The 72,089-nt window shown below is 43.1% G+C and overlaps 1 protein-coding gene across 4 annotated transcripts; it reads left to right on the forward strand.

Annotated features, from left to right (window-relative positions):
• Positions 1 to 7,821: 7,821 nt before the first annotated feature.
• Positions 7,822 to 34,827, forward strand: LOC115103798 (uncharacterized). Of its 4 annotated transcripts, XM_065006280.1 has the most exons (5): positions 28,787 to 29,029; positions 31,274 to 31,467; positions 32,457 to 32,546; positions 32,935 to 33,270; positions 33,681 to 34,827. In XM_065006280.1, the coding sequence occupies exons 3-5, from the start codon at positions 32,480 to 32,482 to the stop codon at positions 34,058 to 34,060; spliced, it is 783 nt and encodes a 260-aa protein (XP_064862352.1). In that variant the 5' UTR covers positions 28,787 to 29,029; positions 31,274 to 31,467; positions 32,457 to 32,479; the 3' UTR covers positions 34,061 to 34,827. The 4 variants fall into 4 exon arrangements, with proteins under 4 accessions (XP_029480616.1, XP_064862352.1, XP_029480613.1 ...); XM_029624756.2 differs by lacking the exons at positions 28,787 to 29,029; positions 31,274 to 31,467 and adding an exon at positions 7,822 to 8,011; XM_029624753.2 differs by lacking the exon at positions 31,274 to 31,467 and having other exon boundaries at positions 28,788 to 29,029.
• The last annotated feature ends 37,262 nt before the right edge of the window (positions 34,828 to 72,089 follow it).

Consider the following 72,089-nt stretch of genomic DNA (forward strand, 5'->3'; position numbering starts at 1 on the left):
CAGAGACAGGGAGGAGAGTCAGAGACAGGGGGAGAGTCAGAGAGACAGAGGGGGTTGTAGCCTGTATATTGCCCATAAAAATGATAGAAACACCAAGCCCTCTTTTCCCTCAACTCCACACTCCATCATTTATTTAGTCACGGTGAGGTGTCACCACCAGTTTGTCACTTTGAATGTGATTGGCTATGACACGCACAGGTTGCCATGCCACCATGCCAGCTGAATACTTATGTCCCCCCTTAATTGCCTGTAACAACACAGATGGGGGGTGTGGGGGGAGGGGGGGGGGGACCAGGGGAAAACTCGAAATAACAGAATGCCATGGAGTTCCCCTCATCTGAGAAAGTTAGCGGGAATGAGTCAGCGGTGTTCCCTGATCCCGAGGTCGCTCATGCTGGGAACGCGTGATCTCATGCCAGTGGTAGGTGAATCGGGAAGACGGACAAGTGAGATGACGACACATGACCCTAGAAGAAGACCAACAACCTTTAAAGCAGAGGGTATCTGTGAGTCTGGCTAAATCAAAGGCTGTATTAAAGACCCGCTCTCTGATATTTCCAGCTGGTTTTGATCATTTAAACGATGTTAAGCTCATTCCATTGAGGGCAAAGTGTCTGTGGGTTTTTGCGCCGCCCTTGCACTTGATTGATCAATTTAAGGTCACTAATTAGTAAGGAACTCCCCTCACCTGGTTGTCTAGGTCTTAATTGAAAGGAAAAACACAAAACCTGCAAACACCCGGCCCACCATGGAATGAGTTTGACACCTCTGATTTAAATTAATGGTATATAGGCCTACCCATTGAGGAGTGGAGTAATACTTTGTAGGAGTATCCCAGGTGCTGCATGGATTATCATGTGTATGTCGACCATTTGGAAGTTTCTTACTTAGCTTCTATGGACTTTGGGAATGAGAGTCAGTGGTCGTTCTCTCTTACAGCGGCCGTGGTATCCGTGTTAAATACAGTTTAGTGGTTTCATTCAGCTTCTGCCGCAGTTCAATGCATCAGCATGTTGAAGACAAAGGGATTTGCCAGAGACAGGAGAGGATGACATTCTGTTTTCAGACAGGCTAGACAGTCTGGATACAACAGAATCAGTCAATACTTGACCTTGACCTGATGTGGTGACAACAGTTACAGACACTAGCTAGTGACAGTCTAGTCTGTATAATATTCCTTGGTCTTTCAAAGGAATTTGCCAAGCTTTAGGCAGATCATGAGAAAAACATACTGTGCCGAGGGGAGAATGGCTCATAATATTGGCCGGAACAGAGGTAATGGAGTGATTCAAACACCTGGAAACCACGTACTTGATGAGTTTCATACCATTCCACTAATTCTGATCCAGTCATTACCATGAGCCTGGTCTTCCCAATGAAGGTGCCACAAACCTCCTGTGGGGTGAACCTGGATTGACTCCAAAGGGATCAGCATCATGATGAAGAGGGTCTTTGCCTTGTCTGCCTGTTTCTGTATCCTGTTTAAACAGACATGAGGGCAATAACACTTAATGGCTGTGGTACATCAGACGGTTTTAAAGGCCCTCTCCCGGAGAAAGGACAGAGCGAGCGACGGAGCGTGGCAGAGAGCTAATTGAAGTCTCCTGACACCATTAGCACACTGCCATTGATTCAGGGAGATAGTGGACCGTGTGGTGCCAGAGAGAATGCAGATGGATGACGTTTTCTTTTTTTAACACACTTTCACGGGCCGGGCCACGCTTCCCTAAGCACAAAGAAAAGGACTCATTTATTAGACGCTCAGGGAGAATATAATGAAATGGGTCTTTAGATTGTGGTTGTGCTCTTTTCACAAATTCTACAGGCCTATAGAGAATACATTATTGTCTCCTTGAAATCTAGCCAGATAACTGCAGTGTCAAAACCATATTTGGCAATCAATTTGATTAGTCAAATAGCAAGAATAAACCTGTTTGGCCCTGTCCGGGGGTGTCCTCGGATGGGGCCACAGTGTCTCCTGACCCCTCCTGTCTCAGCCTCCAGTATTTATGCTGCAGTAGTTTATGTGTCGGGGGGCTAGGTTCAGTTTGTTATATCTAGAGTACTTCTCCTGTCCTATTCGGTGTCCTGTGTGAATCTAAGTGTGCGTTCTCTAATTCTCTCCTTCTCTCTTTCTTTCTCTCTCGGAGGACCTGAGCCCTAGGACCATGCCCCAGGACTACCTGACATGATGACTCCTTGCTGTCCCCAGTCCACCTGGCCGTGCTGCTGCTCCAGTTTCAACTGTTCCGCCTTTTTATTATTCGACCATGCTGGTCATTTATGAACATTTGAACATCTTGGCCATGTTCTGTTATAATCTCCACCCGGCACAGCCAGAAGAGGACTGGCCACCCCACATAGCCTGGTTCCTCTCTAGGTTTCTTCCTAGGTTTTGGCCTTTCTAGGGAGTTTTTCCTAGCCACCGTGCTTCTACACCTGCATTGCTTGCTGTTTGGTGTTTTAGGCTGGGTTTCTGTACAGCACTTTGAGATATCAGCTGATGTACGAAGGGCTATATAAATCAATTTGATTTGATTTGAAACCTATTGGTCAAAAGATAGCGTTGGTCAAAGAGATGAATCAGGCTTGGCTCAAAGGTCTTTGAGTAAAGATGGACTATATATACAGAGAGATGTTAGCTCTTTGTCTCTGACTCCAGGCTAATAGACTCTGACCACTGGGTGGTCAGCCACATAGAAATATAATTACTACATTGGACATTACCAAGTCAGTGTTCTGTGATGGGTACACTGGCTGCCAAATTGAGTGTACCCGTGTGTGTGTGTGTGTGTGTGCGTGCGTTTGTGCACATGATGACTTCCTGAGTATGTATTTTGGCCCTTGGCAGGGCCTGGCAGTGGCAGTAGAGAGGAGGCTAATGAAAGCTGCTTACAGTATAATGGGAGATGTGGTCCGACAATGGAGAAGGTAATTACTGCAGTCTCAACCCGGCACAGCACTGACTGGTTAAGAATGACATTATTGATCGGCTGACGGGCCAGGAGGCAATGGGATGCAAAACAAAGAGAAAAGATTCTACAGTACACAGCTCATCAGCCTGCACTGCTTCTATCAAGGCCAAGGCCCGCACAGAGACACACGCAGACACACACACAGTATCACACACACACACACGTATACACACTTAGATACTCGCACAAACATGCGCACACACAGTCTTTCCAGTCTTTACACACTCAAGCACACACACACACACACACACACACACACACACACACACACACACACACACACACACACACACACACACACACACACACACACACACACACACACACACACACACACGCACACACACACACACCAACTGACTACTAGGGGCTATGAGACAAGTCCATTATGCCCTAATATGCTTGGCTGCAGAGATGGCGCTGTGTACTGACCCAGACAGGAATTCTCAGGACACTACAAACTCTGAACACATATGAGGGTCAGTGTAGATATTAGGTTTCAAGGGGTGGAAAGTTGGGGGCTGATGGGAGTAATTTGCAGGCTCAGCCCCTTGTTGTTCAACAAACGGATGAACTGCCACACTCTTAAAACGTCTCTATTCACAACAAATGATCCAGAGTGCAGAAAGCGCTCATTGATTTATGTGATTTTCGTTTTCACCAACTACCATATGAAAGGAACAGCGAATCTATTGATTTGGGGTTCTGTTTATTTTTACAAGCGGTAGGTATGATAGATCAATACACCTGGTCTCTGTCTGTACAGGCAGGAGGCGAGGTTTTCACTGCAGTGTCTCTACTGATCCATCACCACTGCTCCACAGCCGACTCTCTCTACTCTACCTAGAGACCCCCCCCACCTCGTTGTCTTATCCCCCCTCCATTCACTTTCCACCCTTCCTACATCGATTCCGTCTCACCCGCCAGCTTGTAAGACATTAGGATTCCTACTGTTTTTCCCATTTCTCCTGCCTGTCAGTTGTATTACCTATCTCTCACTACAGAACTAGCCCCTGCAAACACACACACACCTGCCACCAGCATGGGTATGAGCCACGGCCCCTGACTTTCACACATAAATCTCCCATTCAGCTGTGAGACATGGGCCTCATGTTAAATGCCAAAGGGATTCCACCACAGCACAGGTAATTATTTATCTGGATCTATTCTCTCTCTCTCTCTCTCTCTCTCTCTCTCTCTCTCTCTCTCTCTCTCTCTCTCTCTCTCTCTCCTTCTGTCTCTCACTCTCTGCCCCCTTATTTCTGTCTGTCTGTCTCTCTCTCTCATTAAAACCAGAGGCCCTGTAGCAGGCCAGTGTTGTATATCCACGTGGCTAGGTGCCTAAGGGAGCTTGGCGCAGACAAATCAAGTGATATTTGTCACATGCTTGGTAAAAACAGGAGTAGACTAACAGTGACATGCTTACTTACGGGCTATATACACGAGGTACCAGTACAGAGTCAATGTGCAGGGGTACGAGGTAATTGAGGTAGATGTGTGCACATGCAGATAGTCCGGGAAGCTATTTGGTTAACTATCTAACCAACTATTTAGCAGTCTTATGGCTTGGGGGTAGAAGCTGTTCAGGGTCCTGTTGGTTCCAGACTTGCTGCATCGGTACCGCTTGCCATGCGGTAGCAGAGAGAAGAGTCTATGACTAGGGTGGCTGGAGTCTTTCACAATGTCTGAGGCCCGCCGATCAATGCACCAAGATGGGGAAGGAGAGCAGGAGTAAGGAAGGGAGAGAGAGGGAAATAAAGGGAGGGGGGGAGACAGGGACGGAGGAGCATGGCTAAAAGGATTGATAACAAAACGCGGCCACCGAGAAATCCCCTTATTTCAGTCGGGCAGAGTCCTGTGGGTGCCGGAGGGAAAAGCGGAACAACAGCAGAGATGTGGAGAGGAGGAGGAGGAGAGAGGAGGAGAGAGGAATACAGATTAGAGAAGAGGTTTTCAGAGAGAACCGTCTCTGGTACCAGTGTCCCTGAGGTTCTGTCACTTCCACCTCCACACATAGAGCACTGATGAAATGCTGGTTTGTCACTATATGCTCATTCTAGGGTTCCTATCTAACGTGCTATAGATCTACGTGCAAAATTAATAATATCCATTAATCAGCGTTGAATGCTAAGCGTTCATCTGTGACTAATAGCTTTGTAAAGCAGTATAGAAATTCAGCTCTATAGAAATGCTGTATGACTGACTGATTGATTTGAGCCGGGTTGTGGCATCAACAAATTGTCCTCGTTGAAGCATGACATACTACGGCATTCTTTACACAGTGCTCACAAGGTTTCTCATATTTCAAGCAGCTGCACAGCACTCTATAACAACTACGCCACGAAAGCATGGCTGTGCCCCAAATGGCACCCTATTCACTATGTAGTGCACTACTTTTAACCAGAACCCTATGGATCCAGATCCCTACTAAACTCAGCAAAAAAAGAAACGTCCCTTTTTCAGTCTCTCAAAGATCATTCGTAAAAATCCAAATAACTTCACAGATCTTCATTGTAAAGGGTTTAAACACTGTTTCCCATGCTTGTTCAATTAACCATAAACAATTAATGAACATGCACCTGTGGAACGGTCGTTAAGACACTAACAGCTTACAGACGGTAGGCAATTAAGGTCACAGTTATGAAAACTTAGGACACTAAAGAGGCCTTTCTACTGACTCTGAAAAACACCAAAAGAAAGATGCCCAGGGTCCCTGCTCATCTGCATGAATGTGGCTTAGGCATGCTGCAAGGAGGCATGAGGACTGCAGATGTGGCCAGGGCAATAAATTGCAATGTTCGTACTGTGAGACGCCTAAGACAGCGCTACAGGGAGACAGGACGGACAGCTGATCATCCTCGCAGTGGCAGACCACGTGTAACAACACCTGCACAGGATTGGTACATCCGAACATCATACCTGCGGGACAGGTACAGGATGGCAACAACAACTGCCCGAGTTACACCAGGAACGCACAATCCCTCCATCAGTGCTCAGACTGTCCACAATAGGCTGAGAGAGACTGGACTGAGGGCTTGTAGGCCTGTTGTAAGGCAGGTCCTCACCAGACATTGTCGGAAACAACGTTGCCTATGGGCACAAACCCACCATCGCTGGACCAGACAGGACTGACAAAAAGTGCTCTTCTCTGACGAGTCATGGTTTTGTCTCACCAGGGGTGATGGTCGGATTCGCGTTTATCATCGAAGGAATGAGCGTTACACCGAGGCCTGTCCTCGGGATCAATTTGGAGGTGGAGGGTCCGTCATGGTCTGGGGCGGTATGTCACAGCATCATCGGACTGAGCTTGTTGTCGTTGCAGGCAATCTCAACACTGTGCATTACAGGGAAGACATCCTCCTCCCTCATGTGGTACCCTTCCTGCAAGCTCATCCTGACCCTCCAGCATGACAATGCCACCAGCCATACTGCTCGTTTTGTGCGTAATTTCCTGCAAGACAGGAATGTCAGTGAACTTGCAGGTGCCTTGGTGGAAGAGTAGGGTAACATCTCACAGCAAGAACGAATCTGGTGCAGTCCATGAGGAGGAGATGCACTGCAGTACTTAATGCAGCTGGTGGCCACACCAGATACTGACTGTTACTTTTGATTTTGCCACCACTTTGGAAGTCTGCTTGGGGTCATTGTTCATTTGGAAGACCCATTTGCGACCAAGCTTTAACTTCCTGACTGATGTCTTGAGATGTTGTTTCAATATATCCACATAATTTTCCATCCTCATGAAGCCATCTATTTTGTGAAGTGCGCCAGTCCCTCCTGCAGCAAAGCACCCCCACAACTTGATGCTGCCACCCCCGTGCTTCACGGTTGGGATGGTGTTCTTCGGCTTGCAAGCCTCCCCCTTTTTCCTCCAAACATAACGATGGTCATTATGGCCAAGCAGTTACATTTTTGTTTCATCAGACCAGAGGACATTTCTCCAAAAAGTACGATCTTTGTCCCCATGTGCGGTTGCAAACCGTAGTCTGGCTTTTTTATGGCGGTTTTGGAGCAGTGGCTTCTTCCTTTCAGGTTATGTCGATAGAGGACTCATTTTACTGTGGATATAGATACTTTTGTACCTGTTTCCTCCAGCATCTTCACAAGGTCCTTTGCTGTTGTTTTGGGATTGATGGCCTATCAGAAGCTTCTAAAGCCATGACATCATTTTCTGGAATGTTCCAAGCTGTTTAAAGGCACAGTCTTAGTGTATGTGTATGACTGTCACGCCTTGGTCTTAGTATTTTGTGTTTTCGTTATTTATTTGGTCAGGCCAGGGTGTGACATGGGTTTATTTTGTGGTGTGTTTTTGTATTGGGGTTTAGTAGGTATTAGGATTGTGGTTGAGTATGGTTGTCTAGCATAGTCTATGGTTGCCTGAGGCGGTTCTCAATCAGAGTCAGGTGATTCTCGTTGTCTCTGATCGGGAACCATATTTAGGTAGCCTGGGTTTCACTGTGTGTTTTGTGGGTCTCTGTGTTTGTTTTCACAAGATAGGCTGTATAGGTTTTCACGGTTCGTTTGTTGTTTTGTATATTAAGTTATTTCATGTATCGTTTATTTTTCATTAAAGAACATGAGTAACCACCACGCCGTATTTTGGTCCGCTCCTTTTTCAACAGACGAACGTCGTTACAATGACCCACTGAAATTGTGATACAGTGAATTATAAGTGAAATAATCTGTCTGTAAACAATTGCTGGAAAAATGATTTGTGTCATGCACAACGTAGATGTCCTAACCGACTTTGCAAAACTATAGGCTGTTAACAAGAAATTTGTGGAGTGGTTGAAAAACAAGTTTTAATGACTCCAACCTAGGTGTATGTGAATTTCTGACGTCAACTGTATATACAGGATATATAAAGAGGGTGACGTAACAACAGGGAAAGTCCACTTTCCAATAGAGTAGTGACTTCATGTTAAGACATTGTTACAAAGGGTTTACAGGAAATACCGTATTGACATGGCAGTCTTAAATAACGAAAGTGAAACTGAGAAGCAATCAGTTTCATATATATATCCAGGCAAGACAAGGTATGTACGTGGATGGTTATTTTCAATATTAATGGTGATGATTTCTGAACGGTTCTAACTGTCAAGTTTATCAACAGTAAGATGACATTTATAGTTGCTGCACGGTCTTAATAGCTGGATGTCTGATTGCTAGCAAGAACCGATAATCATCTGTGGATTCATGTCTGAGTGCTTGGGTGAGTGCTCTGTTGCGATGAGGAGAATAAGCATTGTTATGATACTGTTTTACTACAGTTATAGTTACTTGTATGTCTACACTGTAGCAAAGCGAGAGCAAGAGTATGGTTGCAAAACTCCACTTTCCCAAAATTCAGAGGTTTTGCAGAAATCCTTTTGGGAAAGCTACAAAAATTTGGCAAACCCTAAACAACCCTAACCACCAGTGGTGACCCATTATTCAGGGCAGGTGTTTTTAGCTCCACATTTTTAGCAACAAAAAAAAAAATATATATATATATTATTTGTTTTTTTCTTGGGGGGCTTGCCTGTTTGCATGTTATTTTGGTATTAATACGTTTCACATTTCAGTTTGTAAACAATGTCAAAAAAAAAAAAAAAAACATTCAGTTAATAAAGCTGCATACACACATGGTCTCTTTTTTGTTTTCTTGAGTAAGGCAGCTCCAAAACGCAGGTATTTCAGCCAAGCTCAGTGCTTTCTGTGGTGGTGGGGCGAGCCAGCAGAAAATAGGAGCGTTGCGCCGTGATTGGCTGAGTGTTCTGTCACTCATTGGCACAGTACGTCATCGCCAAGTTTATGTCCTTAGTAAGGGTAGACATCCAGAATTTCAGCCTTTTGGGTCCTGGTCATCGACCACAGATAAAATGATGTCAAATCACGTTATATCTACAGTAGCTTTGATTGGACTCAACATCTTATTTTCAAAGTCTTAGTTAGCAGTCAACATCATGAATCAAGTCGACAATCTCCTGGCAAATCCTTTTTAATCCTTGTCATATGAAGAGAAATAATGAAGAGATATTCTAGATAAAACATATCGGTGCTCATCGGCCATTGGACATAAAGATTTCACAACAAGTTGGAAATGTTGCACCCTCGACAACCACTGTGATTATTATTTGACCCTGCTGGTCATCTATGAACATTTGAACATCTTGGCCATGTTCTGTTATAATCTCCAGCCAGAAGAGGACTGGCCACCCCTCATAACCTGGTTCCTCTCTAGGTTTCTTCCTAGGTTCCGGCCTTTCTAGGGAGTTTTTCCTAGCCACCGTGCTTCTACACCTGCATTGCTTGCTGTTTGAGGTTTTAGGCTGGGTTTCTGTACAGCACCTTGTGACATCAGCTGATGTAGACAGGCTTTATAAATACATTTGATTGATTGATTTATACGCCCCGTTTACTTATCCTACGGTTCTGACTTGTTGTACAGAGTACACTGTAAGAACGGCCCATGTTCTGAATTCCGTCGCTGTACATTTCAAAAGTGCTGAACAAATATTTATATTGACTAACGTTACGTCCATCGTCGCTCGCTCATTAATGTCTTAATCGAAATTACGGATTGCCTCTTATGCCATAGTTTGTACAGTACATTTCAATTGTCAGTAGAAACCACATTTGTTTAAGCAAGTCAGCCATATCAGCTATGTTTTTTTTAAAGGCAGTAAATGAGGCTGAATGAACTGTTTCGCTGCCAGACAAGGCTCTGCTGAAAGGCAGGTGTAGCAGTGGTAAGGTGTTGGGACTGCTGTTGGGACAGCTTTATGGAGGCCCTAACAGTTTGTGGGCATAGTTTGTTACCGTTATAGTGCAATTAATTTATTGTTTAGTGTTGTGGTTTTGATGGCATGCATCCCACAAAGATTTACATGCTAAAATTGCCACTGCTAACCACCATATGAAAATCCCCACTCCATCTCCTGCAAGGTTCAAGTTGCGTCTTTGCCTTTGCTGTGTTGGCGGTGTATGTTTACATGTTGTGTAGCTTCAGGCCATCATACTGAGCAAAACTGTCAAAGATGGAGGTGTTACTTTGTTGCCTTCATCTTTTGAGGTAAACTTTCCCCATAATAACTTTCCCTGGTTGCCCAACAGTGATTGAGCCCTCGGGCCATGTAAGTAATGCCATTACAAAACGGCTGCCTCAGCACCCCAGAAAACATGTCCACATTGACACGATGTGGGCCTAATGCGGGCTAAAATATTGGCCACACGTAGGCTGCCAACATTGGGTTAATGCACTTTTTCTATTTAATAGGAATTTATTTTAATTATTTTTTTACAATTTAATTAAATGTCTGTATCAGAAACACAATTAAGTTGTTGCTATTATACATGTATTTTTACAAGAGAAACTTAAGTTTTTCATACGTGTCTTTATAAATAATGGGGCCAATATGTGACATTGAGATCAACATTTTAAAATGGTTTCAAACTAAAAATATATATAATTATGCAGTTCCACATACAGTACCAGTCAAAAGTTTGGGCACACCTACTCATTCCAGGGTTTGTCTTTATTTTTTACTATTTTCTACATTGTAGAATAATAATGAAGACATCAAAACTATGAAATAACACGTATGGAATCATGTAGTAACCCCAAAACAGTGTTAAACCAATCAAAATATATTTTTGATTTAGATTCTTCACAGTAGCCAACCTTTACCTTGATGACAGCTTTGCACATTCTTGGCATTCTCTCAACCAGCTTCATGAGGTAGTCACCTGGAATTAACAGCTGTGCCGCTCAACACAAAGCTCTCTCTGTTGATGAGTGTATCTCAGCCTGTCACCTAGAGCTCTGTTCAGCAACAAACCTCGTTCTGAGAGGGAGTCAAGCCCTGCTGGCTGCTGTTGAGCTTGTTGAAACCAGTTTCTGACAGGTTGTGAAAGTCAATAACAGCATGTTAGTTTACTTTTCAGATACACACACTTTGAAGTTGTTCAAAGCAGCGCCGTCCAGAAAGATAAGTTGAGCTGGCGTGTGTGCCGCATGGAACGACAGAGTGACAGAATGTTTCAGGTTTCATTTTAGCAGCATGACTCTCGATGCCTATTGAAAGGGATGTTTAGTGAACTCCACCTACTTTCTAAGAACTACAGCTAAGACAATAGTGGAACAGTTGCCGGATAAAGAGTGTTTGCTTTGGGTAAGAATGGAGTGAAAACTTCCTCTTTGCCGTTTACTTACACCAATGTAATGGACTTTGACTAAGGGTCATTGCCAGGTCAACTGACACGGTGCTTATGGTCCTACTGGTCAGTTTTTGGTAGATGTTTGTGTGTTCAAATCTAAGTTTATTGATCACATACTCAGATTAGCAGATGTTTTAGCAGGTGCAGTGAAATTCTTATGTTGCTAGTTCCAATAATGCAGTAGAGTTTCTTGCAAATACAATATAAATACACAAATAATCAAACCAATCTAAACAAGCAATAGAGAGATAATCCAGAGTACACGGAACAAAAATATAAACAATGTGTGAAATGTTGGTCCCATGTTTCATGAGCTGGAAGAAAAGATCCCAGAAATGTTTCATATGCACAAAAAGCTTCCCTAAAAAGTTGTGCACAAATTTGTTTACATCCCTTTTAGTGAGCATTTCTCCTTTGCCATGATAATCCATCCATCTGACAGGTGTGGCATGTCAAGGAGCTGATTAAACAGCATGATAATTACACAGGTGCATCTTGTGCTGGGGACAATAAAAGGCCACTCTAAAAATGTGCAGTTTATTCATAACACAATGCCACAGATGTCTCAAGTTTTGAGGGAGCGTGCAATTGACATGCTGACTGCAGGAATGTCCACCAGAGCTGTGCCAGAGAATTTAATGCTAATTTCTCTACCATAAGCCGACACCAACGTCATTTTAGAGAATTTGGCAGTACGTCCAACCGGCCTCAGGGATGAGGAGTATTTCTGTCTGTAATAAAGCCTTTTGTGGAGAAGAAAAAACAAATTCTGATTGGCTGGGCATGGCGCCCCAGTGTGTGTGAAGTAAGAAATCACATGGAAAACGTGGTAAACAAATTCGTTTTTTTTTTTTAACAGATTAATTTGTGTAAGACATTTCATAATTCTTGTATCTAAACCAAAGTAGATCATTTTATAGATAAGCTTCAATATGAGGTTCTAACCTAGCATGAAAGTGCATCCTTGTAACTGTGTGGCTAAAGAAGCAAAGTGTTTTCCTTGGGGTAAGTTGAGCCAATGGTCGAGCCAACGGCAAGATGAGTTAAAAGTGTTTTCTTCCCAGGTGTAATGCAAGACATTATCACTGGGATAGGAGGTAACAACAGGGCCTGGCCTGTGTAACGTTTGTGTTATTGTAGCTGTTAAGCCTCTGTTAAAAGATGCTTAAAATACAACAAATATAAATTGTAATTGTGTTGAATTGTGTTTGGGAAATAAAGATAGACATGGTTTTAAAAAGGAAGTATTTAATTTAGTACATACATTTTTTGTAAAAAAAACAATTTGTTTGGGCCAAGCTGTTTTCAAAACTAATGTTTATATGAATTCGGATTATTTCCATGGATACACAACACCTTGAAATATATGTAGAAATCTTTGTTTTCCTTGATGGAATGATGCTGAATGTAAAAATGGTGTATGTAAAAACAAAAATAAACTTACCCCACTCTCCCCTATGTACAGTACTAGGTATACTAGGATGAGCTATGTCAAGAATATAGTACATGTGCATACACAGTGAGTAAACAACAGTACATAAACAGAACGTGAGGTGACCCGCGTTCAATGAATATATACTTGGGACATTAGTCTAAGGGTGCAGGGCTGACTACCGGGCAAGTGATGGCTTTTCAACAGTTTGACTGAACAGTCCAATCCATTAGAGTGAAGGAGTACATACTTTGTTGAGAAGGGTAGCGAATCAGACCGCAGCCAACAAGTTTCACCACTCATCAACCTGTCGCGCTTTTTACTTGCCTCCTTCAGGAACCAATCTAAGCTCAAAAAAAGACGTTTAAACCCCAGTGGAGTGCCGTTGTCATCGATTAGGGCATACTTGATGTTTGTCCTGGCATTTTTTGTTTTGGTTGCCTACGTCAGGGAGATATTCGTAGATAATAAATGACACTGCTGATGCGAGCAGCCAGCCGCTCTCCTGGGAGATGGCTTCAGCCTCAGGCCCACAAATGGTGTGGGAACATTGATGGAGCAGGGCGGCCATTTTCTCATCAGCAGCATCCCTGGGAGGAAACAGCTCATCATAATAGGATGTTCATCAATCCTGAAGGGTAATACTTGTATTAGGTGCTATGAAAGGGGCTAACGATCTGACCGACGCTTTGTTAAAAGGAATCTTGTGTGTCTCGCAGCCGTAACGAGCTACTTTCCAGTGGTGACTGGTGGAGATGATCAGAGCAGCGTGTTGGTGGAGTGAGTAGTGGTGAAAGTCATTTGCGGGTGGCTGGCTTGGGGAGTCTTTGAGAGAGGCGACACGTGGTCAACTATTCAAAGTTGGTATCCAGGTTTCCAGAAAAAGTTGAAACCATTGTTCTTTAGCAAAATTAGACTCAACTGTATATCAAAGAAATAAGAAAGTGTAGACCCACTACAGACACACACATTGACCAAACACCAACACCTAATTGGACTGTGTTACAAAAAAGCGGTGTTTCCTGTGGTAATACAGTACTTTGATACAGAGAAGAGAGGCATGTCTGCTCCTGTCTGTTGTCATCAAAAGAGGAACCGTCTGTCTCACTAGTCCTTGGTCATGTCTACACTTGATACTTACATGTGACTTCTGCTCTCAGAATACGAAGTTCGCATTGAAAAGACTGGTCTAAACGCACAAAAGTCGCTTTGTTGTCTGATTGTAATCTGGGATGCATTGTGTATGGATTTCTCCTCTGTCTGGATGCAATAAGGCTACCAAAAGCGCATACAGTGGGCAAACGTCATCAGCACTCCTCCCACAAATCTCAGAAAACGTGTTTTGGGGCCCGAGAGGCACCCTTTCATCATAACGTTGGAAGAAATACATTCTTAGCCTGTGAGGAACATGTTTGCTGGCCTGAAATGCTAGCCGATAAGCTAATATTAAGAAAAACTAGAGTTATGCTAACCCGTTTGCAATCCCTTTAGCGTTGCTTGCTAGCTTGATACAGTAGTTAGCTAGCTAGTTAGCTACAGTAGTTAGCTGGCTAGTTAGCTACAGCCTATTTAGCCTATTCCAGTTTGAAGAATGCATACTGGCATTTGAATATAGTGTGGGAAAAGGTAATCCGGACACAGTAGACACATTTAGATGTAGATGCATTCGGAATGCAATGATCAGAACTCTAATCAGAATACTAAAGCTGAATGAACGGTTAAGTCCAGACGTCTCTTTCTTATTTGAAAGTAAAAATGAACTTCTTCTGCACTCACTCCTCCCTCTGTAGTGTAGACTCCTCCAGCTCTGAACACGTTCCCGTTCCCTCCCAGTCTCCCTTTCTCCTCCCTAACAACATCTGTAGGGGTGAAATCAGAGTGTAGCGTACAGAATGCCCCGAGGAGTATCATGGAAGAGTGTTCTCTTTACTGCACCATTAGGCCATATTTTATGGGTGAGATTTATGGGTGAAATGGCAGTCATCTTCCCAGGTTAGTAATTTGTAGATTGTGTGCGATGCCAGCAAGTGTCGAAAAAGAGTGCGGGCACTGATTCAAATGACATTTGTAATTGGGAGTAACGTTTATGTCAAAAGCTCTCCTTCCTGCCAAATGTTTACTATAAGAAGATGGCTTATGAACCTGAGAGGATACATAACGTGTAGTATGTATATTGAAGAAATGGACTCGGACAGACTGTAAGATAGGAACAGGACTGTTGCTGCTACCATGGCACATCGGTCAGAATGCAAATGAAGTGGAGAAGGTTTAGGGGTCACACACACACACACACACGGGGGGGACTTGTAAGTAGGCAGGTCGGAGGTGGGTAACAAGGATGTGGTGGTCTGGAAGAAGGACACAAAAGGGAAACATTAGGAACACAACATAAAAAGGTGCAGGCATGACAAAGTAGTGCCAGGTGACGATTACAGGAAACGGGACAAACTAAGGAGGCTTCCAGGACTAAACATAAAAAGGGCATTAGCATTATCAAACTGAGCACATGGCTATATAAAAGAGATAACATAGGGCAAAGTTAAGGCAGCATATGCGCATAGTATCTCCAACAACAATAACTAGGCACTTACTTAAAATGACCCATTAGTCGTGCTCAGGTAGAGGCATGCTGCTAATATGAGGGAACAGAGGAGTGAAAAAGGGAGAGGAGAGGTGATTAAGGGAGTGCGAACAGGTGTGGAGGGAAGGTGGCCTGGGGTAATTGGAAGCAATTGGAGTACATGATCCTTCACAACATACTGTATGTAAAGTAATAAAATTATCAATTAGAAAACATCAGTTTGAAATTGGCTGTTTTGACTATGGACATGTCTCCTAGCTGTGACTAAAGTTTTGTGTATTGCTAACAGCTGATGAGGGGGTGTGAACTAAAGCATTTTAGAGGAAAATACATTTCATGGCCAAGGATTCTCTTGCCGAGTTGTTATAATGATCATAATCTTATAATTGAGGAGAAATATCCACTTTAGAGCTTGGGCAATAAAAAGACCACTTTCTTCTATTAGCTATGATTACATGAAGTGGACATTGAGTGTTGCTCATCGCCCCCGGGTCAGTATTTTAGCCGTGGGAATTTGCGCTGCAATAAATCATAATATCATAAAACCACCTCCAGCGTCATCTGAACAGCATTTATATCCAGGAACGAAGCCAGAACTAGGGCTATGGCTGTGACCAATATGGCACCTGTATAGGTTTCCTGTATAGGTTTGTCCTGTGTGGCTCAGTTGGTAGAGCATGGAGCTTGCAATATCAGGGTTGTCGGTTTGATTCCCACAGGGGACCAGTATGAAAAAATTATGAACATTTATGAACTCACTACTTTAAGTCGCTCTGGAGAAGAGCGTCTGCTAAATTACTAAAATCTAAAATAGTGCACTACTTTTAAGAGCCCTATAGTCAAATAGGGAATTGGGTGCTATTTCCAACACACCTATGTTTGACTCAGACCAGAGGGACCAACATATCAAGCCAGCAGGTAGATTAAACAAAGTGCAGGCAAACACTATGGGCTATAATCCTCTACCTCAGCAAACACTGTCCCTGGGTTTGGGCATGGCTGTGCATCGTAGCAGGTAGCTAATGTTGTTTTTGAGCCAGATTAGCGTCCCTGATTCCAACGGAACGTGTCCCTGATCTCCGGCTAGCTCATTTTGCGAGGGATAACCCTCCTTCAAACACGAGTTTAACACTGGGATCCTACATCAAAGCTTCACTGTGTATGTTTGCTTCACATCAAAGCTTCACTGTGTGTGCGTGTGTGTGTGTATGGATGCATGCGTCTGGGATAATATGTGGGCAAACATAGAAGCCGTTTACAATCTAGAGAGGAGACAAAGGAAAACGAGCGTCTCTGAGATGTAATCCCCTCTAATCTATGGAGGAGAGGCCAACGACGGAGCTAACTCTGATTAGAGAGAAAGCGGGATGACTTCAGTGGGACGAGTACAACCTGGTTAGAATCGATGAGTCCTCCTCATATCACTTCAAGGCTGGAGAGCCGAAGTGAAGTGGTCACGATGACGCTAATAATATCGCACTTGGATTTCTCAAGTCTAGTGGCAAAACTTTGAAGTGATAGTTCACTCCAACGTAAGCCCTCAAAACGTGGCCAAATGTCGAGTTGAGCCCACATCCCGGACCGTCTGTTGTGTTGGTTCCAGCTATGTTTTTCAATTCCAAATGAGTGGTGAAAGATCGGATTCGCCTTAAATCACATGAAGGTTGAGGCATGTAGCTCGTTCTACACACCAGATGCCAGGGGATGTGCACCAATATCAATATTGGACTGCTTCTGAGGTCTGAAAGAATCTCGCAAACTTTGATCTCCATGTGGACAAAATTGTGCGGAATGACACATCAGTGCATCAAAGGCACAAAATGCCAGCCACCTCTAGGTGAGAGCCACCTAGATTTCCATGAACTGTTCATGATTAGAAAATCAATACAGTGGCATTTCAAATATGAGGCCTGATACCCTTAGCAATTAGTCAGTCTGATGAAAGAGAGTAGTCTGATGAAAGAGAGACAGCAATTTGAGCCGGTCACCTGGTCCTAGCAACATTTATTAGGCCATTTCTTTTGGCAACAATCATTTCAAAGCTATATAGGCAATCCGTATAGGCAGATACGTCTCTTGGCTGCTGTGTTGGCTATGGTCCAGCTAATCATCATTGTGTGCGACTTAGGGCTTTGTTATTCCAGTGATGGTCAGTTGTAAATGGTTTGATGAAACCATAACGATGAGGCCACAGATGGCGGGGTTAACTTAATCGAGTGCCATTCAGTCTCTTTATGGTCGTACAGTGTCTGTAGCGTCGCTAACGGCCCTAGGCTAACTACTGTGACAATGCGGCTTTTATATCAATCTATATATCGCCATCCAGTTTATGACAACGGTGTTAATTCCAATCAAAAATGTATTAAGTGGAGCGATATAACCTTCAATGACAGCTAGAGACTGTGAATGGATCAATGGTCCCATGGACAGATAACAATGGGAATTTGACAATGATTATGAATCTCTATGCATTATATATCCACAGAAGAATCAAATGTATACTGAACAAAAATAGAAATGCAATGATTTTACTGAGTTACAGTTCATATAATGAAATCCGTCAATTGAAATAAATTCCCTAGGCCCTGATCTATGGACTGGGCAGGGACACAGCCATTGGTGGGCCTTGGGAGTCAGGCCCAGCCAATCAAAATGAGTTTTCCCCCCCAAAAGGGCTTTATTACAGACAGAAACCAAGGTGGCCAGGTGCACGGTGTTTCCTCCGACACATTGGTGCGGCTGGCTTCCGGGTTGGATGCTCGCTGTGTTAAGAAGCAGTGCGGCTTGGTTGGGTTGTGTATCGGAGGACGTCCACTTCGCTGACCTTCAACACTGGGGCCCCACACGGGTGTGTGCTAAGCCCTCACCTGTACTCCCTGTTCACCCACGACTGTGTGGCCATGCACGCCTCCAACTCAATCATCAAGTTTGCAGACGACACAACAGTAGTGGGCTTGATCACCAACGATGACGAGACAGCCTACAGGGAGGAGGTGAGGGCACCCGGAGTGTGGTGTCAGGAAAACAACGTCTCACTCAACATAAAAAAAACGAAGGAGATGATCATTCAGGAATTCACACTTCAGGAAACAGCAGAGGCAGCAGCCGTCTATCCACATCGAAGGGGCCGCAGTGGAGAAGGTGAGAAAGTTAAGTTCCTGTGCCTACACATCACAGACAAACTGAAATGGTCCACCCACACAGACAGTGTGGTGAAGAAGGTGCAACAGCGCCTCTTCTACCTCAGAAGGCTGAAGAAATTTGGCTTGTCACCTAAAACCCTGACAAACGTTTGCTACCTACATTGAGACCCAATCACTGGACACTAATAAATGGATCACTAGTCACTTTAAAACAATGCCACTCTAAATAATGCCACTTTAATAATGTCTACATATCTTACATTACTCCTATCCTCTATATATATATATATATATATATATATATATATATATATATATATATATATACTGTATTTTATACCATCTACTGCACCTTGCCTATGCCGCTCGGCCATCGCTCATCCATATACTTATATGTACATATTCTCATTCACCCCTTTAGATGTGTATATTAGGTAGTTGTTGGGAAATTGTGAGATTACTTGTTAGATATTACTGCACTGTTAGAACTAGAAGCACACGCATTTCGCTACACTCACATATGGTTAGCAGATGTTAATGCATGTGACTAATAAACATTTTATTTGATATGCCACGCTTGTCAGGTGGAAGGATTATCTTGGCAAAGGAGAAATGTTCACTTACAGGGACGTAAACAAATTTGTGCACAACATTTTTAGAGAAATATGCTTTGTGTGTGTATGGAACATTTCTGTGATCTTTTATTTCAGCTTATGAAACATGAGACCAACATTTCTCATGTTGCTTTGATATTTTTGTTCAGTATAATATTTAATGAAGTCTCAGGTCAACTGTAAATGACAGGGATAGACATGATTATGATACTAATTCATATAACCGAAAGACGGATGTAAGTGTAAGTTCAATAGCAAGTGACATGGATAGAAAGTTTTCAGGCTGCCCCGTTTGCCAGTTGGCCTCTCCTGTCTAACTGTCTTCACTGGGTTTTCACTGTTCAGCTTAACACCAACTCTTAGTGGGACGTGTCCCCTTCTCCTCTGTCAGGAGAGACCGATAATCATAAATATCTCTTTTACACCCATTCAGGGATTCAGCTCCCCCTCCCCCTTGATGGAATGTTGAGTAGATGGCATTTTAGATGAAATAAGAAAACTTCACTAGGTCTTGAAAACAGATCAAAACAAAGAGCCCAATCTTAACCTATGGACATTTGGCAGTGACATCAAAAGAGAAACAACATCGAGAGGGTTTATGGTCCAAACAACCTCACAAAGCCTTTACAACTTCTGACAAAGATTGCATAATGCAGAAGTACATCGACCCATACTACCATTTTACCACTCCACTTTAATAACAAGGGAAAGATAGTCCTGCTGTTATACAGTACAGAATGATTGTGGCATTTCTATCTGACATGACAGAAATAACACAAGTCCTATACGTTTAGTGAGATTATGTCCATTCAAGCATGGCCATCAAGTGACAGTCAAATGAGAGGGAGCTCAGGCAAAAAATCACACTATTCCCTCTTCTACTCAACCCCCCTCTATGTCTGATCTGATTGCAGGTGCCTGTCCGCAGTCTCCGTGTGATCTCTGTCTTTATGCACTGTGGTACAGGCGCTGGGCTGCCATTACGATAAGGAGCGGCAGGATGGCTCGTAAAGCGGATTCATGACCGTCGCAATCAGAGGTTAACGTGTCCTCAAAGTTTAGGGGCTTAGAGACGGAGGGGCCTAAAGTTAGGGCCGATTGTCCCTTGGGGTCTTATGTGGTCGGCAAACGCATTAGTGATCCATACAAGCCCTAGAGGCCTAGTCCATTAGACCTGTGTCGCTAATGTATTTGTGTCCCTAGCTGGAGTTAACAAATGCCAAATCTGTCATTTCTCAGTGAAGGACGTGTGCGTGCATGGACAAAATGTACAGTATGTGCTTCTACGTACAGTGTGTGTCTCTGTGTTTGCATGCATGTACGCACACACACACACACTCTCCACAACCACGGTCCCTACTCTCTAGGGAATAAGATATGGGCCATGGCGTCAGGAGATTTATATTATTAATCAGGTTTACTTCAGAGATTATTCTCCTCTCAATGAAGGTATACAGTGCTTGCAGAAAGTATTCACACACTTTGACTTATTTCACATTTTGTTGTGTTACGGCCTGAATTGAAAATTGATTCAATTGAGATGTTGTGTCACTGCCCCACACACAACACCCCATAATGTCAAAGCGGAGTTATGTTTTTTTTTTTTTTTTTTTTTTTCAACCCCTTTGTTATGGCAAGCATAAATAAGTTCTGTAGTAAACATGTGCTTAACAAGTCACATTATAAACTGCATTGACTCACTCTGTGTGCAATAATGGTGTTTAACATGATTTTTTGAACGACTACCTAATCTTTGTACCCCACACATGCAATTATCTGTAATGTCCCTCAGTCGAGCTGTGAATTTCAAACAGATTCAACCACAAAGACCGGGGAAGTTTTCCAATGCCTTGCAAAGAAGAGCGCCTATTGGTAGATGGTAGCATGGCGAAGTTACTAATTACACTTTGGATGGTGTCTCAATACACCTGGTCACAACAAAGACACAGGCGTCCTTCCTAACTTAGTTACCGGAGAGGAAGGAAACTGCTAGGGAGTATTTTAAGGGAAAAATAAAGGAATCTTAGAGGAATCCCTGGCTCAGTCTGTTTTACAACAGACACTGAGACAAATTCACTTTCAGCAGGACAATAACCTGTTTTGACTTAAATTGAGTTGAATCGACTTGAAAATGGCTATCTAGCAATGATCAACAACCAACCTGACAGAGCTTATATTATTATGTATTTTTTTTACAATAATGTGAAAACGTACAATCCAGGTGTGCAAAGCTCTTAAAGACTCACCCAGAAAGACTCACAGCTGTAGTCACTGTCAAAGTTGATTCTACATTTGTTGACTCAGGGGTGTGAATACTTATGGAAGTGAGATATTTCATTGCCAATAAATTTGCGAACATTTATAAAAACATGTTTTCAATGTGTCATTATGGGGCATTGTGTGTAGATAATTTTTTTTTTTTTTAAATTGAATTCAGGCTGTAAAACAACAAAATGTGGAATAAGTCAAGGGGTATGAATCCTTTTGAAGGCACTGTATATGAATGGACAAAGCCATCGATCACGTGATACCATTCATTCATATGTGAAGATTCAATAGCGCATTGAAGACAAATTAAGTCGCTTAAAGGTGAACTGCACGTACCTATTATGAATGTGTTTCTTCCTCATTAAGAAATGCAGTGGCCATTCCATTACTGAAGCCCAAATGAGAGTTGTCTTTAGGGTGTAGTTTAATGTGGGTGTTTATTGTCTTTATTTATTGTCCATTCAATCACAACAAACAAACAAAGGCAGTAGTGAGAAACGTAGTGACAGCGAGGTAAGCAAAGCTAGCTTTGCTATGGAGAGAGGTTTTGAAGTTGAGGACGTGTTCCACCCTGACTGACTTACCATCTCAAGATGATCTGCTAATTCAGTTATATACCGTATGTAGGCTAAAGCCTTCGCAGACCTTGTGCTTAACCAACCTGACAGCAGCTAGCTAGCATAGCTTGGGGATAGCTGAAGCTGGCTAGCCTATCTAGCTAGCTGATATTTCTGTCAAATCACAGTTATGCCAAGATGGCAAGAAGTACAAGTGTCTGGAATGTGTTTCATGAGACCCTCGTTATACAACACCTTACTACGAAAGTAACTTGCAACTTGAAGTTATATTATGTAATGTAAAGACATGTTACCGTGGAAATTATATCAACAGCTGCGAGTTGAATGCCCAGTCTTCAGTCAGCACAGCTTTCAACATAACTAGCTAGTTTTGTCTCGTCTTGAACTCATATACCTAAAGGTCTAGACTTTATGTGGACATTGCACAAACATGGCTAGCTTGAATGTAACTACATTTATCAACAACAATTGATGGGTGTGTTTGTGTTACAAAGACAGCCTATTTACAGCAGAAAATGTTTCATCATATTGATTTGCTTATAAACACAGTACGCCTACACTTTACCTAACAAAGGAAAATGAGTTGTGTGTAGAGTACAACCACAGATAGAACAAGGAGCATAAAAATATTTGGTAGAGCTTCAGCTGTTCCAGAACTAGCATGGCATTCTATACTATGTCTATGGTCTACTCTAAGGATTTGTCTGTCTAACCACACACTTACATGCACTGCTCTCTGGGTGAGGTTCTGTCTTGAAGTCTCCAGCGGGTGAAGAAGTCCCTTTCATCTATGCGATGTATTACAGGTTACGGACAGGTGCAGCCAGGTGGGAGGAGGGGTGGAGTGCACGAGACTACATTCTTTTTATGACATAGTTTGCCACAACGCATGGGTTCAGCAGGCAGAGTTCAATAACCCCGCTGTATCTACTGACCTAGCTTCCTCCAGGAGGAAGCTTTGAATCGGTCAGTAGATACAGAGTAATATGAGAAGAGTCCAATTGCTGAACTTCTGTCGATATTCTAAACAAAGTGTTCTGATAACTTTCAAGTTCGAGTGTAGAATAACCGCCTAATACTGTAGAAGCAGTGTCCTGCTAATATAACAATGTGCACACTTGACACTTGTCTTTCATCTTCTATTGTCATTCACAGCCGATACAGATACTGTACTTCTCAGCATTTTGTCTGGTGGTACATGTTAGTCATCATCCCTTTGTATAGTGTCCCATATAAGACAGTTCCACCCCATTATATTCAATAATAACAAAATGCGATGAAAAGTAATAGATGTGTCTTGTATAATTGTAATGCTGAGTGCAAGGTCTCTCCCAGTTCAGACATCTGTATCAATCTGTCTTTAAGTCAGGGGACTCCATGACAAACCATCTCTCTTGTCGGTCTTCATCGGTAGCAAAGCAAGGTAAGGTTGATACACACAGCACTACGTTATCAATGGCTGTTAGGCGAATTCCAAGACAGACAAATGATTTTATTGTGACGTATAGCCAGATCAAATGTGATCAACCTGAAGTGGGACTGGTGCCTGGCCACGTACTGCCTCAGCCTTCTGCTCCTGATATGGTAGGGGGGTTCCCACGACACTGCTGAACAACAAATTCACCAGGTTTTGTAAGTAGACTGTGAATTAAATTAAATATCATCAGTCAATAGACATAGAGCGAGAAAAACACATTTTCTCTAGTTTGGAAGTAATAATATTAATAGAGTGACTGTAAGCACAGAATAGATTCAGGCCAGTGACGCTGATGCTGTTACTATGCAACCAGCTGTGGCAGGTACCATCCTTCATTTATCTTTGCGCTAGAAAATACACAATAGAATTTCCTGAGAACAGGCATGTTGTTTTAGCACTAGTAGCAAACGAAGCCCCTGAATGCTGGCTAGCTGGTTCTAACCTAGCCCTTGATCATGACTCCCAGTTGTATTACAGTAAAGGCAGAATGCCGACAGGGTCTGAGTTATCGAGAACAAGTGCTAACCCAAACAACATGCCTGTTCTCATAAAAATAGCTAGCTACCTAACTTGCAAATCCGGGTTAGTTATCAATATCTTTGTCCGAGTTTAAATTAATTGGCTAGTTAGATAGCTAGCAGGGATCTTCTTAGCTAGCCCGTTTGAGTTGAAACATTATCGATAGCAAGCTGGCTAATGTTACATCCTATCAAACCTTATCGTCAGGCACAACGTTAGCTATGCAAATCTTCCTCTCTATGACATTACATCACATTACACATTAGGGAGGGACTATGTATTTAGCTAGATCACAGTATCATAGCTATCTAGCTAGCTCCTCACCACACACAGCCATAGTGTCGTACGTTTGTTGTATGTAATACATTCCTTGCCATCTTGCGAAACATTGTTGAACATGTTAGAAGTTTGCACCAACTTTATGGAAGCCAATTTTCACTATGCTGAGCAAGTGTCCATGCGTTGCAGGCTTGACAACATGTTCACAACACATGGCAGCTGGGGGCGGACCACACCTTGTTGTCTCTTTGCAAATTGGACATCATTAGCAAAAATGAGCATGTATATGTAAATAATCCATACCCAACCCATACTACTCATGACGCGCTCACTTCCAAATCTCGTTTTGGATGAGGCTGACTTTATGACAAAAATGATCTTATTTACATTTTGTAGTCAATTTTGACACTATAATTAATGTTTCTGACTCATATCGATGCTGCACAGGCCATTTATAACCAGTGAAGTTTGTTATAGGAGGCAGTTCCCCTTTATTAAGATGGCGTGTCATGGAGATATAACATGTGCAATTTGAGCTAGTCCAGGAAGTGACGTTTCAGGCTAGCTCAGTGCTGCCCCCTCATTGCGTAACTGAAGTTGAAGGCCGACAGGGGCACTGCAGGCTGCCATTAGTTACTCAATTATTCTTATAACTTCTTTCGTGTGCGATTTTAAAATAATCAGTTCAATGACATACATCTGGTATATTAGAAGCAGTTTTTGGTGCCACGATTGTCTTTGATTTTGTATTTTATTTACACAAAGACTTATCATGAAGATTGGCATTTTTCCATTCACTATAATGGGGGATCCTGTTTTCTGCAAACAATGCCTGCAGTACCACGGTCGCCCTTGAATTTCCGTGGCGTCAATGAGAAGGGGCAGAGGGCAAATCAAGCTCCATACCGCATCGCCGTGAGCCTCTCAACTTTTGTAACAATGCAGAGGGCTCTGTATAGCTCCGCATTGACATGATTGGTTGACGGTAGGTGGAGGCGCCCCCCCAAATGTCCCCTCATTCTTTCATTTGAATACAGTACAACTCATTTCCTTTAAATTAGCTTTCTTCTTTGAAGGGTTGTTTTCACACTTTTGTTTGAGTTCTTAGATGTTTGAAATCAACTCTTTCGTGATAAAAAAAAAGGTCTAAAAACAATCCTGAGTACAGTAACCTGCTGAGGAACTACTTTGGAAAGGGGCATACAGGACAAAATGCATATCAAGGACAAATGGTGAGAGGTACAACCAACTCTTTCTTGACCTACCACTCACTCCGTCACTTCTCCATGAAACAACAACAAAAAGTCCACTTTCCTTTCTTGAAGCTTTCCAGGCTTGTGGGGGTAGGAAATGTGGTGGGAGTTGGTCAACGTTCCATCTCATTTCAAAGATGCCCCAGTGCCCCCGAAGTGGACAAAGCGCCGAGAAAAGCTCCATGGACAGATGGAGGGATGGACAGATGGAATGGAGAGGGAGAACAGTTACTCGCTTGCCCTTTAGTTAATGGACCAGGCCTAAAAGCTCCTTCTCCTTTCAGCCGCTCAGAGGCAGCCAGAGTACAGAGGTCAGGCAGCCATGCAGGTCCCATGTAACAGCTCTCTGGCTGTGTAAGCTAACCATCCTATTGTATTATTGCTTTGTCCAGTCCTAAGAGAGAGAGAGACAGAGACAGAGAGACAGAGAGAGAGAGAGAGAGAGAGAGAGAGAGAGAGAGAGAGAGAGAGAGAGGGAGGGGACAGACATTAGAAGATCACTTAAGAAATTCAGCCAGAAAAAATGACCAAAAGCTCATTCATTGACCTGTCACTGCTCAGAGGAGCTGAGTTGGTCTGGTTTAAGAACAAAACTGTAGTTACACAGAGTTTGGAAAACTGTCCTCCAAACTATTGGTGACAACTTGGTGCCCATCAGAATTGTACATCTCAAACCAAGTTAGCTGAACTTTGCAGAAGATTTGTATAGCTTTGGCTTTAGTCATAATAGTCAGGGCCTAAGGAGTTGAATGACGATTGGTACTTTGGAGTGTACTTTTGACTTTGTCCCTCAGCACTCTGGCTCATGATATATGGGAGAAGTGTGATTCATACAGTAAGCTGACCTAGTACAAGCTTAAAACAGCCAGACAGGGATATGTCCAAAATGCCAAAAGGGGAGAAGGATGAGGCGGAAGGGCATAAAGTACGCGCTTGGTACCGATAGGCCGCTGTCGCCTCTGGTCTAGGATTACCACGGAAATGCGATCGTAAATCCACCTGACTAATCACCATGACGACGACCCAGAGTGCAGGAACTCAATCCACAGCCTCTCTCCCAGTGTGGAATTAGTGTCAACTTTCGAAAAAGTTAACTTAACGACTTTATGAACTACCTCGGCAAAGTCGCATGTGTCACCCACATTAGAGCTGGATCATTTTAGACACCATTATGGGGACAAAAACTCTGCGTTTTGGGGGTAATCTGGCCCAACAGAAATTAAGTATCGGATGAGTGTCGACAAGCTGTGAAAATAAACTGTAACTCAGTGTGTCGTGCCAGGGCGAGAGACAGAGATAGAAAGAGTCACCACATTCTGTCATTTGCAGGGAAACGGTTGTCTGAATGTGTGAAATGCAGTGTGGCGTCGTTGGCAAAGGTTTCCCGTTGTCGGTGGCAACAACACTTATTATTAGACTTCCTGTTTTATTCAAAGTTGCTCTTAGCACATTGCTTGTTTCCTATCACATAAGGTTGCCATGCTGGTGGCAGACCAAACAATTGAGCATTAAAATGAAGATGCACTGAGGAATATACACACTTATCAGAGGAGAGGCATCCAAGCAGCACATTGCTATATCAAAAAGGCCTAGTGTGTGGTACAGCACAAAAGGTCAGAGCACGGCAGAAAATCTCTTCGTCTCACGCTACCACCGTGTTCAATCTCAAATGTAAGCACTGGTAGTGGGCTGGTGATGAAGCAGAGAAGAGGCTCTCTGTTCTGCAGTGGTGTATTGTATTGTTTTGGTGGAGATGTAGCCTCCATGTTATTAAAGCCTGCAGCGTGTTCTATATCTTCGTTGTTGGCAGCTACTGCAGTGCTGATGTGGGAGGAGAACTGATGCCCCTAGAGCGGAGACAGTAAGCCTGAACACACACACACACACACAGACACACACACACAGACACACACACACACACACACACACACACACACACACACAGTAGACACATCCAAACACACGCGCGCGCGAGAGTACACCATACGCAGTACATACACAGACAGAAGAACTGCCACACACACACACAAGTCCAACAGAGAGGTCAGCCCTGTGGGTCAGACATCAGTGAGACCCTGCCAGGCTCCTCTCTCTTTGCCGTTGTCTCCCACCCTGAGGGGGTGTTCCACTAGAGGTCATCCACCACTGAGGGGTCAAGGTATAGTCAGAATTCAACCCGCATATTGAGTTGCCTCACACCCACAACACTCAAGGAACAGTTTGGGGGACCTGACCTGTTTCCTCAGAGTAGAACGGTTACAGCTTAAATACAAGCTCGGAGCAGGAGAAAGGCTTCTCAGGTACAGTGGTTAGTGATTTACTCAGTTTACAGAGTGCAAAACGCCCATGGACAGTGACGGGCACTTTGGAGTGATGAGCGTAGGTGTGTGTCACGCTAACGGAGAGGGTGATCGTTTTTTTTAAACTCAGGAAACAAAGTGGCATGAACACTCGCTAATGAAATCTCATCTGTCTAGCTGTGTGATAAAAGATGATTCAAGCTAAAAGGGTTCAAATGTGTTTTTGCAAACTCTCGAAAAACTTTTAGAACACACAATCTCAAAAGGTCCTATTAGTGCAGGATCATTTGCAGAACATCTGTGTTTTCACCCTTGTTCTACAACATTAATAAATGTATGAGTTACTTGAATATGCAGGCTGTAAAGATTCAGTCAAAACACCGTCATAAACTTTTTGCCAGGATTTGGCCAGGGTTGTTCCGGTTTTGGTCACTAGATGCCCCCATTGTGCTTTTTGACCCTTTTGTTTTCCCTTGTTCCCAGTTATTATTTGCACCTGTGCCACGTTTCCCCTGATTGTATTTAAACCCTTAGTTTTCCTCAGTTCTTTGCTCTGTGTTTGTATGTTAGCACCCAGCCCTAGTATGCTGTGATCTTTTGTTGCGCCAGTTGGACTCTCTTGTGGTACTCTGATTTTGTTCTTGTTTATTTATTTTTGATTATCTTTTGAGGCTTTTTTCTGCTGTACCTACCACCTCGTGGATTTACCTTTTTGACTTGGAGGATTACCTTTGTTCTCTTGGAATTACTTTTGACGGTGTGGATTTATTTTTGCCTGAAGAACTTTCCTTTTTACTTTATTAAAATACCGTCTCAAGTACTGCTGTGTCTGCCTCATCTTCTAGGTTCTGCCGACTATTAGTGGCTCAGTTTGCTAAGTGACTGTTTCTCACACCGGAGACCCGAGTTCGTAACCGGGTCCTGACACTTATTACCAAGTATACAGCGACATTCGATCCATTTGACCACGTCTAAGCGATGATATTAAAAAAAGTTAATACTGAAACCTATCAAGTGAAATCACTTCCTTCTCATGAATGAGCCAATCACGTGAGTGGGAGTGATATCTGCAACAACACTCTCACCCCTTCATGTTGGCACCCAATCAGAGCAACAGCTCCCATTACAACTTCATATGCTAGTTTCTCTTGACTTAGCATTAACTTATCACACTCTCTGTTACACACACGTTCTCTCACTCTTTCAGAAGAGCGGCAAGAGGTAGTTATGAGACACACCCTTCTCAGAGATAAGTACAGCAGCCACACAAAGCCTCCTTATTTAATCATTAACAACCTTGGTATGTAAAGAACCCTACAAGGAAATGGGAGGACTAATTTTAGCAGGGGCTCAGAAGGTATCAGACAGAGTTACTCAAAGAAGCAAGGGACAAGCACGTCTTCATATTGGGGTGAGTCAAGTTTGCTACTGTATCTGTCAGACCTATGTCACCAGCAATATAACTTATCTAGCTGTACAGTTAATGGCCCAGTGCAGTCAAAAACTTGATTGTCCTGTGTTTTATATAGACTGTATGTGTACGAAACACCTGCTCTTTCCATGACAAACTGACCAGGTGAAAGCTATGATCCCTTCCTGATGTCACTTGTTAATTAAATCCACTTCAAATCAGTGTAGATGAAGGGGAGGAGACAGGTTAAATAAGGATTTTTAAGCCTTGAGACAATTGAGACATGGATTGTGTATATGTGCCATTCAGAGAATAAATGGTCAAGACAAAAGATTTAAGTGCCTTTGAACAGGGTAGGTGGCAAGCACACCGGTTTGTGTCAAGAACTGCAACGCTGCTGGGATTTTCCCACTCAACAGTTTCACGGTCTACCACCCAAAGGACATCCAGCCAACTTGTCAAAACTATGGAGTGGGATGGAATTTTGGCCTTTCCATGGTGACAACATGTGGTAAATTAGTTAATAGACCAATAAGAAAGACTGTTCCAAACCTCTCTGCCAATAACAGCTAGTTTTCAGTTTCCCACTCAGAACACTCCCAGACATTCCTAGCAAAATTCTTGCTTGAGAAATTGTTCTTTGCTAAGAAGCTATTTTTGTTTATTGCTTTGAACTGAACAAATTGGAAGGACACATTTTACCTAAAGTATTTTAGGGAAATGATAAATGAGCCCCATTGAGCACAAATTAAGGCCAGTCTACACACCACATGAGGAACAGAGTTTTACTGTGTGTGTGTTGCAAATGTATTTCTTGCACTTGATGCATATGTACTGTGTCTTCCTGTCCTTCTTGGGTCCATACACATTATAGCACTTCTTCTTGTTGCTACATGCTGCAATCTACAATGATAAACACTTAGTTCAGCAATTTTACAAACATCTCACTCACATATAGTTGCAGCAGGCAAAGTCAGACAAACAGAGTCAGACACACACAAATGCAACAACATCACTCACCGTAACTTCCGGTATTGGAGTTGTTGGTTCTGTGGGTCGGGTGGATCGGGCATCTGCATCCTCCTCCTGAATCTTCCTCACGATGGCTGCATAAGCTGGGGTCCTTGGGATATGTTGCCTCCTCTGGATTTGAGGTCTTACCAATGCCTTTCCCTTACTCTTCGAGAAAGAGCCGTCTCTGCAGATTCCCTCTGTTCCAATCTGGGTTTAACGCGATCCAGATGACAAAGGCGTTGTATGCCGAGATGTCCAAGATGTTGAAGAATATTACAAGTGTCCAGCGTAGGGTTCTTCTTTTTCAGCTGTGGCCACAGATTCTCCCATCCCTATGCAGCGTACTCATGAGTACCAGATTTTTGCCTTTCTTTGTCACATAGGACACTAGGGACGTGTCGGCCGTGAACACAAACTTAGAGGAATTGATAGGACTGCTCCGTGTATTAAACAGCTGAGGTGGGAGCTCTGGCTTGTTTTTTTTTCGTATTGTTCCTTCCATCGCACGCTACCTCTTGAAGCTCCTGTCCCAGCTTGTGCAAAGTAAAAAAGTTATCGCATGTGATGTTGTGGCCCACATCCCTTGGCTCTTCTCAGGGGCTCCTCCATCTGGCTTCCCCGTGTACAGTCCCACGCATATGATGAAGCAGCATCACAGGCAGCCCAGATCTTGATTCCATATTTTGGGGGCTTAGGCGGTGTGTACTGCCTGAAGGGCAGTAACGTTGGGCCCAGGGTTGTAAAACAGGGGAAGGCGGTCCACCCACTTGTCCCACACTGACCTGATTGCAGCTAGCTTTTCTCTCTGCCACCGAGCTGGTCTGGTGTCTCAGTTATCAAAGCAGATAATCCTGGAGTTAATGTGGAAGTTTTCCGGAGACATTGTTGCACGGAAAAGTTCTCCGGCAGTTTCTGCATCCCACAGGGATTCTGTGGATTCCCCATTGGATCTGAAAACACCAGCAACGTTAAGAAACCCAAAGTATGCATGTAAATTAGTTTGGTTCATCTTCCATCTCTCAACAAACACGCCTTCCCTTCAAATGAGTGCAGTCCAGAATGATTTCCTGGATGGTGTCTGGGATGAACAGTTCAAAAGAAGACTATGTCCTGTACATGAGTAACCACCATCCGTGTCGGCCCTGGTCGCATCCATTTGCAGCCGTGCGGGGTGGCTCATTCCTTGGGCAAGAAGAGCATCCAATTTCATCCATATTTCTCCTCCTGCAGGCTGCTGATGAGCTGGTTGCTGACGGGCTGGTCCTGGGGGTTGGCTGAGGGTCAATCTCATCCTCTTCTTCCAACTCACTGTCAGATTCCGAAGTGAATTCTTCATCTTCCAAAGTGGAAGACGGTCCTTCCACACTAGCTTCTCTCTCTGCAAAAATGATTTCTAAAGCCCTCTGCCATACTGATTGATTGTGGTAAGGAGCCCCACATGCAAAGCTATTTATTTGTGTCCCTTCCCCAATTTGCACTTGGCTAGGGTAGATTGTGGGAAAATACTGCATTTTTACAATGTAATGAAATATATTGTAATAGCACTGTGCATGTTCCCACAAGACATTGTAGTTGCACACGCTACAAAGGGTGTGAGACAAGTGGGAGACAGCACCAATAAGCACCAATAACCTATCTGTCTCCCTGCCTATGTTGAAACAGCAGGCCCAGGGAGGAGGAAGACCGAGTGAAGGCACACAGTATTTTTTCTTTACATGTTTTCACCTACACACTTTTATTACCCTCAGGTCCAGTGGTCCCAAACACCACATATGTAATATACACTACCAGTCAAAGGTTTGGACACACCTACTCATTCCAGGGCTTCTTTTTTTGTGCTATTTTCTACATTGTAATAATAGTGAAGACATTAAAACGATGAAATAACACACAAAAGTGTTAAACAATTCAAAACAGATTTTATATTTGAGATTCTTCAAAGTAGCCACCCTTTGCCCTGACGACAGCTTAGTAGACATTGAAAATGGGTCCCACAGACCCGAGCGATACTGAGATAAACATGGGCTGCATTGGACCTTTAAGGAAAAACTATCGGTCTGTGAAGCAAAATATTACACAGTGCACTCCGCTTATAAGAACGATTTAAGACTCCAACGATTTAAGACTCCGTAGGACAGAAACATTCTGATTCAATGTACAGGTATTGGATCTTAATTTGAACCAGTTTGCTACAGCAGGAAAATGATCAAATACACTATGTTTTACATTTCTTGCAATGCAGGAAAGTTCTCCTGCAACAGGATCCTACATCTGTACGTCTCTTGTAAGGATCAATCAGTTAAATGAATAAGTGCACTGTGTTTGCAACAGGTGAAGGTGAATATCAGGTAGACTGGGTGAGAGTGACATAATAGTGTAACATGACCAATGTGTAACTTGTGTGCGTCTATAGGAGATCAAGTCAAGAGAAACAAGATGAACCTGCTCACCCAGCAAATGGTGATGCTTTGGCTCTCTGTTGCTCGCACACTCACAACAACAGGTAAGCAAATCAAGTTGAAACTTGACTTTTTTATAGGCACCTTGGTCCTCAAGTACCCCCAACAGTACACATTCTCATTGTAGCCCTGGACCAGCACAACCAGTCAATCAACAAGTTATCTTTACAAGCTGAAGTTTGTGACTTGCAGTACTAATACACAGCTGACCATAACTACACAGTTTCTGAAATTATATACTGTAGATGATTTGTATTTCATGTGGATGGGTCTTTGGTACTTGCCAATACAACAATGTAGCTTGGGCCCCCACACTAGTGGGCTCATAACACAAAATGGAATGGCTCGAGTCAGGAACGAGCATTAGTTGAGCACAGTCATTCCAAGAGAGCTAAGTGGAGAAACTAACTCCAATATCTCCTTAATCCACAGAGCTGGTGAAGCTAAGCACTGTTGACTCTGTCATTGTGCCATGTCACCAGCGTGTAACCCTCCGATGTGACATCACCACCTTCCAGGAGGGGCTGTCGATCAAACATCTGGCCTGGGTCCGCCAGGACGGCAAGCACCTGTGTGATGTTAACGGAACTGGAGTGACCGGGACCCACTCAGGGAGCACACCTAGTACCATGGAGTGTAGTTATACCCCACAGACACAGCTGACCCTGACTCTGCTGCAGGTACAGCCACTGGAGCGGGGAAAGTACTTGTGCAAGCTACGCTCCAATCAAGGAGTAAAGGAGGCCACTACAACGGTGGAGCTGCAAGGCGAGTGTCCTAGCCCATTCTCACTCGTGTAATACTGTCATAACCTAGACATCTGTCATGCATGTAGTCCAATGCCATTGACCAGAGGATGGTGGGAGGAGCTATAGGAAGACTGGCTCATTGTAATGGCTGGAATGGGATAAATGGAACGGTAGTCATGTTTGATTCTGTTCCATTAATTCCATTCCAGCCATTACGTTACAATGAGCCAGTCCTCCTATAGTGGACATAGCTAATGGACATTGCCTAACCACAGTAAAGGGACTTTACTGTGCCTCAACTGATCAAAATGTATGACTAATGGTGTCAGGGGGCTTACGGAACTGTATTGCACCATTTCAAGAACTCTCCAACCTCATCCATATTCTTTGTGTTTACATTTTTTTTTTTTGTTATCTGTTTCCATTCAGAGTGCTACAGGAAGGCCCAGCCCAGTGTCAGTGATGAGGGCCCAACCTGCACCTTCACTGGGGTCTACCCTGATGGAGAGGTGCACTGGTTCCAGGGACCCAACAACGTGACTGGGGACTCTACAATCAACACTAAACAAGTGGAAGATGGAGCGTCATTGACTATAACTAGTTCCCTGAAAAGAAAGACCGTCTCTGGGGAAGGGGCCTACAACTGCTCCCTGTGGATCCCCAGTACCGGAGCCTACCTGACCAGCAGCTTAGTGGTACCAGAGCATAGTAAAGCCAAGGTTGTGCAGCCCAATGCCAGTGGGGCAGGGTCCATTGGTCCTTTGTGGAAACCTTTTCTATTCCTCCTGAGTACGCTCTTCCTGGTGTGATGTCTGGAAAACAAACATTGACAAGCAAGTGGATCATTTAATAAGAATATGGAAGAGCCATTGTGTGAGGTTCCTTTCATGGTCCAAAGGTTTCCTTGGCTGCGTAGAACAAGGAAATGATAACCTGAGGCTGGTAACCTGGTGCAAATCAACCTATTGTGAACGCACCCTTGTTGGTCTGCCAGTGCCAGATGTTAATTAGATTGTTAATTAAAAACAGCAAACGGCAGTAGAAACAATAACAAAGCTTACTTCCTTCCCGTTTCGGTGAAAAGCTGAGGGATGGGGCTGGAGAAATGTAACCACTCTCAAATTCATAGACAGTGCTTTGGATGCATGGCCTGACCATCGATGATATCAAAATAATTAGTTTTAACAATGTTTTGAGGCTATATAGTGTTTTATTAAATTGGAGTTAAACAAGCTTCTGATGGGGTAAGACAGTTGCACTAAGCTCATGAGGCATTTATAAGTTATATTCTTCAAGAATGAATGTGTACATATATAACATTTTTAAAATGATGTAACAACTACTGATTGCCCCTTTAAGGGCGTGACCTTTTGTAGAAAAGCATTCCTGTTTGCGTTAATCAGAGAGATCCCCTTACTGTTCCGCGTGCTTTGGGCGGACAGGAGCGGTGGTTTAATTGGGTTGATTTTCTACGTTTGATTGAATGTGAGTTGTGCGAGAAACTTATTGTTAGTAATGATGTCTGTGAGGTGATATTCCTGCTTAGGATGGATGTAAATAAATGGCTGCGTCCTGATTACTGTCTGAGTCCCATGCTCCACTCCTTGATACAAAGAACCGGTGTATTTTAGATTTAGTCCTGAGGACCTCCTCTCGCCAATAACAAAAAAAAGTGATGTAGGACTGCTACAGGAATTGAACATTTGTGTAAACTCTCCCGCACTACATGTGGCGTAGTCCGGTATCCCAAGTTGGAAGGTGTTACATCTCGGCGGATAGTCTGCAGCGATGGACACCTGTTCAGCGGTTGCGCTGTTACAATGTGCAAGAGGGCCGTTTCTCTTTTGTGTATCCCCTGTGCTCTGTTGGCAAGGAGGCCCCAGGTTCTCAGCCGTTGCTGGAGTGCAAGAGCCCAAGATGGTTCCAACCAGGACCATCGCACGTTAAGTAGACATTTTAGAATGTTTGGGTATTACTGCTTTTAAAACGTTAGTCACGGGAGCTTCAATGATGTCATAGGGGGGACTTTAGCTCTTCTATGAATTGATTTCTCACTGATCTTTGCATGCTCTCACAAATGCCTTGCCTTAATGGATTGCTAATTGCCCTTTATTGATTGGGTGTGTGTGCTGTGACTTGGGAATTTGCTGTACTTAATTGTATCAACTTTTTAACCACCCTTCCTGTGATTGGAGCATCCCTGAACTAGGCTCTTTCATTGCAGTTCACGCCCTCTGCCTCCTTTTATAACCTGTGGTGCACCTGTGTTCAGTGGCAAGCACCTCTGGCAGTGTGGAGAACAGAGGGTACAAGCTGTAGTACAATGTCTGAAGCTAGCTCACAGTGGAGTCCATCCTGAACATAGTTTGCCCTGCATTCATTGTTGTCGGCTATCTTTTTTTTGCTAGTAGGGCCACTCCCTCTCCAGATAGATTCCTTATGAGGATGAAATTATGTAACCTATTGCTCTTAAAGAGACCGTAATGTGATTGTAGTCATAGGTATTATAATTGTCTTGTAGTGCACAAGTCACCATCCGGGTATTTATTGCTATTTATACTGGTAAACAAACTGTAGTTTTTTTAAATGTATCTTCAAACGGTCCATTACATTTGTGACAGGCCACTTATTGAACAATTCCCCCTCATTAACAGGAACTTTAGTCTGGTAGTTGTGCCATTTTAGGTATCCCTAGTCAGCATGTGTTCAATATACACTGGGTGTACTAAACATTAGGAACACCTGCTCTTTCCATGACATGGACTGAACAGGTGAAAGCTGTACACATGCATCGATGCCACTTGTTACATCCACTTCAATCAGTGTAGGTGAAGGGAAGGAGACAGAGGTTAAAGGGTGTTGAAGCCTTGACCCATGGATTGGGAATGTGTGCCATTCAGAGGGTGAATGGGCAAGACAAAATATTTAAGCGTCTTTGAATAGGGTATGGTAGTACGTGCCTGTCGCACCGGTTTGTGTCAAGAAGTGCAACACTACAGGGTTTTTTCATGCTTAGCAGTTTCCCGTTTGTATCAAGAATGGACCACCACCCACCAGGACATCCAGCCAACTTGACACAACTGTGGAATGTTTCTGACACTTTGTCAAGTCCATGCCCTGATGAATTGAGTCTGCTCTGAGGGCAAAAAGGGAGTGCTACTCAATATTAGGAAGCTGTTCCTAATGTTTTGTACACAGTATACTGCACGGCTAATATCTGAGCAAGGCTGGCTGTGCGTGCATATGATAAATTACCTTGTTTGCATCTTAGATCTAAAACACAATAATGTTTAGGAGATACAGAATGTAAAATATTTTATAATCAAAGAAATACAGGGAATACCCCTAGGCAAACCAGACAACTGTGTTGAACGTTGATCTGTCTCTTGTTGCCAAATGCTGCCCTCTGCTGGAGTTTGTCTGCTGCTGCAATTGTGTTCAACCTCACTCTCAGTATGAGTGATCAAAATACGCTGACCAAATAAGAGTTTACTGTAAGAAGGGAAATAGATGGTCTGGGATATACCCCTAAATAAGAACCTCTCTCTATATCTCATCTGGCCCACGTTCACGTGCTAGTTGGAACTAGGAAACAAGAAAATGTCAAATTGCTAACGGGTTGGATTTATACAAGTGCCTCGATCATCCAGTTAGCATGTTGAAAATGTCTGTGAACGTGCCATTAGTATGGGGTCCAAAAGTTATCGACACACAGTGACCCATCTCACCCTCTTGGGCTAAGTGCATTGCTTCTCCTAACCTTTGGAGCCAAACATTTTAAACAAGGTTTTTTGGGAGGCTTTTCCAGTTTGCCCACTTTGCTCAAATGGTCCAGTTAAAGTCAGCGCTTGATGGGGTCTGTGCTTTTAGTGAGACAGGTTAAAAATGCCCTCTGTCAAGACTGGAATATTACACACACACACACACCACACCTTATAGTCACTGAGGAACCTAATAGCTCCTCATGACAGGTGTACTTGGTTATAATTGGGGCTCCTGAGTGGCCGTGATTGGGAGTCCCGTAGGGCGACGCACACATGGCCCAGTCTGACTCAGTCTGAAGTACAGGTCAGCTGTCAGTGTAATTCTCATATAGACATTAACACTCTGCATGCTTAAGTGGTTCCTGTATGTGGTTAATATTTGAAAGTCCACCTGATTTTTAAAATGTACAGTCATTTTTCTTTTTAAATGTATTGAACCTTTTAACTAGGCAAGTCAGTTATTAAGAACAAATGATTATTTACAATGACGGCCTACACCGGCCAAACCCGGGCGACACTGGGTCAATTGTGGATTCAAACCAGGGTTTCTGTCGTGACGCCTCTAGCACTGAGAGGAAGTGCCTTAGCCTACGCCACACGGGAGCCCCATAAATAACAACAAGCATCATCCAATTCCATTAGTAAGCGATGTTATATCATTGTACATTTAATGTCTGTGTGTTTTCATTCTCAACTGTCGGAAAGACTTGGTGCTATCGAATTCAATGTTCCACATGCAAAAAAAAACTACCTAAGCTATTCAAATCAAGACACTATCATCATCACAATCATCATCATGATAAATGATGATTTACACTGCTGACTAAACTCCGGCGTGGAGCTGAGACCAGGCTTTGTGGAATCCAGCTCCGTCAATACTTCAAAACCTTTCGATTAGGAAACGCCCACCTCCGTACCTATGTTTTGTCGTCTTTGGTTGCTGAAATCTATACTTTTTCGATAAACGTTAATCAAATACCACCAACTGTTTCCTTGTTGAGATTCAATTGGCACATGCATTTGCCCTGAGTTGCCATCTCAGAGCAAAAGCAATGTGCAAACAGTCAGTGGCTGTATTTGATGTGCGTTGCGTCATTTAAGTATTGACATTGTGCGAATCGATAGTCGGAGCTAGAGTCCACAAAGCCTGGTTTCGGCTCCACACCGTTGGTGATGTTCATAAACTTCCTTCACCATGGAGTGGAGTTCAGTCCACTACTACTGAAATGTTTCTTTGTGGTTCATTTCTGTTCAGAGTAAGAGCAGCATTTCAACCACTTCCCTTTCCACCACAAGAGGGGGAGAGTGACACACCAACTATGAGAGATCGTGAGTATCGGTTTGCCCGAGAAAATTCAACCACAGGACTGCAATCCTCTTACATATAGAGTGCGTACCAAATGGCACCTATTCCCTATGTAGTGCACTAGTGAATATTCTAGTGAATATTCACCATATCATCTCTTAGCCGTGATTAGAAAATGCCTCAGGAGTGCAAGGAGAGATGGAAACGAACATTCCACAGAGGAATCCTTTCAGGCAGCGTGTCACACACCCACATAATGGGCCCCCCACCAGTGGTGGCTGGTGGGAGGAGCTATAGGAGGACAGGCTCATTGCAATGGCTGGAATGGAATTATTGGAACGGTGTCAAACACATCAAACGTATGGAAACCACATTTGACTCCGTTCCATTCCAGCCATTACAATAAGCCTGTCCTCCTATAGGTCCTCCCACCAGCCTCCACTGATCCCCTACAGTACCATGGGGGGCCTATTCAATCAAAACTAATAACTGGTTTCCAGGTTTAAAGAGAACGTTTTTCCTGAGTGCGTGAAAACACCCTTGCAGCATGCTGTAAGAAGAATGACATGTTTGACTGAAAAGAGCTCCTGTGGATGCCTGTCATCCTACAGTACGTTACCATGACAAACCACTCACTGTGTGATTTGACACTGGATAACACCCGTCCTCACTATCTGAAATGTCTTGCTCGTCTTGTTACATCACCACACTAGCGTTTGTTTGAAGATGTTCCGGCTCCCTCTCTTGAAAACGCTACAAACCCAAGCCAGCAGAAAAAAAGGTGGAGTGAGAGAGTTCAGAAGTGAAGTGGTTAGCCATAGGAACTCTGTCTCAAAACACACACGTGCTTTATCTCCATCCCACACACACACAGCCCAGGGAACACAGTGGGGAATGCAGCCCCGTTGCCATGGGGACCAGAAGCCCTCTGATGGCTCTCTGCCACAAGCACACACACACACAGAGCCGTGTGTTCCTCTCCCTGGCCAATTAGTCTAGCCACTGTTATCTCCCCTCAGAGTGGTTTACATTACAGCCTTGACAGCCTGCCGGCCGATGGTCAGGTGAGCTGTCCTATCCACAGCTGGCCATATCAACATGGTGAGGACGGCCATTCTGTCAACACAGGCCTGGGATTTATGTAAAGAACAGGTAAGTGGGTTACCTAACGCTAAAATGGCAGTTGGCTTTGGGACTAATTGCTTTGGGAATAAATAAAAGAGAGAAGTGACATTGATTTGTTATTGTAAATGGGCCTACAATTATCATGACACAGTTTCTCTCCCGATTATTATGGCCTTCAAAGAGCAAAGAAAAATAAGTCAAAGTTCAATGAAAGGGCATAATGGAAATGGGGAAGGTTTTATGCTGTGAACCTCATAGGGATAGCTAGACTTTATTATGTGTACTCTATGCAGACAGAAGGAGAATTCATATATTCTGTGCTTGTATAACGCTATAGCTCTGGAAATCAATAATGTGAATAACATCGCAGAACGGAGTCGTGCTGGAGCTACTTTGATGTGAACAGCAAGGCGTTGAGACTCTAGCTCTGCTTGACACCGGAGGTTGCAGTGTAAGAATAAGGGAAGAAAATCTTCCATCGAACCAAAAAGCGTCATTGTACTGAACCCTCCGTGCTCTGTTGACACCATCCTCCTTCGTACCGTTTGACATAATTCAGGACGAGCAAGATCGCAAAGGCAAAAGTCATTTGAAGATACAGAAACAAGAGCAACACAATTGCGTAAGACTTGTATAACAGACACAGATGGCTACATCTCCCAGCTTCCAGAGTGAGGACAGATGAGAGGCGTGCTCTGTCCTCGAATCCCCATGAGCAGCACACGAATGCAATTCTCCTTCAAATCCTCATTTCCGATGGGACAGTGGTTCATTTTACAGAAGACCCATCAGGCACGACAATGTCAGAGCACCATGGAGCTGTACCATAGGGCCAGAAACAGGAGGCCTGCCTAATGAATACCACCCAGAGTGACTGTCGACAACATTTGGCACAAGCTGTTCAAAATCCTGAATGTCACCTCAACTCAACTCCCAGAATAAGTGGATATACCTCAAACCCCCATTCACACCAAGCTGTCTGAGATTGTCCATCTTCTCGTTCCCTCATTGGAACAGAGATGTTTGTCCTAGTCTGGTTGCCACGCCCATTTTAACCCATCTACATCATTTGAATCAGAGTGTTAGGCGATAGAATTAGAACTGGAGTTCCGTGGTGTGAGTGAGCTGTCAGGTAGTACAGTACATGCACAGCATGTACATGTGTGCTTTGTTGCCACGGGAGACAACACACGGTTGGCCAAACTGTAATGCGGGGTTGATGATACTGCTCTGTCTGCATTTTTCATCTGATATGTAACATGCATATCCTTCTATAAGCATTATTTGTCATGTGATGGGTTTAAAGCCCCCATGCAGTCTTTGTAATTGTATTTTTAAATCATTGTATGTCTAATAAACCACTGTGTGTTCATTTAATGAAAATTACGCAAAAACATATTTTGAATAATTTATTTCCCTGAGCTTCCTTTGGCCATTGAAATGCTTTGTCTGATCGTGTGGGTGTTAGGAAACAAATGTGAAGATATTTACATATGTAGCCCTGATTGGCTGATAGGATGATCTAGAGCCCACTCCCTTACCCAGATGAACAATCCTTCATCTATTATAATCAGATCACTTTGTGGTGTGAGGACAGCTCTTACGCAAAAAGGGCATTATCCTCATTATCACAATTTCAGAGTGTAATTTCGACCTCATAGTGTGGAAATATCTTCTTTTTTTTCAACCAGAAAAATCACATTTTAACTGAACTGCCCCTTTAAGAATGATGCAATTGAGATAACGCCAATGAATTGTCTGACTATTGACTATGTAGTGCATTAGCTCCAGTATAGTTCTAGGATTGTGTTATTATATTGGAGTTTCTTATCTACGGCGACTAACGTGTCACCGCCACAGCCGGCCTTGCAGCGTGTTATGATTCATTTCTGCAGCAGCTGGGCACACATGGCATGATTCAGGTTAAGTGCCAGGCTGAAGGATGCCCATCATGCCAGGAGGTCAACACCAGTAGTATCCACACTGGCCACACACTAAAACACGGACAAAGTAGACTAAACACTGTGTCCACAATAACACAAGCGCACCAACACAGTAACACTCTCATGAGAACAAGTAGGGCAACACCAGTATACACAGTGTCCACATGGACACTACCACTAACATCACTAACGGTTACACTAACACTAACCTACTTACACAGTAACACACTGGAACACAGAAGCACAGAATCCACTGCAGTTTACTGGGTTGATATTGGATGGGTTGACAGCTGTCCAGTGTGGATGCCTCTCTGCTATTCTGGGTCATAAACATATGACAATGGGAGCAAGTCATCATTCAAATCTGTTTTTAGTTCAAATAAATAAATAAATAGTTATCTTGTGTAAGGAAATATGTATTTCTAAAAGAAAGGATTTACATCTGTTGTCCTTGGATACAGACCAAATTGTCATATGCTCAAACCTTCCACGAATCATATACAAATCTCTTGTTTACAAGTCCAGCTGTAGCATTCCACGTGTACCTCCACCTGCTAATGCACTGAACGATCAGGTCTTTTCTGTTGTTTCTCAAACTGTTTTGATCCATGCGATACAGATCACTGGAGGTTGGTGGCACCTAAACTGGGGAGGACGGGCTCGTGGTAGTGACTGGAGAAGAAGCAGTGGAAGGCTATCAAATCCATCATTATGAGACGCTCTCCCCTCAGCAGCCTCCACTGGTGCAGATATACGATTTAATATGAATAACGAAGAAGCTCATTACGTAATTGTGCAGAACGAGCATGGCAATGACTGAGTCCAGTAAACAGCAAGCCTCATGGTTACAATCTCTACGCATGCATTAACCGAGGCTGAACCAAGCGCCATTCAAATCCAATACTTGGGCTGCATTGATCCCGTATGAATCGATACACCTGCTCTGCACACTAACTGTTGCTGCACACTAACTGTTGCTGCACACTAACTGTTGCTGCACACTAACACACAGACCCTTGAGAACACGGGCGCACACACTCTTCACAATCAAGATAGACAATTAATGAGCTCATATCAAACAGCATCTTTCTACCGCTCCATTGAAGAGCAAACTTCTAGATTCATCTTGCCTCAACAATTCCCCGTTCCAAGAATAATTGACCAAACTATGACGAATCTACAGTCATGTATGTCTGTGGCTTTCTGCTCCTTCTAATCAAAGTCCTCTTCATGTGGGCAGATGAGTCAATAGTCCTGCCGGTGCTGGCTTGAATGGGGACATGTGGTCAATGTATACACAGAGTACACAGAGAATAGGGCTGCAGATGGATCTCGTTAGGGGAGACCCCCACACCTTCGGCCATTTCCTCCTCATCGAAGGGGGAGGCGGTTAAGTAACCTATGTTGCTGTGTTTATGTAACACCTGGCAACCCAGCCCTCCTCCCCCTCCTCACATTCTAGGTTGCCTTGCGAGCATTGAGAGCATATGCCTCTGGTATTGTTGTATTTATACTCCAGACTCTCCTCCATTAGGCCTGAGTGCTCTGCAGGACAACATAGGACTTTGAAGGGAGATAGGGTATGCGAGAGAAAGAGAGAGATGAAGAGTTTACTGTTCATTTTTGATTGTTTACTTCACTTTGGTAAATTATCTATTTCACTTGCTTTGGAAATGTAAAACATATGTATCCCATGACAATAAAGCCCTGAATTGAATTGAAATGGAGAGAGAGAGAGAGAGGACTGTGCCAGTCACTATTATAAAGAATTAGTGGGACAGGCCTAGATAGATAGACTTCAGCCAGTTTAGTAAGAAGCAGTAACAGAGAGGCAGTAACAGAGAGGCAGTAACAGTCACTTAGAGTTTCTCAACCTCTGAGTGCTCCAATGGTTGCATAATTTTGATCCAGTCCAGCACCAATGCACATGATTCAATTAATCAAAGGCTTGAAGATTAGTTGAGTAGTATAGCCTACACTAGCAGTCAATGTGTGGTGTTCAATGTAGGCCTAAATTCCATGAGATTTTGAAAATAATATGCAGGACTTGACATTAACCTGTTTATCCACTTGTCCTTCAGACAAGGAGGTGACTGAAAATGTTTTTGTGTTGTTTGATGCAAAAAAAAACACTTTACAAAATAAAATGCATTATTATTCGCATACCATTATTACAGAGAATCTGACAAATGATGCAAACCTCTGCCTATTGGCTGCTTAGCTTATTCAAGCCTGTCTCAAAATACAACACTGCCCCTTTAAGACAAAAAAAGCTCTTTACCTGACTTACTTTTCAAATTTGTCTAGGAAGCAATCACTCCCCTATTGCTGACAAAAAAATGATCTATAACTGGGATAATAACTCACTAACTAGCAAAGGATATGAACAAAATGTGCACGCATCTATTCAAGACCACAGCTGTAAACACAGTCCAGTTCAAAGTAAATGGCACAGATCCATATCTGGCAATGGTCTATTTGCATATAAGCCTGCTACAGCTCTGATTGGTTTTGCAGCACAGGTCTGTGTAGAGTAGGGGCTGAGTTATGCACAATAGAATCGTAGTCCGATGCGTTCTGCCCACAACAAAATCTCTTGCATATAGTATGTTTTGTTTTGGTACGTTGCATTGAAATGTGCTAATATTGCGTCGATTCGATCACATTTGCCACAGTAAAGGGAAACGTTGATAGTGTTAACTAACAGGGAAAACTCTGTCTGATAGTTCTTCTGTGCTCTGTGCAGAGTTGCTTGGCAGTCTCAGGCTACTGCGCGCCCATTGGAAGCAACTGCCTGCTATGTACCCAGAACAGGGACACACCGTCTGTTCCTTTTGACACTGGATTTGTGGAAACACAGGCACATTAAGCCTTCCGACTGTCTGCAAACACAGACTAGAAACGCACAATGCGTTTGGAAAGAGAGACAACACGAGCCAGCAAGGCGCCAGGAACCCAAATCTGGTTAAATCAATATTCCCACCGGACCATTGAGAACCAATCTAAATATTGATTCATCATTTCAGTTGTTGTCTCCTGTTCCAAATATGTACAGGACCGGGCACAGTGTCAATGCAAATCGACTTCCTCATGATCAAATATCAAACGTTGACATGAGGTAATATTGGTCCGGGTATGAGATAATACATGGCTTTAGAGAGAAGGTGAAAAAACATCAGTCATGAGTCCTCGTTTGATCCATGGAAAGAGTGAACAGCTGAGAGAACAGCTGACGGTCTGTATCTCAAGCCTTTGTCTCAACTGTTGTTCAGTTCCAGTGTTATTTTGTTCTCTCATGTGCTGACTGAGAATAAGTATGCATAAGCATTGTACAGCAAAAGTCACATTTATAAATCAATAAATATGTTAGTCCAAAAGGTGTGAAAATATATAATTGATGGCTGAGCATAAATTGGATTAAAACAGATATCATAGATAGTGGATGTTGATAATATTAGTACCAAGGGTTGAGTAGCTATAGCTTAGCTTGTTAATTAATCATCTGAACTACAGTAACGGGCATTGTACTGGAAGTTAAAACGCAAGCACACAGTCAGGAAAATGAAAGACTGCTTAATCCTGCATTAGACACATTGGGTGTTTTTCAAGTGGCACCCTATTCCCTGTATAGTGCACTACTTTTGACCAGGGCCCATAGGGAATAGGAGGCCATTTAGGACCATCAATGTCCTAAAAGGACTCAAAGCAACAAGCCCCAATTGATTTGAACAAATAAGGACATACGGTGCCATTGGGAACATTCAGCCTGCAGGTTGAGCGACAGCTAAGGACAGCTAAAGGAGAACTGAGGGGGTTTCTGGTCATTGGGTTGCAATGACCGTCTTCAAAAACGTTTTAGGCACAATCAATCAATCAGCACCCCGCTCCTCTTCCTCAAAATAGTTTGAAGCAATCAGATTGAATTAGAGAAAGGCATCGGATAGGAGAGCACACTCAAAAGATCATAGCAATAACAAGCTGTTCTTTCAGCATTTTTTAAGCGAGATCTCAGCAGTGCTCACTATTGAATCTTATTGACAGTTGACGTTCAGCTCAGCAGTCAAATGTGACTGATGTTTTAGAAAATGCACAGTGGTGGTGGGTGGATAGGGGCGTGTGAGTTTCAAAAAATATATATATTTCAACTTTATTTAACCAGGTAGGTTAGTTGAGAACAAGTTCTCATTTGCAACTGCGACCTGGCCAAGATAAAGCAAAGCAGTTTGACACACACAACAACACAGAGTTGCACATGGAATAAATAAATATACAATCAATAATACAGTAGAGAAATCTATATACAGAATGTGCAAATGAGGTAGGATAAGAGAGTTAAGGCAATAAATAGGCCATGGTGGTGAAGTAATTGTCTATGTGTAACTGGTGTATAGGAGTCAGGCGTAGGACAGCAGATATGAGTAAATAAATGTATTTACTCAACATATAATAAATGCAATACAAAAACAGAGTCCACAAAAACGGACCTTCGTACATAGAAACAATCACTCACAAACAAACATGGGGGAACAGAGGGTTAAATAATGAACAGGTAATTGGGGGATTTAAACCAGGTGTGTAAGACAAAGACAGAACAAATGGAAAATGAAAAGTGGATCGGCGATGGCTAGAAGGCCGGTGACGTCGACCGCCTTACGCCGCCCGAACAAGGAGAGGGACCGACTTCGGCGGAAGTCGTGACAGTAATTACAATATAGTAATTAAACCCTGGAATGGTAGAATGTGCAGAAGATGAATGTGCAAGTGGAGATACTGGGGTGCAAAGGCACAAGATAAATAAATAAATACAGTATGGGGATGAGGTAGATTGGATGGGCTAATTACAGATTATCTATGTACAGGTGCAGTTATCTGTGAGCTGCTCTGACAGCTGGTGCTTAAAGCTCGTGAGGGAGGTAAGAGTCTCCAGATTTGTGTGATTTTTGCAGTTCGTTCCAGTCATTGGCAGCAGAAAACTGGAAGGAGAGGCGGCCAAAGGAAGAATTGGCTTTGGGGGTGACCAGTGAGGTTTGATTTGATTTTGATTTTATTAGGATCTCTTTTAGTCCCCATTTGGACTAATCTTCCAAGAGTCCTTAACATTAAAATACAATTTATAATACAAACACACTTTCACATATAACACACTATTACAAACATACATAATACACTAGCATAATGACCCAATAAATACTCAATCTAAAAATAAAAATATATATTTAAAAAAAAAATATATATATATATATATATATATATTGATTCTTCATCTACTATAGTCCCACAACATTTCTATAAACTATATTTAAAAAATGTTTAAATAATGTTTAAACTTATATATTGAAAGGTTTCTAGTTTGCTCAGTTAATTTATTCAATTTCTTTGTTCTTTTGCCCATTTCTTTTTTCTGTCTGGATAACGCATAGATGGTGGACAATCTATTCCTAGTATTTACGGAATGTCTGTCTCTTACCAACTGAATACCATTGTGAATAGAACTTGGCCGTTTTAAATGATGTATATTATAAAATAAGATAAGCATGTTTTTTTCAATTATCTTGTCGATTGATGACCAACCAAGAACACTGCGCATGACTGCAACAGAAGAACCATATCTCCGCCTTAAAACAATCCTTGCTGCTTTATTCTGTGCATTCTGCAGCCTCCTAACTTCACTAGATGATGCATTTCCCCAGACCACCGAACAATAGTTCTCTTGACTCTCAACCAATGCCTGTGTTATTTGCTGAAGGATTTTCCCTGGTAAATATTTAGCTATCCTTCTGATTACGCATGCTGTTTTAATATTTCTTTTACATAGATTAGTTATTTGAGACGACCATGATAAGCAGTTGTTTAGCTGCACTCCCAGTAGTTTGGTTGCTGCCACTTCTTCAATTTGTACTCCTCCCATACTTAATTGTATCCCATGCTGTTTTGGCCTTTTCCTAGTTGAACAGACCAACATAACTTTGGTTTTCTTGGTGTTTAAAGCAAGTTTGTTTTGGCAAACCCATTTCCTGATCATCTCCAAATCTCCTTGCAAAGCTTGCTGTACCTGTTGAACCCATTGTCTTGCTGCATAAATTGTAGTATCATCTGCAAATATAGTAGCTTGAGTTTCAACCAAGGCATAGGGAAGGTGGTTGGTGTATATTAAGTAGAGAAGTGGCCCAAGGCAGCTGCCCTGCGGTATTCCACAGTTTAACACATTAGGGGAAGAAAATGAACCATTGATATAGGTGGACTGTTTCCTGTCAGTTAGATATGACTGTAACCAATTCAATGCTACCTCCTTAAAACCATAATGCATTCATTTTGTCAAAATAATTTCATGATCCACTAAATCAAATGCTGCACTGAAATCTACAAACCTGCCATTATCCATAACATTGAGCCACTGGTCAGTCATGTCAACCAATGCAGTGGTAGTGGAATGGTTTTTGCGATAAGCATGCTGCTTGGCTGTAATCAGATCATTCTTTTCCATATACTCCCACATTTGTCTACTCACAATACCCTCCCATATCTTACTGAGTGTAGGGAGTAGACTAATTGGTCGACTATTGGCAGGAGTAATGGGTTCTTTGCAGTCTTTCGGAATAGGACACAGTTTCGCATGCTTCCATACATTTGCAAACAACCCCTTTTCCAGTGACCAATGTATCTCAGTGGAACTGCAATCTAGGGAGCAGCACAGCGAAGCAAAAAATTGTCCATAAGACCATAACCTGTAGATTTACCATCAGGTAATGACTTCAATAGGTTTAACACCTCCTCCACTGACACCGTTTGTAGACTAAAAGAGCAGATCTTATTGCTCATAATATGATCATCAATCCATTGGACAATAGCTTGTTTGGAAGAATTTATGTTTACATTGTTGCTTAGTAATTACATTTTCTGTGTAAAACATCTGCTAAATGATTGGCAATATCAACTGGTTTGGTTATTATTCTAGATGTGCCAAGTAAGCCCTTAGCTGTGTTCCATACCTTTTTAGAATCATTTTTACAATCAGTAAAAGCATTGTTGTAAAATAACTTTTTTTTCCTTCGATTCAATTTAACTGCATAATTACGTAATGTTCTATAATTCTGATCATCAATTTCTAATTTTGACTTGGCTAAGACTTTTGCCATATTTCTTTGAGAAAAAGCCTCACCCAATTCATCATCAATCCATGGAGATGGACGGGCACCAACTGTTCTCTTTCTTATAGGGGCATGATGGTCCATTACCTCAGTGAGCAAATCAATAAAACATTCTGTAGCGTGATTTAAATCATCCTCTAGATAAATCAGCTCCCAGGGTACAGCAGCCAAATCATTTAGAAATAACTCGTGATTAAATGTTTTAAAATTTATTTTGACCACAATCCTAGGGAACCTTGGTGTTCATGGTTATGGTCACAATATTATGGTCTGTCCAGCCCACTGGCATTGATCTGGCTTTTAAGCATTGCAATGGTATATTACAGAAAATCAGATCAATGCATGTGTCTGAACGATGACCCAACTTAATTGAAGATCTAGTAGTATCATTAACCATTTGTTTCAAACCACAGTTCTTAGCATATCTCATCAATTTAGTTCTATTCAAATTATTGTGATCCTTCAAATTTATATTAAAATCCCCCAAGATAAATACATCTCTGTTGCTATCTGTGGCCTGGTCAAACCCAGTAAATAAGTCATCCAGATAGGACACCTTAGAGCTAGGAGGTCTATACACACATCCTACCAATATGGGTGCCTGGTGAGGTAGATGTACTTGAGCCCTTAGTGCCTCTATTTGACCTACATTAAGGTCATCCCTCCTCTTAAAAGGTATATGATTCTGAATATACAGTGCAACACCCCCACCATTCCTGTTCCTGTCCCTTCTCAGTAGACTATATCCTTGAATGTTCATTTGCCCATCATTTACAGATGCATCTAAATGTGTTTCGGTCAAAGCCAAAATATGAATATTATTTATGTTGACCAAGTTAAAAAACTCATGTATTTTGTTAGGAAGGCTACATACATTAACCTGAGCTATATGCAGCCCTTTCCTTATCAAGTGGAGATCAATATAGCATGTATTTCTTATAGTTGAAGTTGTCATGATACACTACAACACACAAACTCAGTTTTAAACATTAAATTAAAATAACCAGGGAGTTACTCTAGAGTCCTGATACAGTTGTCCGTTGATATAAAGTTCATCCATCACCATGGAGACTCGTTGATTCAGGCAACGCTTTTCCTTCATGATGGGATATCGTTTTTTTCTCCTTTCATTGATCTCAGTGGGGAAGTGATCATTCATTCCAAAATCAGTGTTTCTGAGTTCTCTCCCCATGTTCTTCGTCATTTCCTTTTGCTTAAATTGATCAAAAACATGCAATAATAGCCCGTGGCCTATTTCCAGAGGCCTTGCCTATTCTATGGACTCTGGAGAAAGTGGCATTGCGCACAAGATCGGTGGGCAGTTTTAGTTGAGTTGACATAAAGTCTCGGACTGTGTCCTCACAGCCTCTGCTGGTGTCATTCTCCGGTATCTCTGAGAATATTATTATTGTCCCGCATTGATCGACACTGTACATCAAGCAATGATTCTTTAAGTTGTTTGTTCTCCCTTTGCACCACCTCCACCTTGCTATGAATAGAGTCTACAGTATCTTTCAGCGCCGTGTTCTCTTTCCTTAGATCATCAATCTGACATTGGCTGAATTCGAGACTGGCACATAATGCATTGATGTCCTCTCATAATATATCCAAGATATCAAGTTTGGCAAGCCTTTCATTCATGGATTTTAACAAGTCAACATCCATATCAGTAAACCTCTCCCCACTCTCCACACGCACCCTCTTACTAGGGGATGGTTTGGTTCCATCGTTGATACCTATTGGCCAACCTGGTTTTGTTTTGTTTTGTAGATTTGGTTGGTTGTCCTTGACAATGCTTGAATCCTCCGAAACCAGCGACATGTTTCTTTGAGTTCGTAAGTATCTCTCGTCAATGAATCGTTCAAGCTCTTCAATGGATTCTAAATCATCCAGTGTGTTTACAGAGTTAAGCACACAAACAAACTGTTCAGCTAAATTATTCGCTATTCAGCTCGTTCAGTCCTTAGCTTATTGATGAGCTTAATTCATGATTAACGGAGGTATACCTGCTGGAGCGCGTGCTACGGGTGGGTGCTGCTATGGTGATCAGTGACCTGAGATAATGCGGGGCTTTACCTAGCAGAGACTTGTAGATGACCTGGAGCCAGTGGGTTTGGCGACGAGTATGAAGCGAGGGCCAGCCAACGAGAGCATACAGGTCGCAGTTGTCGGGTCTTTGGCATCATTAAACTGAAGACTGTTATTTTATCAAATCAATTCTCTGTAATTATTATTACATGATTAACCTAATCACGTAAATGTAATTAACTAGGAAGTTGGGTCACCAAGGAAAATATTCAGATTACAAAGTTATATTTTTCCTAATATAACTTGCAGATATTTTAATATCTGATTAATTAGTCTTCTAATTAATGAATTATTCTTTACCTCACGTTAATCTCATTCATTGTTGGCACGAACCCAGTCTTCACTATGAATCATCCATACATCAGTTGTCTAAATCATTTATTTATTAACTAACAAAAAAATCCCAGAAATTCTTAAACAAACAGTAGTACACATGGTTACAAGGAAATGATAGGGGAGGTACCCTAGTGGGATAAACCGATATTATGGCTTGGTGAACAAAAGGGAAGTGGGTGTAGACTGAGAAAGGCGGGAATTACACAAATGAGTCACTACACACTTGATTATTATATTAATTGAAATGCTAATCCTTTGCACATGAACGATCACTCATTCGGGAATAATTGCAATCAATATATATATATTTACGCTCAGTGTGTCGTCGTGATCTCTGTTGGAATCGTCTGTCTTTCTGTTGGAAAGTTTGTCCGCCCTCTCTTTCTCTTCCATGGTTAGATGGATAGTTCAGCGTCCCATTCAGAAATGTTCTTATAGAATAGATGTTTCAGTGGTTGTCGGTCCTCGCATTCACGGGTACATAATATCTAGCTGCAGACTAGTAATTAGTATCGAAGAGTAGCACTTATTCTGTCGGATCGATAGTCTCAGAGTCTAACCACGTGGTATGGTTAAAAGATTCAGCAACCATTACAATCTTAGCTCCGTCGATGGTCGAAGTACGCATGGTCTCTACTCAAACCTTAGCTCCCTCTGTGATCGAGGTACTGGTCTGCTAGGAAATTCCCAATGTGGGGGTTATATCCAGAACAGTATGAAAGGGTTGTCACATGACGCCAGATCAATGTCTGTGCTCATGGGGTGGGCCTATGACTTAGTTAAACTCCAAAGGGAATTGGAGTTTCCTTCATTAACTTCTTTGGGACTGGGGGGCAGTATTGAGTAGCTTGGATAATAAGGTGCCAAGAGTAAACTGCCTGATACTCAGGCCCAAAAGCTAGAATATGCATATACTTAGTAGATTTGGATGGAAAACACTCTGAAGTTTCTAACACTGTTTGAAATATGTCTGTGAGTATAACAGAACTCAAATGGCAGGCAAAAACCTGAGAAGAAAATCCAACCAGGAAGTGGGAAATCTAAGGTTTGTAGTTTTTCAAGTCATTGCCTATCGAATACACAGTGCCATCTGATGAAGAACATCAAAGGTTAGTGTTTCATTTAATCGCTATTTCTGACTTTTGTGGGGGCTCTCCTTGGCTGGAAAATGGCTTTATGGTTTTCTGTGACTAGGTGCTGACCTAACATAATCATTTGGTGTACTTTTGCCGTAAAGCCTATTTGAAATCTTTAAAATGGTGTAAAATACTTGTATTTTACACATATCCCACAAAGGTTCATCAGTTTAAAATCACATTACATAATTTCACAAATAGTTTAATCTTTACTCATTCATTTTATACAACAATTAGATGCAAGCCTCACAACTGAGACTCTTGTATAAACAGAGTTATGGTAATGTGGCTGTATTGTCTCATGAGTTTCACAAACATTAAACTAAATGGACCGGTCGTAGCTAGATTTTCCACTGACCGTGTACACATTCTCCAAAACATTGTTCAGTTCTCAAGTTCTGTGATGTGGAAGAGGTTCCTTTGTTCTACTCTGAAACTCTCTCTCTCTCTATACTGCATGGCCATGAGGAGAGAGACTCCTCTAGGAATTTATGACCTGCGATAACAGAGCCGGGGTGTAGGAGGAAGAGAGAGGTGATGAGAGGGAGAGAGAGAGGGGGATTGTGCTCGCTGTACCCAAAGAGGGCCACGTCCTGACACAGTGGTGGGTAGTATATGGGGCTTTGGTGACAAAATGGATGGCACTGTGATAGACTGCATCCAATTTGTTGAGTAGAGTGTTGGAGGCTATTTTTAAATGACATCGCCGAAGTTGATGATTGGTAGGCTGGTCAGTTTTACGAGGATATGTTTGGCAGCATGAGTGAAGGATGCTTTGTTGCAAAATAGGAAGCCGATTCTATATTTCATTTTGAATTGGAGATGTTTAATGTGAGTCTGGAAGAAGATTTTACAGTCTAACCAGACACCTAGGTACATATTCTAAGACAGAACCGTCCAGAGTAGTGATGCTGGATGGGCGTGAAGGTGCGGGCAGCGATTTGTTGAAGAGCATGCATTTAGTTTTTCTTGCATGTAAGAGCAGTTGGAGGCCACGTAAGGAGAGTTGTATGGCATTGAAGCTCATCTGGAAGTGAGTTAATTAACTTCTTGTGTCGAGCCATCCCGGATCCGGGATCGTGACTACAGCCTCAAGCCCATTACCATAACGCAACGTTAACTATTCATGAAAATCGCAAATTAAATTAAATCAATATGCTAGCTCTCAAGCTTAGCCTTTTGTTAACAACACTGTCATCTCAGATTTTCAAAATATGCTTCTCAACCATAGCAAAACAAGCATTTGTGTAACAGCATTGATAGCTAGCGTTGCATTTAGCGTTAGCATTCAGCAGGCAACATTTTCACAAAAACCAGAAAAGCATTCAAATAAAATCATTTACCTTTGAAGAACTTCGGATGTTTTCAATGAGGAGACTCTCAGTTAGATAGCAAATGTTCAGTTTTTCCTGAAAGATTATTTGTTTAGGAGAAATCGCTCCGTTTTCTGCGTCACGTTTAGCTACGAAAAAAACCTGTATCCAGGATTGTGTAAATCTATCCGCAAGCTCATTAGCATAACACAACGTTAACTATTCATGAAAATCGCAAATGAAATGAAATCAATATGCTAGCTCTCAAGCTTAGCCTTTTGTTAACAACACTGTCATCTCAGATTTTCAAAATATGCTTCTCAACCATAGCAAAACAAGCATTTGTGTAACAGCATTGAAAGCTAGCATAGCATTTAGCGTTAGCATTCAGCAGGCAACAATTTCACAAAAACCAGAAAAGCATTAAAATAAAATCATTTACCTTTGAAGAACTTCGGATGTTTTCAATGAGGAGACTCTCAGTTAGATAGCAAATGTTCAGTTTTTCCTGAAAGATTATTTGTTTAGGAGAAATCGCTCCGTTTTCTGCGTCACGTTTGGCTACCAAAAAACCCCGAAAATTCAGTCATCAAAACGCCAAACTTTTTTCCAAATTAACTCCATAATATCGACTGAAACATGGTAAACGTTGTTTAGAATCAATCCTCAAGGTGTTTTTCACATATCTCTTCGATGATATATCGTTCGTGGAAGTCTCCTCTCTCCCTTGAATCACATGGATGAATGCGTGCAGCTTGTAGATTACGCAGCAATTTCGACAAAGGACACCGGGCGGACACCTGGTAAATGTAGTCTCTTATGGCCAATCTTCCAATGATATGCCTACAAATACGTCACAATGCTGCAGACACCTTGGCCAAACGGCAGAAAGCGTAGGTTCGTTCAGGGCACATTCACAGCCATATAAGGAGACAATGGAAAACAGAGCCTCAAAAATCCTGCTCATTTCCTGTTTGCTACATCGCCTGTAGCATCAGTTCTGTGGCACTCACAGATAATATCTTTGCAGTTTTGGAAACGTCAGAGTGTTTTCTTTCCAAAGCTGTCAATTATATGCATAGTCGAGCATCTTTTTGTGACAAAATATTGCGCTTAAACGGGCACGTTTTTTTATCCAATAATGAAATAGCGCCCCCATAGCTTCAACAGGTTAACACAGTGTCCAAAGAAGGGCCAGAGGTACATGTATACAGAATGGTGTCGTCTGCGTGGAGGTGGATCAACGAATCACCAGCAGCAAGAGCGACATCATTGATGTATACAGAGAAGAGAGTCGGCCCGAGAATTTAACCCTGTGGCACCCCCATAGACACTGCCGGAGGTCTGGACAACAGGCCCTCCGATTTGACATACTGAACTCTATCTGAGAAGTAGTTGGTGAACCAGGCGAGGGCAATCAGAAAGAAACCAAGGCAGTTGAGTCTGTCAATAAGATTGTTGTGATTGACAGAGTCGAAAAACTTAGCCAGGTCGATGAATACGGCTGAACCATAATGTATCTTATCAATGGCGGTTATGATATCGTTTAGGACCTTGAGCGTGGCTGAGGTGCACCCATGACCAGCTCTGAAACCAGATTGCATAGCAGAGAAGGTACGGTTGGATTCGAAATGGTCAGTAATCTGTTTGTTAACTTGGCTTTCGAAGACCTTAGAAAGGCAGGGTAGAATAGAGAGTGTCTCCCCCTATGAAGAGGGGAATGACTGTGGCAGCTTTCCAATTTATCGGAATCTCAGACGATACGAAAGAGAAGTTGAACATCCTAGTAATAGGGGTTGCAACAATTTCGGCAGATAATTTTAGAAAGAGAGGGTCCAGATTGTCTAGCCCGGCTGATTTGTAGGGGTCCAGATTTTGCAGCTCTTTCAGAACATCAGCTTTCTGGATTTGGGTGAAGGAGAAGTGGGGGTGGTTGTGTACATGTAACAGGGTGCATTCCGTTCTGCCCGAGCAGGAATCGAACACGCAACCTTCTACACAACAACTCAAAGCCAATTGCTTAGCCAGGAGAGCAAGATACTTGTCCATTACTTTGTGAGTGACAGTTGGCTTTAGAGCACAGGGAAGGTGGCTTTAGATCACGTGAACATATGCACTACCAGCTCTTACTTACCTACCACACCACTCATGACTCGTTCTTTCTACGTGAGAGTCATGAACATAATTTATGACGTATGTTTACTAACTCAGAGGTCAACAGTGTTCAACTACAGAAGGTTGGTGGCACTTTAATTGGGGAGGATGGGCTTGTGGTAATGGCTGGAGCGGAATTAGTGGAATGGTATCAAATACATCAAACAAAAATTAAATAAATAAAAACACATGGTTTCAGCCTCCTGAGTGGCGCAGTGATCTAAGGCACTGCATCGCAGAGCTAGTTGTGCCACTAGAGATTCTGGGTTCGAGTCCATGCTCGGTCTCCTGGCCGTGAACTGGGAGACCTATGGGGCGGCGCACAATTAGCCCAGCGTCATCCCGGTCAGGGGAGGGTTTGGCCGGCACGGATGTCTTTGTCCCATCGCTTACTAGTGACTCCTGTGGCAGGCCGGGCGCAGTGCACACTGACACGGTGGCCAGGTGTACGGTGTTTCCTCTGATACATTGGTGCGGCTGGGCATTGTGTCAAGAAGCAGTGCGGCTTGGTTGGGTTGTGTTTCGGAGGATGCATGGCTCTTGTCCTTCGCTTCTCCCAAGTCCGTACGTGAGTTGCAGCAATGAGACAATACTGTAACTACCAATTTGATACCATGAAATTAGGGAGAAAAAGGGTTTTAAAAAATACATGGTTTCCATGTGTTTGATGCCATTTGTTCTGTTCCAAGCAATTTCATGAGCCGTCCTCCCCTCAGCAGCCTCCACTGTGGTCAACCCACACATGCTGATGGCCTTTCACCCTGGAGGAGGGATGGTATGGGGTGGATGATTGGTATGGACCTGCTTCAATACTCCATACACTAAATCTCCCTTGCATGGCATTGGGGACAGGTGGTAGAAGGGGAACAGGTGCAGCTACTGTAGATGGGCATGGTAGAGTGGTGGCAGAGGCTTTTGTCTGTCTCCTGGGCCGATGACAAATGTGCAGTGTTTTTGCACAAGGGAAGGGCAGGACAGACGCACTCTGAACCTCAACCCAGACTCACCCCTGACTCACCCCTGACTTAAACACAGATTAGTCCCACAGGGATTACAAACAAGCAGCACTATTACAACTGCTAAAAAGTGTAGACGCCATTAAGACGCCATTAGGCAACGATAGCATGAATGTGGAGGGAAGGAGATGCACAATTAGCTTCAGGTACTGTGTCTCGGCCCAAACTTGGCATTGTAACCTTGGCATTGTAACCTTCTCTTAATGAAGGTTAGTCCCAATGAAGCTCAGTTGGTAGAGCATGGTGCTTGCAATGCCAGGGTTGTGGGTTCGAATGAAAATATATCTGCTCACTACTGTAAGTTGGTCTGGATAAGAACGTCTGCTAAATGACTCAAATGTAAATGAGGTAAAAGTTGTCCCTAACCACATGTCTAAAAAACCCTCTAATAGAGATCACTGCTCTCACTGCAGCACAACAACCAGGCAATTACATGCAATTCTGGTAATAACACGGTGTGATGGCACAGCACGAGCAGCAAATGTACAAAACAAATAAATAATAATCATTTGCAAACCCAGGCTGCTTTCAAAGGTCAAGTAAGGGAGGAGGACATATGAAAGTGAAGCACAAGGGTTATTCCCTAGTCCATTTTCAGAGTGGTGCCCCGGTCAGCTTTGCTCTGTACATAGAAACAGTGTTGTTTACCCTGCCTCTGCTCTCTGTTCAATCATCATTTGAGCTAATGAAGGGGGTGTACTCCAGGTTGACACAACCTCTCTCTCTCTCTCTGGCCAGATGGGTTTGTGTTTCACTCTGCCAATTCACTTGCCCGTTTAAGGAGCTGGCTTGGTGCTTCTGGCATCGCCATGGAGACTGGCGAGAGAGGTGAGATGAAAGGATAAAGGAGGGAGAGTGTGCCAAATGTTGTGTAAAAGCCTGTATCAAAACACACATGGACTTAGACACTATGAGCACAACCAAGACAGTGACGTGAACATTGATTTCAAAACAAATCAAATCAAATGTTATTTGTTACATGCGCCGAATACAATAGTGAAATGCTTACTTACAAGCCCTTAACCAACAATGCAGTTAAGAAAAAAGTGATAAGAAAGTATTTACTAAAATAAACTGAAGTCAAAAATAAATAAAAAATAATAAAATAACAATTTAGTGAGGGTATATACAGGGAGTACCACTACAGAGTCAATGTGCGGGGGCACCGGTTAGTCAAGGTCATTGAGGTAATATGTACATGTAGGTAGAGGTAAAGTGACTATGCATAGATAATAACAGAGAGTAGCAGCAGCGTAAAAATGGGTGTGGTGGGGGACAATGCAAATAGTCATTTGATTAGCTATTCAGGAGTCTTATGGCTTGGGGGTAGAAGATGTTAAGAAGCCTTTTGGATCTAGACTTGGCGCTCCGGCACCGCTTGCCGTGTGGTAGCAGAGAGGAGAGAGTCTATGACTAGGGTGGCTGGAGTCTTTGGACATTTTTTGGACACCTGGACACCTGCTTGTCAAACATCTGATTCCAAAATCATGGGCATTAATATGGAATTGGTCCCCCCTTTGCTGCTATAACAGCCTCCACTCTTCTGGGAAAGCTTTCCACTGGAACATTTCTGCAGGGACTTGCTTCCATTCAGCCACAAGAGCATTAGTGAAGTTGGGCACTGATGTTGTGCGATTAGGCCTGGCTCGAAGTTAGCGTTCCAATTCATCCCAAAGGTGTTGGATGTGGTTGAGGTCAGGGCCCTCTGCAGGCCAGTCAAGTTCTTCCACACCGATCTCGACAAACCATTTCTGTATGGACCTTGCTTTGTGCACAGGGGCATTGTCATGTTGAAACAGGAAAGGGCCACCCCCAAACTGTTGCCACAAAGTTGGAAGCACAGAATCCTCTAGAATGTCATTGTGTGCTGTAGCATTAAGATTTCCCTTCACTGGAACTAAGGGGCCTGAACCATGAAAAACCCCTGACCATTATTTCTCCTCCACCAAACTTTACAGTTCACATTATACATTGGGGCAGGTAGCGTTCTCCTGGAATCCGCCAAACCCAGATTTGGGGCGTCGGACTGTCAGATGGTAGAGTGTGATTCATCACTCCAGGGAACACATTTCCACTGCTCTAGAGTCCAATGGCGGCGAGCTTTACATCACTGCAGCCGACACTTGGCATTGCATATAGTGATCTTAGGTTTGTGTGCAGCTGCTCGGACATAGAAACCCATTTAATGAATCACTTGTGCTGACATTGCTTCCAGAGGCAGTTTGGAACTCGGTAGTATCATGACACAAGGCGAGTCCAAGATGCAGACACAGGAGGCAGATGGTTGGAGTCTTACAGTGTTTATTAACCCAAAAGGAGTATGCAAGAGAATGGTCGTGGACAGGCAAAAGGTCAAAACCAGATCAGAGTCCAGCAGGTACAGAGTGGCAGACAGGCTCGTGGTCAAGGCAGCCAGAATGGTCAGGCAGGCGGGTACGGAGTCCAGAAACAGGCAAGGGTCAAAACCGGGAGGACCAGAAAAAGGAGAATAACAAAAAACACAAGAACGGGAAAAACGCTGGTTGACTTGGAAAAACATACGAGACGAACTGGCACAGAGAGACAGGAAACACAGGGATAAATACACTGTGGAGACAATCACATGGACAAGTGAAACAGATCAGGGCGTGACAGGTAGTGAGTGTTGCAACAGAGGACAGATGATTTTTACGCGCTTCAGGACTCGCAGGTCTCATTCTGTGACCTACCACTTTGGGGCTGAGCCATTTTTCTCCAAGATGTTTCCACTTCACAATAACAGCACTTACAGTTGACCGGGGCAGCTCTAGCAGGGCAAACATTTGACGAACTGACTTGTTGGAAAGACGGTGCCATGTTGAAAGTCACTGAGCTCTTCCGTAAAGTCATTCTACTGCCAATGTATGTCTATGGAGATCGCATGGCGGCTGAGCCATTGTGTGCTCGGTTTTATACACCTTTCAGCAATGGTTGTGGCTGAAATAGCCGTGTCCACATACTTTTGTACATATAATGTAAATAATTTGCATTTAAATGTGTCTTGGATATGCGGCTGAGAATTATAATTTATCAAATCAATTGTTGTCGCCCAGTGACATCTACTTTTGTCATAGTGACTTGTTTTATATTCTCTCTCATGCAGAGGGTTGGTGTGTGTGCCCGCGCACGCTCACGTTCATGTGTTACGTGAAGTGTGCGCCTTCTGTGTGTGTGTGTTGTATTGATAAGGGGCTGTCCTTGCAGGGCAGGACAATGCAAGGCAGCCACCGTTTGTCTGTATTGGCAGCAGCTGCAAGGACAAAGCTGACCATCTTCGCTACTGTAATCATGTGGAGCAGTACAATATATTTGATTTGCTATCGAAGGAGGTTGGGGGGGAAATTACAGACAGACAAACACACACACACACACAAATACTAAGGGAAATGATCTTCTACTTCTGAGCACAAAAGCTCTGTCTTATGAAACAACCTCTATAATTGGACATATGAATCTCACGCTCATCTCTGTCGTTACTGCATGAGAGATGTGGCAGTCTTATGGTAAGTGTCAGGGAAAATGTGTGACGTAAAACGTACATCATATTCTTTAGGAATGTAGTGAAGTAAAAGTAGAAGTTGTCAAAAAATAGAAATAGTAAAGTAAAGGACAGAGACGAACGAAACTACTTAAGTAGTACTACACTGCTTGGTGTGTGTGTGTGGAAGATGGAGGATATCCCTCCCACTCCTCTGCTCCTTGGATCAAAGCCTGTTGAACTTGGAGTGGACCAAAGTCGTGAGAACCTCAAGTAGGGCACAAGGGCCCTCTCCAGAGAGATAAACAGAAAGTAAGGCACTACGAGGAAGGTAGGGCACACGAGGGCACACTACAGAGGGAAAGACAGAAAGTAAGGCACTACGAGGAAAGTAGGGCACACAAGGGCCCACTACAGAGGGAAAGACAGAAAGTAAGGCACTCCGAGGAAGGTAGGGCACACAAGGGCCCACTGCAGAGGGAAAGACAGAAAGTAAGGCACTACGAGGAAGGTAGGGCACACAAGGGCCAACTACAGAGGGAAAGACAGAAAGTAAGGCACTCCGAGGAAGGTAGGGCACACGAGGGCCCACTACAGAGGGAAAGAGAGAAAGTAAGGCACTACGAGGAAGGTAGGGCACACAAGGGCCCACTACAGAGGGAAAGACAGAAAGTAAGGCACTACGAGGAAGGTAGGGCACACAAGGGCCAACTACAGAGGGAAAGACAGAAAGTAAGGCACTACGAGGAAGGTAGGGCACACAAGGGCCAACTACAGAGGGAAAGACAGAAAGTAAGGCACTACGAGGAAGGTAGGGCACACGAGGGCCCACTACAGAGGGAAAGAGAGAAAGTAAGGCACTACGAGGAAGGTAGGGCACACAAGGGCCCACTACAGAGGGAAAGACAGAAAGTAAGGCACTACGAGGAAGGTAGGGCCCATGAGGGCCCACTACAGAGGGAAAGACAGAAAGTATGGCACTACGAGGAAGGTAGGGCCCATGAGGGCCCACTACAGAGGGAAAGACAGAAAGTAAGGCACTACGAGGAAGGTAGGGCACACAAGGGCCCACTACAGAGGGAAAGACAGAAATGGGCCAAAGACATCCACCTTTTAACCTTGGATATGCTGCTATCATTCCCTCCCTTTATTTCTCTCTCCCTCTCTCTTTTACTCCTGTGCTCATGCAATAAACCGTAATGCTTGGGTAGCAATTAGATATATTTTATCGAACAGATTTAAGTAGAAATTATATGGTAGAATGGTAATTACATAGTGATAACCTATTAAAATTACTTGATGGTTTATTTAAGATTCACTAAAACAGAAGAAAAAAATGTAAATGTTAAGATTTAATGCATGGCCTCTTACGACTAATAGTGCATCTTATGAAGGCTTCATAAAGCATTTATGTAGGCTTCATAAGCACTACAAAATGGGTCACAAATGATCTAGAGCTGTATTCCATGCTCTATAAAAGATGAATACATGTGAACAAGTAAATGGATGGTTATGTCACACAGTTGAGCCGCATTGTGAATCTTTATAGAGCGTGAAATGCGGTTGCGGATTATTGTTGTGCTTATGACGTCTATATGAAGGCATCATAAGACACCCTTCAAATAAAGTGGGTGTCCCTGCTTTGTTTGTCATATAGTCATATAGTCACTACATGGTCTAGGAACACCCGCAATAACATATGCTAAATATGTCTATGTGACCAATACAATTTGATTTGATTTGATTTGACACATTATGCATTATTATTTTGAGTTAGAAGCTCTGTTATCATTCATATCCAGTCTTAATGCTAACCTGTATTGAGTGAAGGACAGTTCTGTGGTTCTCTGTTTGACATGCAAATGTGGAGGCTCTCGGTGGACCTGTGTAGAACAGTGAATCGATGTGGCAATTAGTTTGTGTTGTAATACTCTTGAAAAGCCATGGAAACCAGTCACTGCACAGTAGAGCTCAATATCCGTGTCAGAGATTGGGGAGAAGGAGAGAGAGAAAGAGGGGGATATACAAATCAAATCAAAGTGAATTGGTTTACGTACACAGTTTAGCAGATGTTATAGCGGGCGCTGTGAAATGCTTATGTTACTTGCTCCTAACAATGCAGTAAAATGTCAGTCCAGTACACAAATAATTATAACTTATTGCAAAAAAGTAGACAAAAATTACACCTAGGAGAGGAGGAGTAAAGGGAATGTGATGATGAATTTTTGAGCTGCCATGGGTTTCTCGCTAATGTCTTTCTGAGATAAGACATTCCAGGGTTATCAAAGCCACGGGGGGGAAAATGAGGTTTAGGAGGGAGATGTATTCATATGTGAGTGACATGCACACGGAACCAATTGAAAAGCAATCCACTCACAGGTCTTAGCAGCCTACTCTGTCTCTTTACAAATTAGATCTACATTTTCCACAGACACCCCTACTTCCTCTCCAAAGGATGCCTTCCTAGCGCAAAGGTAAGAAAGGTCATTCCAGAGCCGGCTCACAAGTGGATGTACAGCTATTACTGTTATCTCTCAGATTGATTTCCATCTGTGTATTATGTTCTGTGTATTGGCACATGGGGCCTGATTGCTTCTATTTGCGTAGGGACAAATGGAGGGACATGAGGGATGGGGCCTTGATTGTCGCACAGATCCGCTGTGGCTTTTTGCCAATCATTGAAATGCCATAGTGAAGCTCTTCATCACGTTGTGACAGGTGGAGGGACAGGTGTGATTGGAGAATGAGTGAAGGGCTGATGAAGAGGATTGTAATAAACACAGAACTAGAATGATTATATTTCTATGGTAACTTTGAGAGGGATGGAGGGAGAGATACAGTAAGATACAGCATACAGTTGGCTAATTCTCAACTTTAATTTGTCTGAGGTGCTCACAGAGACAGGTGGGATTGATGAATAAGTAAAAGGGCTGTAAGAACTTTGAGATGGAGGTGGGTTGGACCGCAATAGAGCAAACAGTTGACTAATTCAATCCTCCGCCAGGCATTTTTCCCTCTTAGGCCTTAACCACATGATGGAGAGAAGTCTCACAAAGCCCTGATCAGAGCCACAGTGAGGAGCAATGTTGGTGAAAGGGAGGAGGGATGGGGAAGCAACAGCAGCACTCATAGATAAGACAGAGGGAGACAGATACTGTATGTAGGTGAGGGGAAGTAGGTAGATGGATGAGAGTGATTTACTGGGACTGTGAGATAGATAGATAGATAGATAGATAGATAGATAGATAGATAGATAGATAGATAGATGAGGACAGTGTGTTCAACTCAAATCAAATATTATTTGTCATGTGTGCTGAACACGACATATGTAGACCTTACAGAGAACAGTCTATAACTGGGGTGGCTGGGGTCTTTGACAATTTTATGGCCTTCCTCTGACACCGCCTGGTGTAGAGGTCCTGGATGGCAAGCAGCTTAGCCCCAGTGATGTTCTGGGCCGTACTCACTACCCACCACCCTCTGTAGTGCCAGTCAGGATGCTCTCGATGTTGCAGCTGTAGAACCTTTTGAGGATCTGAAGACCCATGCCAAATCTTTTCCGTCTCCTGAGAGGGAATAGGTTTTGTCGTGCCCTCTTCACGACTGTCTTGGTGTGTTTGGACCACTCTAGTTTGTTGGTGATGTGGACACCAAGGAACTTGAAGCTCTCAACCTGCTCCACCACAGCTCGGTCCTCCTTTTCCTGTTGTCCACAATCATCTCCTTTGTCTTGATACCATTGAGGGACAGGTTGTTGTTCTGGCACCACCCGGCCAGATCTCTGACCTCTTCCATATACTGTCTCGTCGTTGTCGGTGATCAGGCCAACCACTGTTGTGTCGTCTGCAAACTTAATGGTGGTGTTGGAGTCATGCCTGGCTATGCAGTCGTGGGTGAACAGGGAGGATAGGAGGGGACTGAACAAACGCCCCTGAGGGGCTCCAGGGTTGAGGATCAGCGTGGCAGATGTGTTGCTACCTACCCTCACCACCTGGGGGTGGCCCGTCAGGAAGTCCAGGATCCAGTTGCAGAGGGAGGTGTTTAGCCCCACGATCCTTAGCTTATTGATGAGCTTTGAGGGCACTATGGTGTTAAACGCTGAGCTGTAGTCAATTAATAACATTCTCACGTAGGTGTTCCTTTTGTACAGATGGGAAAGGGCACTGTGGAGTGCAATAGAGATTGCATCATCTGTGGATCTGTTGGGGCGTTATGCAAATTAGGGTGGGTCTAGGTTTCTGAGATAATGGTGTTAATGTGAGCCATTACCAGCTTTTCAAAGAACTTTATGGCTACGGATGTGAGTGGATCTGTAGTCATTTAGGCAGGTTGCCTTCGTGTTCTTGGGCACAGGGACTATGTTGATCTGCTTGAAACATTGGTATTGCAGAATCAATCAGGGACATGTTGAAAATGTCAGTGAAGACACCTGCCAGTTGGTCAGCACATGCCCGGAGCACAAGTCCTGGTAATCCGTCTGGCCCAGCAGCCTTGTGAATGTTGATCTGTTCAAAGGTCTTACTCACGTCGGCTACGGAGAGAGTGATCACACAGTCAACCGGAACAGCTGATGCTCTCATGCATGCCTCAGTGTTGCTTGCCTCGAAGCGAGCATAGAAGTGATTTAGCTTGTCTGGTAGGCGTGTGTCACTGGGCAGCTCACGGCTGTGCTTCCCTTTGTAGTCTGTAAAAGTTTGCAGGCCCTGACACATTCGCTGAGCGTCAGAGCCGGTGTAGTACGATTCAATCTTAGTCCTGTATTGGCGCTTTGCCTGTTTGATGGTTCATCGGAGGGCATAGCAGGATGTCTTATAAGCTTCTGGGTTAGAGACTTTGAAAGCAGCAGCTCTACCCTTTAGCTCAGTGCGAATGCTGCCTGTAATCCATGGCTTCTGGTTGGGGTACATACGTACAGTCACTTGGGGACGGCGTCCTCAAAGCACTTATTGATGAAGCCAGTGACTGATGTGGTGTACTCCTCAATGCCATTGGAAGAATCCCAGAACATATTCCTGTCTGTTCTAGCAAAACAGTCCTGTAGTTTAGCATCTGCTTCACCTGACCACTTTTTTTTTTATAGACCGAGTCACTGGTGCTTTGTGCTTGAATTTTTGCTTGTAAGTAGGAATCAGGAGCAGAGAATTATGTTCATATTTGCCAAATGGAGGGCGAGGGAGAGCTTTGTACGCATCTATGTGTGTGGAGTAAAAGTGATCTAGAATTTTTCCCCTCTGGTTGCGTATTTAAGATGCTGGTAGAAATTATTTAAGTTTCCCTACATTAAAGTCCCTGGCCGCTAGGAGCATTGCCTCTGGGTGAGCGGTTTCCTGTTTGCATATTTCCTTATACAGCTGACTGTGTGCCGTCTTAGTGCCAGCATCCGTCTGTGGTGGTAAATAAACAGCCACGAAAAGTATAGCTAAGAACTCTCTTGACAAATAGTGTGGTCTACAGCTTATCATGAGATACTCTACTTCAGGAGAGAAAAATCTAGAGACTTCCTTAGATTTTGTGCACCAGCTGTTGTTTACAAATATACACAGACCCCCCCCCCCCCCCCCCCTCATCTTACCGGAGTGTGCTGTTCTATCTAGCCGGTGAAGTGTATATCCCGCCAGCTGAGTGTTATCCATGTCGTCATTCAGCCACGATTCAGTAAAACATAAAATATTACAGTTTTTGATGTCCTGTTGGTAGGATATTTGTGATCGTACCTCGTCTAATTTATTGTCCAATGATTGTACATTGGCAAGTAAGATTGATGGCAAGGGCAGACTTGCAGACTTCCCGGTCGGCGGATCCTTACGAGGCACCCCACCCTGTGTGCTCTATACATGCGTCTCTGTTTGATCTTGTACCCAGCATGGTGCCTGTTAACCCTCTTCCCCCGCTGTGAGGACACACAGCCGCTGGTCGGCCAACCCTGTGGGGAGTGCAGAAAATCGTTCTAGATGTTTAATCTCTTTTTAAGCTTGGTTTAAGGCATGCTGTTGGTGAACCTTGTTGTCAAAGACGATGTGTTTCATAAGAGAAAATGCTGTGTAACTTGAGTCTTATTCCCAATGGTGGTCCAAATTCGTCAGTATTTTGCAATCTATCTCACCTCTTTTGGGTTAGATCATTGGTTGCCAGTTGCATCATTTAGAATGCATTTACCTATGTATTGTCTTTCATCTAATTTGTGAAGCCAATGCACATATTTACAGTGCAATTCCATACAGCTGTAGTGTAAACTAACATTAAAAATGGGTCAAGAAGGAATTAAATTGTACTTCATACAAATCATTCTGATTTTTTATTCCTTCCTGACAAATGATTCAATGGCACAAAGTCTGCCTCATGTGAAAGCCAGCTGAGTGTTGAGTACTGAGTGTGGGGGCGCATTTAGTCAGCAGCAGGCTTTCATTAGCATGCATTACTCTGGGAATGGGTTGACTAGTCAAGCTGCTTTCTGGGTAAGAGGACACCTCTGCTCCACTTGGCATCCTCTTACCAAGTCTCTTCAGTCTGTGTGCCACCTACACACACGCGCGTGCGTGCGTGTGAACACACACACACACACACACACACACACACACACACACACACACAACCTTGGCACACCTCTATGTTCAAGGTGCACAAACTGTGGTTGGACACCATGTCCTTTATGTGATTAAGACCATTCACCTGACTTTCATTTTGCCATTTTCTGATACCACAGGGTTAATAAAGTGGCCCTGAAGAAGGAGGTGGGAGTCATTAATGACTTTTCAACCTGGCAGGTCCCATTTCTCATCCTAACATATCAACAATAGGATATTTACAGATTATTGGCCTAAAATAATAAGCAGTCATTTTGACAATGTGGATTTTACTATGGCATGTGGCCAGTTGACAGTAATGATGGTGAGACAAGGCATCTGGCTGTGTCTTTTCATTCAACTCCAAAACTTTCAGTGGGATTGGATAAAGCTCTGGGCTATTGGAGAAGAACAATGAAGGAGGAATGAAGGTAATAGAATAGCGCAGTGTTCAGAGAAACGCAACTGTAGACGTCTTAACAGCCATTGGACGAGTCACAAATCCAACTTCGTCGGTGACCTGCTGACCTAACAGTGGTTCAACTCGTGGTCCAGTGGACCAGACTAAGTCCAGACTAAGACCAGCACAGTACGACCAGAGCGAAAGAGACACAGCAGCATAGATTAGCATACACACATAACCCATATTTTCCATTTGCTGTGCAAGCCTGAGTCACAAGAACTGACGTTAGTTCCGAAGCAACAGAGGGTTGTGTGTGTGAGATACCTTGGCCATTAGGCACCACTCATGTAATAAAATATGAACTACAGTCTGCATGTTCCATACCAGTACATTACTATCCTATGATTGATTGTTGGTAGAATGTCTTTGGATTGAAAAAAACATGAGTAATTCATTCCTCAAAGACTGAGTATAGCCAGTGCTCAACTTAGGTTCCGGTACTCATTTTGGGTGCCGGTACTGTTTATATTTAGGTGCAGGAGCTCCACAAACCGCTCAAAGGTAATATTCTATGAGGAACAGGAGCTCAAACAGTAGAACATTTGAGGTGACAGTACTCAGCTCCGGTGAGCTCCTGCCCAAGTCAAGCACTGAGCATAACATTTACACTGGGCATGTGCATGTAGAAGGTAGATGTTTCCATAGACCTGCATGGGGTTCTTGGTCAAGAACACCAGTTCACAGGCATGTTCCAGTCATTGCCTAGACTGCTCCATCCTTGTCAGCTAATTATTTGCCTCTTCTACCTCCTCTACCTGAACTCTTCATCGTGTTGTCTCTGTCCAACAGGACTATGTCATTAAACCTTGTTCTTCAGGTCCTTTGCTGTTTTCCAGGTTCTCTTTTTACATTTAAAATGCTGTTGTTTAACCAGATTTCCCCCCCTATATTACAGTTTTGGTGTAAAAGGGTAGGCCTTCCCTCATCTTTTAAAGCTGGTTTTCATACCTGAAAGGTGAAGCCATATTGTGACTGGTGCAAAAGGGTTTTTAAAGAACCGGTACATTGATATGACATAATGGCATGAGATATGAAAGGTTAACTTCACTAGCAGGAAATGCAGACATAAAGTAAAGCATTGCAATGCAGGTATTCTGTCACTCGACTGACGGTACGGAAGATCAGAGAGTTGATAGAAGTGGAATGTAACACATCTTGTCTCATTTTGTCTCATCTTCAGAGGTTTCCTACATAGCTGCACTACTAGGACTCAGAGTTGTGGAGAGAGCAGTGTCCACACAAACACATTCATACACACAAGCGAAGGTGAGTAAAGAGTTAGTCACAGCCCTTTCTGTGTCCTCACCTGTTTTAACTTGTTTGTCTTTAGGCAAAAAAACTCATTTGTATACAAAATGCGGAAACATACCCTACAGTTTCAATATGTTCCGTATCAGCTCAACGTGACTTATATACAGTGACTTCAGAAATAATTCACACCCCTTGACTTTTTCCAAATGTTGTTGTGTTAGACAGAATTTTAAATGGATGTCAAAGTGGAATAATGTTTATAGAATGTTTTACAAATGAATAAAAACTGAAAAGCTGAAATGTCTTGAGTCAATAAGCATTCAGCCCCTTTGTTATGGCGAGCCTGAATAAGTTCACGAGTAGAAATGTGCTTAACAAGTCACATAATAAGTGACATGGACTCACTCCGTGTGCAATAATAGTGGGTAACATGATTTTTGAACGACTACCTCATCTCTGTACCCCACACATACATTTAGGTTTTAGACATTTAGTAGAGCGACTGACAATTAGTGCATTCGATAGCTAAGGGAGACAACCACATTACCAGTCGTAATAAGTCCATTTTTCTAGATTTTTTTTCAGATCAGCAATGTCTCCAGATGGGTAGGTGAGTGAGACATGGTCACCATTTAGACTGATACAGGGTGTCTTTGGGTAAATAAAACACAGGGGGCTGCCTTCTATTCAGTGCAGCCGTAGTGTTAATTCCTGGTTAAATGAGGCGGGGAGGGTTGGAGGGCCTGTGGGGTCACCGTTCTCTGCCCTTGTACATCGCATTCTTATTGTTGTGGCTTTTTCAGGCCAGTATTGAGGTTTGGGAGTCAGGAATCAGGGATGCAGAGAACAAGTTGGAGCAGTTATTGATTTATTTTATTTTATTTATTAGGATTAGTTGTCAGGTCTGCTTTTAGTGGATTTTTACAGAGAATTTCAGAAGTGGGGCCAACAACCATACACGCACGCACGCAAACACACACACACACATTCGCATTTTTTGACAAAACTGCCAATTGTGATCACTTTCCCCCATAAGTACAACAATCTGACTGGTATGATTAATACATTACAGTGTGAAGGACAACATATAATCCTGACATCTGTTCACTGAGAAAAACATATATTAATACACTACAATGCCAATGGACTGCAATAGTAACTCTATTCAAATGTCTCCTTTGACCGACTATTCAATTACTTAAATTCATTATCAGTAAATGGCCATCCATTGTATGGAAATCCACTTTAACTTGGTGGTTCTGACTGCATAAAGGACTCCTGACAGCCTCACCAAAATGCATCAAGCGTTTGTGGGTCAAGCACCTGTCAGTTTAAAAGCAAACTGACAACGTCGTGCTGAAATACATCAGACTGTATGGTGATGGTAGAGTATAAAGGGGAAGGAGACTGGAGGTTTTATTATCTGAGGTGATGTCAAACTGTGCATGAGCAGCAAACAAAGGAGAATTTCTGAGTCTTCCGAGACCGGCCGGAGGATTGTATTCTTCCTTACAATCAGGTTAGGAGGACAGTGTTCAAGCATTCCCACAACGGGGGAGGCCTACTGCAGAAAAAAACATTGTTCTTGCACCTTTCATGAGGTAATCAAAACAGGCTTAGCCAGAAAATTCGAACTGACAATTATAGCTATGTGGATCCTGTACAGCGTTGCAAAACTCAACTGACTGAAAACACATTTTTGCATAACAGCTACAAATGCAAAGAGGAAGTGTTTTCCACTAAGCTGCGAAAAAACACACAAAAAAAACAGAATACTTCCTCCCTCAGCACTCAACTTTCTTTCCCCTTATTGATCAGGATCTTCACTCCTTCACCTTCAACCATGCTTCACCTCCAACTTCACCTCCAACCACATGGGTTACATGTTCAAGTCTGGAGTGATGCCAATGTCTCGTTAATCCAGAGAACTGTTGATGACACACCTTGCCATAACAATGAGCCTCCCCCACCTCATCTCCTCAAACAGAATTGTCACATCGATTACGTGTCAAAAATATTATTTCCTGTTGTCTTACCCATAAACCACTTTATTTTTCTAAGACTGGGAAACTGTTGTTTAACCAGATTTTTTTTCCAAAATTACAGTTTTGGTGTAAAGAGTAGGTCGTCCCTCATCTTTTAAAGCTGGTTTTCATACCTGAAAGGTGAAGCCATATCATGAATGGTGCAAAAGGGTTTTAAAGAACAGGTACATTGAAAAAGGGGCAAAAGGGTGGGCTGCCTTCTGAGAATTCGTAGACGATCGAATAAACCACCACTTCACTCCATTCTGCAAACAAACGTGCAATCTTTGGAGAATAAAATCGACGAGCTACGCGGAAGATTAAACTACCCCCGGGACATTAAAAACTTTAACATCTTATGCTTCACAGAGTCGTGGCTGAACGACGACACAATCGACATACAGCTGGCTGGTTACACGCTATACTGGCAGGATAGAACAGCGGTGTCTGGTAAGACAAGGGGCGGCGGACTATGTATTTTTGTAAATAAGAGCTAACAGTCTCTAGCTATTGCTCGCCTGAGGTAGAGTATCTCAAGATAAGCTGTAGACCACACTATCTACCTAGAATGTTTTCATCTGTATTTTTCGTAGCTGTTTTACATACCACCACAGTCAGAGACTGGCACTAAGACAGCATTGAATGAGCTGTATTTTGCCATAAGCAAACAAGAAAACACTCACCCAGAGGCGGCGCTCCAAGTAGCCGGGGACTTTAATGCAGGGAAACTTAAATCCATTTGACCAAATCAGCATGTCACATGTGCAACCAGAGGGGGAAAAAACTCTGGACAACCTTTACTCCACACACAGAGACGCATACAAAGCTCTCCCTCGCCCTCCATTTGGCAAATCTGACCATAATTCTATCCTCCTGATTCCTGCTTACAAGCAAATATTCAAGCAGGAAGCCCCAGTGACTAGATCAATTTCAGATGAAGCAGATGCTTAGCTACAGGACTGTTTTGCTAGCACAGACTGGAATATGTTCCGGGATTCCTTCGATAGCATTGAAGAGTACACCACATCAGTCATTGGCTTCATCAATAAGTGCATCAAGGACGTCATCCCCACAGTGACAGTACATACAGTGGAGAGAACAAGTATTTGATACACTGCCAATTTAGCAGGTTTTCCTACTTACAAAGCATGTAGTGGTCTGTCATTTTTATCATAGGTACACCTCAACTGTGAGAGACGGAATCTAAAACAAAAATCCAGAAAATCACGTTGTATGAATTTGCATTAATTACCACCTCAAAGGAGATTATTGTAGAGTACTGGAAAAAGAGAACCGAGCACGCCCCCATTCTCATTGACAGGGTTGCAGATGAGCGGGTTCCTTGGTGTCCACATCAAACTAACATCCAAGCACACCAAGACAGTCGTGAAGAGGGCACAACAAAACCTATTCCCCCTCAGGAGACTGAAAAGATTTGGCATGGGCCCTCAGATCCTCAAAAGGTTCTACAGCTGCACCATCGAGAGCATTCTGACTGGTAGCTTCACTGTCTGGTATGGCAACGTCTCGGCCTCCGACCGCAAGGCACTACAGAGGGTAGTGCAAACCTCTATACCAGGTGGTGTCAAAGAAAGGCCCTAAAAATTGTCAAAGAATCCAGCCACCCTATTCATAGACTGTTCTCTTTGCGGCAAGCGGTGCCGGATCGCCAAGTCTAGGTCCAAGAGACTTCTAAACAGCTTCTACTCCCA

The sequence above is a fragment of the Oncorhynchus nerka genome, linkage group LG21 (assembly GCF_034236695.1).
Source record: "Oncorhynchus nerka isolate Pitt River linkage group LG21, Oner_Uvic_2.0, whole genome shotgun sequence".
Classification (NCBI taxonomy): Eukaryota; Metazoa; Chordata; class Actinopteri; order Salmoniformes; family Salmonidae; genus Oncorhynchus; species Oncorhynchus nerka.

What these genes read in the sequence shown, in the direction of transcription:
- LOC115103798 (XM_029624752.2), top strand. Translation starts at nt 32,432, where the DNA reads ATGTGTAACTTGTGTGCGTCTATAGGAGATCAAGTCAAGAGAAACAAG. An exon ending in TCGCACACTCACAACAACAG is followed by an intron (nt 32,547 to 32,934) that starts GTAAGCAAATCA and finishes CTTAATCCACAG; the next exon opens with AGCTGGTGAAGCTAAGCACT. An exon ending in TACAACGGTGGAGCTGCAAG is followed by an intron (nt 33,271 to 33,680) that starts GCGAGTGTCCTA and finishes GTTTCCATTCAG; the next exon opens with AGTGCTACAGGAAGGCCCAG.